This window comes from Haliotis asinina, chromosome 13 (genome assembly GCF_037392515.1).
Source record: "Haliotis asinina isolate JCU_RB_2024 chromosome 13, JCU_Hal_asi_v2, whole genome shotgun sequence".
Lineage (NCBI taxonomy): Eukaryota > Metazoa > Mollusca > Gastropoda > Lepetellida > Haliotidae > Haliotis > Haliotis asinina.
This window is the reverse complement of record NC_090292.1, coordinates 47,519,136-47,591,224: the sequence shown is the minus strand read 5'-3', so window position 1 is coordinate 47,591,224 and position 72,089 is coordinate 47,519,136. Positions and strand designations below refer to the sequence as shown.

Below are 72,089 nucleotides of genomic sequence, written 5' to 3'. Positions count from 1 at the left end.
AGGGCAAAAGTGAAAAGGTAGGTGTTTGTTGTTATGGTTTTGTCACCTTCTCTCCTTGTAAACCGTTTTACAGACAGTACTCCTGGAGATTTCATTTCTGCGACAATCTCTTCTGCAAACATATCTGAGACACATTGCACGATCAAGTACAATGCCTATGCATGAATTTATGGTCTTGTGGATTAATACGACAATTTCAGTGTTGGCAAAATGGTGAGCTTTGAGAAGATTTCAAGACTGTTGCCTCCTTGCACATTCAGCTAGAAGAGAACTGGACTGGAGACGTGTAACATTTTAACAGTTCCACAAATGCCTTCAGTTGATATTGAAATAACGAAAGGATTAACTTTGTGGGGTGTACCATCACTTCCATCGACAACACGAAATCGTGGCCACGAATCAATATTATTTATGGATTCCTCATCAGAAGATGTTGCAGCATCACTATCAATGTGCCTTCTTTTAGTTTTTGATCTGGAACAAGTAGGTAGTTGGGTAGCCATAATGAAAAAATATATTCGACACCCTTGCTCCCCACCCACCATGGAGTGTCAACATGGACGGAATTGCAGCGGAATTGCAAAACCAGGGCTACAAGGATGCTATACTCCAGCAAGAAGGACGCAGGTAGCTATAATAGTCAAACAGAGTAAAAGGTCCTAGACAATTACCTGATGACAAACAGAACCCAGAGGTCATTCATGCGAGTTTTTCCTATGAACCACCGCCTTCTGGCATAGGACTCTAGGTATAAGTGTGATATAGTAACAGTTTCGTGGTTTCCATAGTAACCACATGACATATGAACATGTACACTGAACATGTACACTGAAGTATAATTATCCATGCTCAGGGCATGGCGTGACCAGCCGATTGATAGAATCGGGCCGATTCTACCACCCATCTAGGTGAAGTAAGGGCCGAAGTAGTGTGTTAAGCAAAAGGAACAATGTTCAAGCTCCCACTGCCCTCAACCACCAGGATCCCGTCCTCCACCGACACGGGACGCAACCCAAGTCAGAAGAGTTATTAAATAGACCACTTAACCATGAATATTGTTTTCCTTTCGTCTGTAGCATATGAAGGTAGCTGAATTCGCCTCAGCAAAGCTAATACCACCCTGACACATGCGCGGACTTTGCTCTGCAGTGCCGCGACAGTAAAACAACTAGATCTGTGACAATGCATGCGATTTACATTGTACGCATTAAACGGTAAAGCACACTGTTCACGCCCCTGTTCACGCATAAGGTACACACTTGGCATGTAATGCGTGACCGAAAATGGTGTACACTGTCCCACAACGACATGCTATGGCATGGCTTCTACACACCTAGGTCAAGTATTGTCGGTGCACAGTTTACGTCTACTTTAAGGCATGAGGCGCATTGTTTAAGCATGGTCATGCATTACCACACTCACATCACACACATATGAAGCAGTCGTGGCATTATTTGGTCCCGCCTTGTCCGGCTTGATGCCAGGTTATGAAAATAGGGGTGGGACCCAAGCAATCACTCTTCGCTTCCAAGCCACTGGGTTATTCTTATGCAAGTCAGAACAGCTTCAGTATCTGCAAGATCTTCTTTAAGGTCTGCAAAGCCATCATTGAGGTCCACAAGGACCATTGTGGAAACAAAATTCGCGGAAGTGTCAGGGTGGTTGTAAACTCACATACACACTGGTGACTGTGTATCTATGTCAAACACTCTTACAAGAACGTTTGTGTTACATATCCTCTTGTCGCTTACATGGTACGACATCGCACTTGGCTAGGGTATCTAGGTCAAACACGTTTACAAGTACTTTCGCTCTACACGTATCGCTCACGTGGTGTGGTCTGTCACTTTGCTAGGGAACAAGTCGAACGCTCTTACAAGAACGCTTTGGCAAGTCAGCCTGTGGATCACCAAAAGAGATAGCCCGTCATGTATTATAATGGGTGATCTTTTTGTTGCGAGGGGCTATAACTCTCCTTTTGAAATGACATGAGCGACGGTGCAACGTCTCACTTCCGGTTCCGGACTCAAATTACGCTGCGACAACTTGCTACATATAAAGACAGAACCCAGCAAATGCGTTGCCGTGGTCACCTTCATTGAAAAAACGATCGTTTATGACGAAAAGCCATTAACTGACCCATGTTTCGCTTTGATTTTTAGTTTAGAAAGGCATCGTTTGTTTAATTTCCATGTACAGTACGAACTGACACGATATAGATAAAGACGGAAGACGCAATGAAAAATCGGTATATTGTCACGGCTTTTCCTACGACAGAACACAAGGCAGTGCAAGTCTTGGGTGTCGTAGCATCAATGCCAGTTGAAATAAATTCTAGAAATATATAGTTCCCATACTACCACCAATCTCAATGTAAACAATCGGAGATACTCGGAGATACACCTCCAACCAACGATTAAAGTCTCACCGCCAATTTGTGATTATTACACATCCCTGATAATTGAAGAAATTCCGTATAGAATGTAACAGTTAGTTAGAAATATTAGCATATTAATTACATTTTAAGCAGCTGTTCCTCACTCATCTGAATCCATTTTGGTTTTAATCCTGACACTACTGTATATATTTATGTATACTTATGAAAGTGCTATAGGCCTATTATCCAAAAAATATTCAGTTGTATCAGAGTCATTGTAGTTGGTAATAAAATGTTTACCCCTTGTAACACAAGTCCATCAGTCAGTGCTGTGAGCCATTTTACATATGTGAATTTATTGATTCATTTCTTACAAAAAAATACCAGAACTTGAAGTTCGTAATTAGTCATATACAGAGATTTGTCTCAACAAACAACATATAATTCTGACCTCTCAAGAGGATGTGCATGATATAGAATTGCACATGTGTTTCTTGTTTTGATAACAATATATTGACAAATATTTCGCATGACAGACCATATATTATCTAACTTTAGCTTTGTTTGATGATTTTTATTCAACAGTTATTTAAAAGAAAAAAAAACCTTTTAGGTTATGTAGGTTTGTTGGGTATTAACAAAGAAAATAGTTTTGATGACATAATTCGAATTTACTCCATATCATTCTTTCAAGATATGTTCAAGCATTTATTCATACTTTTACAAATTTAACAGATAATATGTACAATGGTTGAACAAAGTCGTACACCTGTAATTTATTATTAAAATGCACATGTATCATCATAAAGAAAGATAGAAATGCAAAATTGTACAGTGCGGCTACGATTTAAAGTGAGAAAAGATTCTGACTTATTTTACATATTTGTGTTACAATTTGAAAAATCAGTTTATTTGGTCAAAACATGAAGAGCGGGCCCTGAGTGAGTGAGTGAGTTAATATTTAAGGTCACATTGGCAATATTTCAGCCATATTGTGACGAGAACATTTTGATACTGAAATGAAATATGTATACATTATAAAACCTGTCGTCAAAGGACAGTAAAACCACGAGACCATCACATTTACAATTAACACTAGTGTGGAGACAAATACCACTATTCGGACAATACAACATAAAATACGGGCTGTAGATCGCCAACAACTGAAGGTAGATCGCCATACTAGGGACCATGGGGACTTACAGTACCTTTGCTACCTGCATGGACCCCAGATGGAGTTACACCATCCCCTCAGCCGTTGGCGATTATACTCAAAGTTAGCCATTATTAAAAACAACAAAAATACTACGATTAAAAGTTTGGTCGTACTAAATTTACATAGAATGTTTTGGACTTACGTACCCTCTCAGGAGGACAATAGTTTTACAATACTTCAACCCCCCTCGAGGGCACTGCCAATAACGATCTCGGTTATTAATCTAGACTACCAATAATAAAATATTTATCTATTTACAATTCTGATAACAAATCTAATTCTTTTGAAAATGCAATAATTAAATGAGAGCTGGTATGAGTTAAAAGATCAACCATAGTTCGTGAATTAAAATACTGATCCCTTGTGATGGAATACTCTACACAGTCGAGCAGGATATGCTTGACTGTGATTCTTTCCTCACAAGGGATGCAGAACGGAGTGTTTCTGACTTCTCTCTCTAACTGCTAAACATTTGTGTTGTCAAAAATCTCAATCCCATCTTGTATGACCCAATGAAATTTACGTAGCATGACTTTCAGTGTTTCTCATTTCACGCACCCCATCAGTTCCTCGCTGCAGTGAGTTACATGAATGCAGCCACATCGACCGTAATACTAAAGCGATTTGGGGACATATACAATGAAACTACACCACAGTTTTAAATGTGTGGTACTGAGACATCTAGTGTCGAAATTAAATTACCGATTGCGAAACGCCAACAAACCGACAAAACATGACGATCAGCTGATTCCACCGTCTACCTTCGAACTGCTATTTCTCGATACATTCTAGAAATATAAGCAGTCATGGCTATCGCAGGTGTTTCATAGAAAATGGGAATAAGTATTTCAGGACATAGTACTTGCTAGATCATCTTAAAAGAAAAATATTTATACGGTTCATGCAACAGCGTGAACGTTCCCGGTGAAGGTGAAGGCTATACTGGTTAACTGTCTCTAAGTGTAATAGTAACACGTATGGCTCACATCGCTCATACGACATGTGCTACCAGTTTAAGGTTGGACCGTACGGATCAGCGCACCTGGCGGACAAGTGAAGGCAAGGTAATTTCAAAAAGATCGCCCATGGCCCAGGTTGTATACACAATGGTGGGAACGGGGAAGGGTTGTTCCATCACTGTTTATACATTAGAAGTCAGAATCACCCTGTATTACGAGTCCCGCGATATCCCTGTGATCCTAATGCTTTCGTGTTATATGGAACATTGCCATAGGTGATGTTCCGTGCCAGCCTGCAGACTACTAAATGTTGAAACAGTTGAACACGTAAATGACGCAGAGTTGATGAAGAGATCAAAGTAGAGGGTAATGTAGAATGCAACTACTGGCGACTTTAGGTGACATCACAGGCGATTCTGATTACGAGATTGATAACATGAGTGAGACTGAATCTAATCCGTGATATATTTAGATGCAATCTACTGTTGAGGAAGCAGGTGGTCATGCTCCACCAGCAGTTTCTCAGCAATGTGAGAAGTGGAAATCCCAATTTCGTGTTACTTAATCCATCATTCTCTTTTGAACACAAACGGGCTGTATTTGCTGTTGAGCTAAGGTGTTTCTGTGGAGCACAAGTTATGATATTGAACATAAAGACTGTATATTTTTCCTTGGCCTCATGTCATATCACATTGCTAGCGTTTGTCTGCGTTATGAGTTTAACTCGGAAATATGAGTTGAACTCATAACTCCATTTGGTTAACGCTGGTCTCAGATACAAAGTGATCAAGAAGCACCTGTGTAAGTCGAAGCTGAAGTTGCCTTGATAAGAGATGATCTGAGATGACAGCGGAAATCACAGCTGTGTATGGCTAATGTTTGTCTCGGATGTAAAGTGAACATAGGAAAATGAATTGTAGCATTGCTCTCTACCATTAGTGCGCTTGCATTTTTCCGAAGCTAACGTGGCCTTAGATGTAAAGTGGATTAAGAGCACAATCGATTTATCATTGATCACTGATAACAAGAAGTCTCTAAGCTCCTTCAAGCTGGTCTCAAGCTGAATAGAGACTTGATTCATGGGTCTCGGATAATTTCAACTTGTAACTCGCTGGAGTTTAGTGCTGGCCACAGATATAAAGTAACATTGTCACCCCCGTATTTACCCCCGTTTCAGATCTAAGTCTTTTTCGCCACCATTTGTATCAGGTCTAAGATGGACGTGAAACACCAGATAATGTGCACTAGTGTAGCATATTTGGAAAACTCTAGTGATGACAAAACATGTCATGACAAATACATACACAGATAATACAATAGATGAAGAGCTTTCAATCATGTTAGCTGAGAATGTGAGCGATCATATTAAAAATATTTGATCTTACCTTCTATACAAACCTCCTTCCCAGATCGAGTCTTCAGATATCGTTGACCTGCGCTGCACATACGGGATGGAACCTTGAAAACAGAGAAGGAAGAATCACGTTATGTTGCCCTCTATGCCTCAACTAATATGATTTTGAATTACTTTTATCACTCACTCCATTCATCAGAGTTTTTTTACACCTTCTGACAGCATGAAAAACGAGAACATTTCTGTGGTATTAAATACAATTTATTTATTTCTCTCTCTCTCTCTCTCTCTCTCTCTCTCTCTCTGTGTGTATGTGTGTGCGTGTGTGTGCGTGTGTGTGTGGTTACATGCATTATTTACAATCCCATAATAAGTCATGATTTTATAATAAGAGCGAAATAAAACAATCCAAGAAAGTAAATGAATGCGTCGTATTACGTGCCTAGCGTGATTGTATATATGGCGTCACCGTTAACATAGGGGCTTCTACTACTATAAATAATACGTCCTGCATCCTACAAGCGTATAGTGATATCAATATAGTAGGTCTAGATCTACATATCTTGTTTATTTGTACAACGTATATGGATATCTGTGTATGTTTGTAGGATCCAGAACTTTTTTTCAGCTATTCAACCCCTGTGCAAGTTAAATCTAATGATTTTGTAGAAATTGACGGACAGCTGGTTGAAAGTGTTGTGAAATATTATCCGACTACTGAATACCTTCAGTCTTCATGTTGTCTGGATTGCACAGGGAGTTTCTAACGCTAGACATGAAAAGATGAGCAGTGCTCTTGTATCTCGATCACTGTCACTGTCACTGTCAGTCACATCTAATCGCGTCCTCCCGCACAAAACGAGTGCCATGTCTCCCGTGGTTTCTCATGTAGGATCCAAAAAGCACTTGGCACATTATGAACACAATAGCCTTGGAATCGTCTTCATTCGAGGCAGTGTGTTTTCAGGCACAGTTTTCTGTGGAGTCGTTAACAGAAACATCAAAGTTCGACAAGTAAGAATTCCAAATCGCGAGGAGAAACGTCACTGACACCCAACGCCAAGCGTCATGTATACAGTAACCCTTCCTCCAATGAAGAACATTGAGCCCAACTATTTGAGACTTACAGTTCCCAGTTATTCACTTTCGGCTTCTGCTGTTGTGTGTGCCTCTCCTAATTAGATACTCCCCATTACCTTCATGATTGTGAACACTTCTCAACGTGATGACTACAATAGCCCAACACTGATGGCTGACTGACATTCAGGCGAGATTTAGGTCACGTACACTTCAGAAGTGTTTTGATGAATTTCATTGCTGCATTTGAAACAAATATCTTAATTGAAAAGAATTAACTTTGGATTCCAACATGATTCTATCATAGTTTGTTTATTTTCGTGACTAGTTATTGGAAATACAGTCCTTCTATGCAGCATACGTTTTCCTGAAGTGAAGCGATTGACATTCTGATCACCAATATGATGTATCTGCGTAGGATCATTATATAGAGGAAGAAAAGTCTTGCTTTATTTTAACGATATTTTCACTTTTTAGAATGTGGGTAATAAATACAAAGGGATAATAAATATTATGGGAGTATACGTAATAATTCAAGAAGGAACAAGGTGTACTGTAAGCAAATAACTCTGATCCTAAATGCATCAGACAGGTAGACAGATTCGGTGGTGAAATTGTTAAGGTGGAGGGAGGATTTCATACACCTGCAGATCGGCACTTGTGCTTGTCCAGGGCAATCTGACGGCCAATCGATACATCGACCATCTCCTTTACCTTGTTGACCGTAAACGACAGCTCTTCCAACATGTCAATGCCAGGTCCCACACAGCATGTGCCAGTGTGGACTACCTGTCCAGTAACGACATCAATTTCAAAAGCTGTCTACAGGATGTTGTAGTCAGCACGTGAAGGTCAGGGCATCATCTTTTGTGTTTTGCATGTCTACCAAATTCTGAACATGGGTCACTTGGTCGGGAATAAGTTTAATAAGACAATAGTCTTAATAAGACACTATCTCAATAGTGTTTTTGATTTTCGTCAGTTGTGAACGTTATAAAATTTCTGATTTAAAGATAAGCAAATGTATATGACGATGTGGTAGGTTTCAGGTTCGAGTTGGCGGTGTTCGAATAAGGAAATGACTGATAGGTGGGCATATAATTAGAAGGGTCACACTGGCAATGAAAAGGAAACAAACACAAAAATCAACATACACAAAATTACAAATGATGCTCAGATAATTCCAAAATGCATCATGAACTACAGGCTTGATGCATGTGCTTATTGAGTACCCATTTAGGACAAGCCTTTGGAAACGTTTACTTACGTGCGGGTGGCTCAGTTTAAGTTTGGCATGTCCTTCCTTCTTCTTGATCGTTGATTCATCTGTTGATAAACGGCAGGTTAAAGTCTCAGCATCGTATTCAATATTCACAGATTGACCCTGTTCAGCACATTTAAGCTGGCACAGTTTGACACCAATGTTCTTGATAACCGTCTCCGTCTTCTTAGATGTACAGTGCTTAGTGGTTGCCGTTGAAATCATAAGCATCAGCAAAACCGTTAATGTCAGGAGTAGTTTCAGACGGACGCTCATATACCTCGGTGCCATGTTCGAGAGCTATTGAAATCACCACCCGTGAGATGATGCACGACTACCACAAGGTTCAAGAACCACGGTGAATGTAAACACTATTTTCACCAATGTCTGGAAGCTATCACCAAGTAGATAGTGAACCCAAATGTTTATGAACGCATGTGTCTACAGACTACCACTTGATACACAGTGAGCAAAAGATTTGAACAGCTGTCTCTAGAAGCTACCACCAGGTAGACAGTCAGACAGTCAGTACAAGAAAACTGGCTTGAAGTCTACGGCAAACACAAGAACACAGAAGGCTGCAACGATTGTCATGAATATGCAGAGAGAACGTGTCAGTTGTTCCTCTCAGCCAAAGGGCTTCTCAACATATGATTGGTCACACAACACAGCATTCGTGTGTTGCGCAAACAGATATCAACATTATGATATCATTTGTTTCAGAAGTGTTTCCCAAGAGGAAAAGTAATAACATGTCAAACTTGGTCTCTTTCCAGAGATCTTCATATTGTTTTCTGTGTTGATGTGTAAATTGACATAAATGTGTTCACTGGAAACGGTTTCACGATTCTCTCTTTAAATATTCATTTTGTAGATGTTGTTAAGAACTATTTGAAATCTAAAACATATCTTGTGCAGTCGTCGACAGCTGGCTGATCATGTGTCCTTCAAAATAGGATCACACTAGCAATGGTGAATTTCCACAATTTCCTTCCCATTTGGAGAACTAATACTTAATGGGAATTCTTGGCGATCTACGGTCTAGTTTTATATTGCATCGCCCTCTTTAATTACACAAGTTTGCTAAGCCACGCTGTCCACCCCTATTTAATAATGAGCTGACCCAGAGTCACTACAGAGTATTGTAACAACACACTCAGTGTTAAGTTTAATAAAAATATATAATCTACCCTTAGATGATACATCTGTATAAACAAATTAAAATATACTCTTAAGAAAGAAACGCAAAATGAAATTCAAAATGATATTTACAATTTTGTACACATATGTAAACTCAAACATGTTGTAGGGTTGCACATTGTTTCTGGAATGTTTCCGAAGATTGTGATTGACCGAACGCAACCAAAAATGAATTTGAACGGTTTTACCAATCAGGATTGCCATGATGTGCGTGGATGTCATGGAACACAAATATCAGGACAATGATTGTTTCTCACGTGCAAAACATGAGTACAGCATATCACTATAAAAGACTCGAATGAATCTCACAATTCCATCCACGATCTTTGCAAGTACTGTACACGAAAATGGGATGTCTTAACGCTGCTGATCAAAATCAGGCAATTGGACGATTGCAAGCTAGCAAATCAAAGAGTCTGGTGGCAAGGATCTTCAACGCTCATCCCAGCACAATAACTCGATTGTGGAATCGATTCCGTCAAAAAAATTCTACAAAGATCAGGAAGGCCTAGAGTCACCACACCTTCCCAAGATCGGTACATCCAGGTAACCCACCTAAGTGACCACCATAGCACCGGAAGGCACAAGAACAGTTTGGAGTCCGAAGATTGTCAGATCAGGCAATCAGGAAGTGTCTCCGAGAAGTAGGAATACGTGCCAAACATCCCTTCCCTGACACGACCACACAGATGTCGACGAGTGAGACGGTGTAGCACGGTGCTGCCCTGCAACCATTCAAACTGGACGTGCATGAACCACATTATCTCCTTAGGCAACGTGATGGTAGACGCTGTGTCTACAGAGGACGCAATGAACGTTTTGCATCAGACAGTTGGACAGATTCGGTGGTGAAAGTGTTAATGTGCGGGAAGGATTTCATACACCTGCAGATCGGCACTTGTCCTTGTCCAGGGCAATCTGACGGCCAATCAATACATCGACCATCTCCTTTACTTTGTGGCACCCTTGGCGAGCCACCTCCTCGTGGTGGGTGCTGGGTAACGCCAAGAGCTCGCCGACACCCCCGTAGTTGACCCGGTCGGATATTTGGTCCACCAACCCGTTTGCCGTGGGTTGCGGCCCTGTGTCGGCAGAGGAAGGGATCCTGGTGGTTGATGGCAATAGGAGCTTGCAACCGTGTTCCTGTTGCTCAAAACACCACTTAGGCCCTGACTTCGCCTAGACGGGTGCTCGAATGGGCCTGGTTCGACCAATCGGCTGGTCACGCCAAGCCCTGTGCATGGACTGTGTATGTGTCATTGCACAAATTTGATTTTGAATTGTTTTGAATTTTCTTGGCACTACTATTGATCTCTAACCTTTTGGATTGTGAAATATGATAATATGAATTTTGTCTAGAGTCTTATGCCCGAAGGCGGTGGCTCATGGGCCAATCTGGTAGATTAATTATTTATAATTCTTCTGCTGGAGTATATCATCTGAGTATCCTTGGTGATGCAAGTCGGAAGCCCACTTGTTTTTAGCATTGTCCTTGTGATACTCCGTGGTGGGTGGGGAGCTCAGATGATGAACCATATTAAAGTAACTATGGCTTACACAACCCCCATTAAAAGAAGCAAGCGTCAACTTGACAATGATAATGATGAACTACGACCGTTTATTCCGTCCGTTGAATACTGGCCACGATTTCTAGTGATCGAGACTCTTGACAAATCACCTTTCAAATTAAACCCATTTGCGGTATCTAAAGGTATACATGGCATCGCAGGTGAGGTACGAAATATCAGACGACTGCGTTCAGGTTCCCTACTTGTAGAATGTAGCAGGAAACAGCAATCAACCAACCTGTTGTCAACTGAGCTCTTTGTTGGAGTCCAGGTTTCAGTTACTCCACACAAGACTCTGAACACGAGCAAAGGCATTGTTAGAGACCGAGATCAATTGTTTGCAGATATGACTGAGTTTGACATCGTATCAGAAATGAAAGATCAAGGGGTGACTTTTGTTAAAAGATTTACAACTCGGATAAACTCAGAAACAAAACCTACTAACACATATCTCTTCCACTTCTCTTCTCCAAGTATTCCAAAATCAGTAAGAGCAGGATATTGTAATATCAGTGTTGACACTTACATCCCCAACCCGCTTAGGTGTTTTAAATGTCAGAAATATGGACACGGTGTAAATACTTGCACATTGTCTGTTGTGTGTGCTCACTGTGGTGAGAAAACACACACAACAGAAGACTGTGACAGTGATTTCAAAAAATACACCAACTGCTCAGGCGATCATTCTTCATTTTCTAAACAGTGTCCAGTTTGGAAAGAACAAATGGAGATCAATAAAATAAAGTTTACTCAAAATATCTCCTTTTCTGAGGCAAAAAAAAATGGTAAAGAGATCTGATCTTCCAGAAAGTTATGCTACAGTAGCAAAAACATCATCTGAGTCAAGCTCAAAAAGAACAAAATCATCCACAGGCTGCCAAACTACCTTGACTTGGGTAAAATGACGTTTCTGAAAACGTCCATTCTAGGGCACATAGCTTGTCGCCCTCCAAAAGAGTGCCCGGTAGATCCCCAATAAATCTCCCTAAAAGATAGTTTATTCCAATAATATTGTACAGTGGATTTGCAGAGGACTGAGGACTAATTTACATGAATTACAGCTATTAGTCCAAGATTTTACACCTTCAGCGTTATGTCTCCAAGAGACATATTTAAAACAAACAGATACATTTGACCTTCGTCATTTTAATGCATATCATTGTTTTTCACCTCCGAGTGATAGGGCCACTGGCGGATCATCCATTCTAGTCAGACAAAACGTTACTCAAGCCCTGTTCCACTTATTACTAATATGCAGGCTGTGGCAGTTAGAATTACTTTACATGTAGCGTTTACGCTATGCTCTCTTTATATTTCGCCGTCTTCAACGTTTGTCAAAACTGATCTTCAGGCTCTGTATGACCAACTCCCGAAGCCCTGTATTATAATTGGAGATTTAAATGGACACAACCCACTGTGGGGTGGTGTGAATACAAACACTCAAGGTAAATTGTTGGAGGACTTTTGTTCTGACAATGATCTATGTATTTATAATGATGGTTCCAACACATATTTACACCCTGGTACAGGGACCTATTCTGCTATTGACTTGTCACTGACAAATTCCAAACCACTAAATGAATTTGAATGGTCAGTACACGATGACCTCTGTGGAAGTGACCATTTTCCTATTTTAAAAGCTGTAACTCCATCCGATGTTCCTCCATCAACAACACGAAATTTTAAAAAGGCTAATTGGGCTTTATATGAAACACTGTGTGTTGAAAAACATAAACCTGAACGTTTTATTGACGTTTCTGATGCTATTAAATGCTTTTCTGAGGAACTGAATTCCATAGCTGATGAGTGTATACCAAATTCCTCTGCAGTTCCACACATAAGAAAACCATGGTTCAACGATGAGTGCAAACAAGCTAGGAAGGCAAGGAAAAAAGCAGAACATTATTTCCGTCGCCATCCTATGGCGCATAATTTAAATAAATTTAAGATTTTAAATGCTAAAGCACGGCGTACTTTCAAACAGAACAAACGCCAGTCTTGGCAAAATTATATATCCAAAATAAATTCTCGGACACCTATGTCCAAGGTATGGAACATGGTCCAGAAAATCAAAGGTAAAGGTACTAAATCTACAGTCCATCATCTTAAACATGGAGATCAATTGCTTACTGATAAATCAGATATCGCAAATAAACTGGACGAAACCCTTGCTAAACACTCTTCCTCTTCTAATTATGTACCAAAATTCCAGCAATATCAAAAACAACAAGAAAAGAAAACTATTAATTTCAATTCTGATAATGGGGAGGACTATAATGAAACGTTTTCTATTCATGAACTCCATGCTGCACTTGATCAAGCTCATGACACTGCTACAGGAGCTGATAAAATACATTATCAACTCCTGAAACATTTACCAGAATCCTGTCTGGAAACTCTCCTAACTATTTTTGATGGTGTTTGGACATCGGGTAACTTTCCTCCTTCATGGCGTGACGCCATAGTAGTACCAATACCTAAACCTGGACGTGATCATACGGATCCATCCAATTATCGTCCGATTTCATTAACTAGCTGTGTTCGCAAGACCATGGAACGCATGATAAATAATCGACTTGTTTGGTACTTGGAAACAAATAAACTTATCACAGATATACAATGTGGTTTCCGGAAAAACAGAAGTACTGTCGATCACTTAGTGCGACTGGAATCATTTGTTAAAAACGGACTAATTAATAAACAACATGCTGTGTCTATCTTTTTTGATCTTGAAAAAGCATATGACACAACCTGGAAATATGGCATTTTGAGGGATTTACATGACTTTGGCTCGCGACGTCGTTTACCTCAATTTATAGCCAACTTTTTAAATGATAGACAGTTTCAAGTTCGAGTGGGTTCTACCCTGTCTGATCATTACAATCAGGATCAGGGTGTTCCACAAGGCAGTATTTTGTCTGTAACACTTTTTAGGAAAAAGATAAATAGTTTATCCAAAGTTTTAAACGATTCAATTGATGGATCGTTATTTGTGGATGATTTTAATATTTCTTGTCGTGGTACAAGTATGCATACCATTGAACGGCAATTGCATTTGTTTTTAAACAAAATAGATAAATGGTGTCTTGAAAACAGCTTTAAATTTTCTAAATCGAAAACAAACTGCATACATTTTTGTCGTAAACATAAACCCCATAGAGACCCTGAACTATCTCTAGATGGCACTCCCATTAAAGTTGTGAAGGAAGCCAAGTTCTTGGGTCTAATCTTTGATTCACATTTGACGTTTTTACCACATATTAAATCACTTAAAACTAAATGCCTGAAAGCACTTGACTTGTTGAAAGTTGTTTCCAACTCAAAGTGGGGAGGGGATCAAGCAACCCTCTTACACCTGTATCGATGACTCGTACGTTCTAAACTTGATTATGGCTCCATCGTATATGGTGGAGCCTGCAAAAGCAACCTTAAACTTCTTGATTCTGTCCACCATCAAGGCTTAAGACTTTGTCTTGGGTTTTCAGAACTTCACCTATTGATAGTCTGTACGTTGAGGCCGATGAACCATCTCTTACTCAACGTAGTATAAAATAGTCTTTACAATACATTACTAAATTATATTCTAATGAATCTAACCCTGCCTCTAACTGTGTCTTCAATCCGCTTTATGAGGATTTGTATAACAAAAAGTCTTCTCTTGTTCCACCTCTTGGGCACAGAATTAAACCATTTATTTCGTCTGCCGGTATAGACCTGGAAAGTATATTGCCTTCCCGTCTGCTTTCTTCTCCTCCTTGGCAATTGGTTAGGCCACAAGTTGACCTAACATTAACTACATTTAAAAAATCACAAACGAATGAATTACAGTATAAACAAGAATATAATCAATTGAAACATAAATATAGCAATTATAAATCCTTATTTACAGATGGGTCCAAGGACGGTGGCGCAGTTGCTTGTGCTACTGTCATTGGATCCAGAACAATATCTTCTAGATTACCAGACAATAGTTCTATTTTTACAGCAGAAGCTAAAGCCATATTAACAGCTCTTAAATATATTCAAAGAAACTCGAAACGTAAACAGTATATAATATATTCCGACTCTCTTTCTTGCCTTCAGGCTATTAAAACATTTCTTGTAAACATCCACTCTTAATAGAAATTATTGAATTGTACAATAATCTTGCTACTGGCCAGTACGACATCGTCCTTTGTTGGTTACCTAGTCACGTGACACTTCTGGTAACACAATGGCCCATCCTGCCGCTAACGCAGCACTCAACAAATCTGTGACACCACTTCTTATTCCATACTCAGATTATAAAGCTACAATAAGATCTTTTATCCGTGATGTGATGCAGAAGAAGTGGGACACCCAAGTAGGTATAAATAAATTACATGAAATAAAACCTTATATCGGTTATACTTACTTGGGTTGTCAGTCATGATTTGAGGAGGTCATTATGCGACGATGTCGCATTGGCCATACGAGTTGTACTCACGAGTAACTATTAAAAGGTGAAGATCCTCCGTTTTGTATCCCTTGTGATGAAAGAATCACAGTCAAGCATGTCCTGCTTGACTGTGTTGAATATTCCATCACAAGGGATAAATATTTTAATTCACGAACTTTGAAGGATCTTTTTCATTCTGTTAGCTTTCATTTAATTATTGCATTTTTAAAAGAATTAGAATGAATTGTAAATAGATAAATATTTTATGCTTGGAAGTTTGAATTAGTAACTTATAGTGTTAGTGGCTGTATCCTCGAGGGGGGTTAAAGCACTGTAAAAGTATTGTCCTCCTGAGAGTGTACGTAAGTCCCAAAACATTTGAAGTCAAATTTGATCTTCCATTTTGTCTTAGCCGTAGAATATGTGTCATTTTAAGTTGTGGCTAATCTTGCATACAATCACCAGCAGCTGAGGGGATGATGTAAATCCAGCTAGGGACCATGCAGGTTGCAGAAGTACTGTAAGTCCCCATGGTCCCTAGTATGGTGATCTACCTTCAGTTGTTGGTGATCTATATAGCCTGTTTTTATATTGTATTGTCTGAATAGGAATATTAGTTATAACTTTTCACGCTAGTTGTATTTCTTATTTTGATATTCTAGTTGTTTTACTGTCCGTCGTCGACAGGCTTTTATCATATACATAGATTCCTTTTTTAAGAATGCTCTCGTCCCGATATGGCTGCAATACTGCCGATGTAACGTTAAATGTTAACTCACTCACTCACTCACTCACTCACTCACACTCACTCACAAGGGTGCACTGGAAGATAACACAAAATTGTACGGGAAGATAAAGTGGCACTCTGCTGGACGATAACAGGCGACGGTACTGAAAGAAAACACACCATGTAACTTGAAAAAAGGAAATCACGTCACTGGAAGATAACACATTACTGTACTTGAGATAGCATACCACAGTACTAGAAGATAACTCACCGCTTGAAGATTACACACTACTGTACTGGTAAAAACACCAACGGTACTGGACGATAACGTGCCCATGAAATCATCACAGTACTTGAGATAGCATACCACCGTGATAGAAGATAACTCACCGCTTGAAGATTACACACCACTGTACTGGTAAAAACACATCACGGTACTGGACGATAACGTGCCCATGAAATCATCACAGTACTTGAGATAGCATACCACCGTGATAGAAGATAACTCACCGCTTGAAGATTACACACCACTGTACTGGTAAAAACACATCACGGTACTGGGAGATTACGTGCCCCTGTACTAGATGATAGCACATCACTGTTGTGGAAGATTACACACCACTGTGCACGAGGACATCGCAGCAATATGCAGGGTTGTCTTTGTCTTTGCACATATCATTTTGTTTTCAGTAAACTGTCAATATAACCCGAGAGACTGGGTGATTGTTTTATTCATTGGTTGGTTTGGTTACCCCGATAATAACAGTAACGGACAGGTAATGTAGAGTACCATGCACGTGACCGACCGAGTGAGTGAGCGAACGGTTTACACGAGGTATGTCAGTGTGAGTGTGTGAGAGTTATTGGCTATGCGTGTGCTTATGTGTGCCAGAGAAAGAGAGAGACAGTGTGTGAGTGTGTGTGACAGGGTGAATGTGAGAGAGACTAAGCATGCGTGCGTGTGTTCCAAACCTCGTCCAAAAAGTAAATAAAATACCAGGCAACCTTGTGATTGTCATCACGATTGACATCGACTGGCATATATGACCATCCCGGATGTGTCAGTTTCATTGTATCTGTCAGTGTGTATATGTGCCAATATGATTGCATGTGTCTGTGTGTCAGTCTCTGAATGTGTCAGTGAGATTGTATCTGTCAGTGTGTGTACATGGAAGTGCCATTATATGTGTTAATGTGTGTATGTGTCAGTTTTTGTTTTTTTATTATTATTCATCTTATGTCTTAGGCAGAAAACCATGACATCAAACAACAGTCAAAATAGACATGCACCTACATACAGAGTGTGCCAAGTATATCATCACAAATGGCATTGTAGGAGAATGGGTCGGTAGAACATTAGGCTTAATCGAACTACCGGTGTAAATCAGACTGAAATCCTACAAATTTGATAAAATTTGATAAAAGCCTCGAAATTTGACAACTATCCGTTTCTTTAACTTTTATCAGAGAAAACAAAACACGTTACCTGGCAACTCTTTTCAATGTATAAGAAATTTCCAACCACATTCATATTGAGGTATTATGCTCTAATAGTTAAATCAGTTGCACTGTAAGTCTTTTCTTTCAAAGGAAAAAAAACAAGCACTGAATGATAAATTATTTCCCTGTGGAAATAAATGTAAGCGTGTTCATTTGAAACGACTTTGCTCTTTTCTCTGTAAATATTTCAGTATGCTATGTCGTCCGGGGATGTTTGGTGATACAGTACACGGCTTGTGCAGGCCTCTGCAGCAGTGAGGTCATGAGTTCTTGAAGACAGGCTCATATTTTACCAATTGTCCATTCATAATATAATTACCACCCCTTTTTGGGAGTTTATCGTCACGAAAATATGTCTGAGGAATGCCAGAGGAATTTTATGCCTTGGCTTCAACGAGTTGCACATAGAGTAAAATATCAGTGAATATTTAATTTATGTCCAATATCCCATTATGTTATATAATTTTTGTCCCATATCAACCTTTGACCTTGATATTATTGACCACAAGTTTAATTATCAGTATCATCAAAATCTTCCCTGTTCCATGACGCCCTTGACATATTCAGAGTCGTACCATGGATGGGCCTTGGAGTCAAAGTCAGAGGAATGTCAGAGATGACAGTATAAGCACCGAGCTATGCCATTATGTCTTTTTAGGTAGGCTGTTTGTGCCAAGGAAGGGCATCCACTGACAAGGTGTTGGACTGTCTCTGTAAATTCATTGCAAAGACGACATTTCAGAGTGAATGAATGAGTGAGTGAGTGAGTGAATATTTAACGTCACATCGGTAATATTGCAGTCATATCGTCAAAAAAAACCCCAAACCCCCAAAACAAACACACACACAAAAACAAACAGGCTACAGATCGCCAACAACTAAAGGTAGACCACCACACTAGGGACAATGGGGGCTGACAGTCCCTTCTCACTTACAGTACAAAGGACTTACAGTACCTTTGCTACCTGCATGGATGCTAGTTAGATTTACACCATCCCCTCAGCCGCTGGCGATTGTAAGAAATTTTAGCCAAAAATTAAAATAACAAAAATACAGCGTTTAAAAATCCTGTTAAGTTTACATTGACTTTGAACGTTTCGGGGCTTGCGTACCCTCTCAGGAGGACAATAATTTTACAAAACTTCAACCCCCTTTGAGGATACAGCCACTAACAATTCAAGTTACTAATCTAAACTACCAACTATAAAAATACATCTGGCACCCGTGGCGAGCCACCTCCTCGTGGTGGGTGCTGGGTAACGCCAAAAGCTCGCCGACAGCCCCGTAGTGGACCCGGGGGAATATTTGGTCCACCAACCCGTTTGCCGTGGGTTGCGGTCCTGTGTCGACGGAGGAAGGGATCCTGGTGGTTGAGGGCAGTGGGAGCAGGACCAGTGTTCCTATTGCTCAACACCCCACTTTGGCCCTGACTTTGCCAGGACAGGTGGTTGAATGGGCCCGGTTCGACCAATCGGCTGGTCATGCCAAACCCTGTGCGTGAAGTATTATGATATTTATGAATGCACACATGTCATTTGGAATTGTTCTAACTTTGGACGTGGCTTTATTGTCTAAAACAGTTTTGATTTTGCAATATGTTGTTCTGAACTTTGCCTAGAGTCCCATGCCAGAAGGCGGTGGCTCATGGGACAATGTGGTGGAATTATTAATCTTTTAATTCTCCTGCTGAAGAATATCATCCAGCTATCCTTGGTGCTACAAGTTGGAGGCCCGCCTGCTTTAGCAAACGTCCACTTGATATTAACTCTGTTGATACTGACCACAGACCGTCTGCATCGATTAAATGTTGGCCACGTTTCATAGTGATTGAGACTCCTGACAAGACATCGTTAAACCTGAACCATTTTGCTGTGTCCAAGGGTATTCAAGGTATTGGTGGGGAGGAGAAACACATTAGACGATTACGTTCGGGAGCCCTTCTAGTTGAACGCGGGAAAAAGCAACAAGCAACGAACCTGATGAATGTTAAATCTTTCGTGGGCATTCCGGTCACGGTGTCTGCTCACAAGACCTTGAACACGAGTACAGGTATTGTGAGAGATCGTGATCGATTGTTTGATGATATGTCGGACTTTGATATAGTGTCAGAAATGAAGGATCAAGGTGTCCTTTATGTCAAGCGCTTTTCAACTTGACATCATCCAAACGAACACGTATCTGTTTATTTTTTCATGTCCAAATGCTCCCAAATAAGTGAAGGCAGGCTACTGTAACATTCCAATTGATACTTACATCTCCAACCCGCTCAGGTGTTTTAAATATGGACATGGTGTAAATACTTGCACATTGTCTGTTGTGTGTGCTCACTGTGGTGAGAAGACACACACAACAGAAGATTGTGACAGTGACTATAAAAAATGCACCAATTGCTCAGGCGACCATTCTTCATTTTCTAAACAGTGTCCAGTTTGGAAAGAGACAATGGAGATCGATAAAATAAAATTTACTCAAAAAACCTCTTTTTTCCGAGACCATAAAAATGGTAAAGAGATCTGATCTTCCAGAAAGTTATGGTACAGTAGCAAAAACATCATCGGGTTCTAGCTCTAAAACAACATCAATCACAGGCTACCAAACTACTTTGACTTGGGTAAATCGCGATTCGTCACACCTTTGCACCCTCCTATATCATCACAGACTGAGGAATCACTTCCTAGTACATCAAAGTCTTCTTCTGATTAAATGTCCATTCTAGGGCACATGTCTTGTCGCTCTCCAAAAGAGTGCGGGGTAGATCCCCCCAAAATCCCCCCAAAATATAGTTTATTCTAATAATATTGTAGAGTGGAACTGCAGAGGATTGAGGACTAATTTACATGAATTACAGCTATTTAGTCCAAGATTTTGCACCTTCAGCAATATGTCTCCAAGAGATATTTAAAACAGATACATTTGACCTTCGTTATTTTAATACAAATCATTGTTTTTCACCTCCGGATGATAGGGCCACTGGTGGATGATCCAGTCTAGTCAGACAAAACGTTATTCAAAGCCCTGTTTCACTTATTACTGATATGCAAGCTGTTGCAGTGAGAATTACTTTACATGTAGCGTTTACACCATGCTCTCTCTATGTTTTGCCGTCTTCGAGGTTTGCCAAAACTGATCTTCAAGCTCTATATGACCAACTCCCGAAACTCTGTATTATAATGGGAGATTTAAATGGACACAGGCCACTTTGAGGTAGTGTAACTAAAAACGCTAAAGGTAAATTGTTGGAGGACTTTTGTTATGACAATTATTTATGTATTTATAATGATGGTTCCAACACATGTTTACATGAACGTTTTATTGACGTTCCTTATGCTATTAAGTGCTTTTCTGATGAACTGAACTCCATAGCTGATGAGTGTATACCAAATTCCTCTGCAGTTCCACATATTCGAAAACCATGGTTCAACGATGAATGCAAACAAGCTAGGAAGGCAAGGAAAAAAGCGGAATATTATTTCCGTCGCCATTTTATGGTGTATAACTTAAATATATTTAAAATTGTAAATGCTAAAGCACGGTGTACTTTAAGCAGAACAAACGCTAATCTAGTAACTCTACTGTCCATCATCTTAAACATGGAGATCAATTACGTACTGATAAATCACATATTGGGAATAAACTGGGAGAAACTCTCCCTAAACATTTTACCTCTTCAAATTATATACCTAAATTTCAGCAATATCAAAATCAACAAGGAAAGAAAACTGTTAATTTCAATTCTGATAATGGGGAAGATTATAATGAAACACTTTCTGTTCATGAACTCCATACCGCTCTTGATCAAGCTCATGACACTGCTACAGGAGCTGATAACATACATTATCAACTCCTAAAGCACTTCCCAGAATCCTGTTTAGAGACGCTCTTGTATATATTTGATGATATTTGGACTTCTGGGAAATTGCCTTCTTCATGGCGTGACGTTATAGTAGTATCAATACCTAAACCTGGACGTGATCATAACGATGCATCCAATTATCGTCCGATTTCATTAACTAGCTGTGATTGCAAGACCCTGGAACGCATGATAAATAATAGACTTGTTTGGTATTTGGAAACAAGTAACCTCATAACAGATATACAATGTGGTTTCCGTAAAAACAGAAGTACTGTTGATCACCTCGTGGGACTGGAATCATTTGTTACAACCGCACCAATTCATGAACAACATGCTGTGTCTATCTTTTTTTTATCACGAAAAAGCATATGACACAACCTGGAAATATGGCACTTGAAGAGATTTACATGATTTCGCTTTGTGCGGTCGTTTACCTGAATTCATAGAAAACTTTTTAAATAACAGGCAATTTCAAGTCCGAGTGGGTTCCACCTTGTCTGATCATTACAATCAGGACCAGGGTGTTCCACAAGGCAGCATTTTGTCTGTAACACTTTCTAGGATCAAGATAAATGGTTTGTCAAAAGTTTTAAACGATTCATGATGAATCATTCGTCAGCAATAATATTAAGTACATCAGAAAATGTTTGAATTGGATCCGTAACACTAAGAAATAAATTAGGTTGCAATCTTTCTGTGCATAATGCGTGTTTTGATTTGACGCGAGCGCGGAATCGAACCGCCGACCTTCCGCTGTCCGGGCGGGCGCTCTAACCACTACACCACGGAGGCGGTCTATATTTAAAGGACGATACCAACAAATACACGCAAGTGTATCACAACAGGTAATCAATTTATCACTGTGAATTTTTAAAATATCAGGACATGAAATTATTGTTTGTTTTGTGTTTAACGCCAAATACAACCATACTTTAATTGTATGACCGCGTTCAGTAAAGAAACGAGTTTGGACCAGACAGTCTAGTGATCAACAACATAAGAATCGATCTACATAACTGGGATACGATCCCTTAATCACGTCAGCGGTCCTGATCACCCGATCCTGCTAGTCGCCATCACTCAAATACTTCAACGTAAGACTTACGACTGTCATGAAGCAGCGATCGCTTTGAGAAATGGGGTCCTGGGGACTATTTTTAACTTCACGTCGTAAATTCGTGATTTCTGAAAAATGCATGCCATCAAATTTTCCAAGAACGCCCTGACAAATCAGTTTTATACGTAAAAGTTGCGTTTCAGTTTCTACAAGCCCAATCTTACAATTGTCGATATTTACCTTATCAACGACAACAGAACCGTTTTGTCATTCTTTGCTTGTCAAACATGATAGATTGACTTCAGTTTCACATAATTCTGGAAATTCTGCCACGATTATTTTCCTAGATGTTTTGTAAATGCAAATATTTAAAAAAGTGTATTATTTTCTTCAATTAGTACAGCAGTTCCAGTTCATTTTGGTTCTCTCTGAAATTACTACTTTATGATGCGTTTTCCAAAATGACTAAAGTAATATCCGTAGCATCGACTTGAGAACAAAGTATATAGAGCCACACTCGTCTATATTCCAGCAATAGTGCAGCGGTCTCTAAATATTCTTGGTTTGAGAGATGCAATCCAGTGATCAATAGCTTCAGTACCATCTCCGCAACCAGGATACAATGACATGTGTGAAGCCAAGTTGTTGAACATGATCACCCGATCCCGTTAGTCGCCTTTTACGACAAGCATGGGTTGCCAAAGATTGATTCTAAACCGGACCTTCACGGGTTCACGTACTGTGTAAGAGCCACAACTGTCACCTGTTTCAAGTCTGCAAAGTACCAGTAGATATTGACGACGACGATAGTGTGGAAAATAGAGAAATACAAACTCCGATGTGAACCTTCCACAGATAGGATAGTGTTTACAAAGGCCTGTCATGAAACCACTATGACGTCATGTATATTTCACATTCAGCTGCGACAGATTCATTTTTGAATTCCTCATGTATTTTAGAGAAAAACAAAAACAAATGGTCTTTGTCAGCAGTACGAAGTGTAGAAATATATTTGGTGTGAGAACAAACACTATTCTGGTAAAACTGTGCTTGCTTGACATGCAAACGATGTCGTATGTCAACATTGTTGTATATATACTGATGATAACATTTGAGGCAACACCTGGTTGGGTAAGTGAGTGAGTTAATATTTAATGTCACATCGGCAATATTTCGCCCTTATCATGACGGGAACAAAACACTGAAATGGAATATATGTGTGTTATAAAACTCTGTCGACAAAGGACAGTAAAACAACTACACTATTACAATTTCAATTAAAACTAGCATGAATAGTTAAAATTAATATCAATATTTAGACAACACAATATAAAAACAGACTATAGATCGCCAACAACAGAAGGTAGATTACCATACTAGGGACGATGGGGACTTACAGTACCTTTGCTACCTGCATGGACCCTAGTTGGATTTACACGATCCCTTAAGCCGCTGGAGAGTGTACAAAATGCTCGCCAAAATTAAAACAACAAGAATACTACGATTGAAAACCTGGTAGACTTAAATTTACATCGAATGTTTGTGGACTTACGTACCCTCTCAGGAGGACAATAATTTTACAATACTTCAACCCCCCTTGAGGGTACAGTCACTAACAATTCTAGTCACGAATCTAAGCTACCAAAATTAAAAAAACATCTTTTTACAGAAACATATTGCTCAAAATTCAACCAAAAATCAATTTCTTTTAAAAAAAACAAAAAACAAACAAACAATAATTAAATGAGAACTAACGCTGGTAAAAAGATCCTTCATTGTTTTAACTGTAAAATACATATCCCTTGTGATAGAGAATACAACACAGTCATGCTTGACCGTAAGCTGATTGAACGCGATGTAAATGAAACCATTCAAATGAATGCATTGAATGAATAACAGTTTTCAGTGGCTTACATATTCGTCTCACCAGTTCAGAAAACAATATGCTCGTGCATGAAGTGTTTTGCTAGTGCTTGCTGGTGAAATTGATGCATGTACATATTTATCAATACACTGTTTCGAGACTAGTCCTGTGTGAGTTGACGATTTAGTAAAATGTCTCACAACCAGTTATCTGATCCCACAAAATGGCAAAACGACAAAAGGTGATATGTCCCTGAGACTGATTACAAGATGTGTTAACGTTTGTCACAGCGTCATCAGCAAGTTCCTGAAAGAAACACACCAAGGCAGGTGAAGTCAAGGTTATCTGTGATCTAGGTTGATTCACAAAGGCCGATTTGATGGATGACAGACAATCCGGGTTTAATTACCCACGTGGGTACAGTGTGTGAAACCCATGTCTGGTGTCCCCCGCCAGGGTGTTGCTGGAATATTGCTAAAAGTGACGTAAAACTAAGCTAACTCACTCACTCACACAATCATACACATTGCATAAAGTAAAGCTCACTTCAACGTCTCTCTTTGCCACCAAGACGATTTAAAGGCTTATCCCATGTTTATAGGTGAGATTTCCGCATTACCATTGGCGACTTGACAAAACACACATGCCACTGAACACTAACTGGCTGAGTTCAAAATTGAGTTCAGTGGATAAATATCATATTTACATGCATACATAGAGTAAACGATGGCGCGAATGACGAATTCGGCATGTGTCAAAATGGCGTGATTTACGACGTGCATAATTACTGCCGGTCAATTCAGAAATTCTATTTTACCTGAAAACATTATGTTAGACTGAGTAACAGAAGTGGAGGAGACACATTTGTCCTTTTGGCATCCAGGAATAAATAGAACTGAGGTGTTTTCGGTGATTGTTTTCACTTTAAGTTTGTTTATTGTGCGTTTAGTCACTGCAGAATAGGTGAATGTGACACCAAACTGGTTCAATCCTACAATAATCACTTACAGACTTCCATTCTCTCTTTAAGCAGCAGCGAGGAAATGGTATTTGAGTAACACGGCTTGTGTTGTATGACTGTGCTCCGCTATTTCTGGCTGAAAAGACAACCGAGCACCTCTGATTGTCTCTAACGTCATCAGCAGTGTGACGTCACTGTCACTGTACAAAAGGCGCCACGTCAGCTGGGTGAACCTCGGATCAGTCTGAGGTCACACACTGCAGCGACATGTAAACTGACAGTTTGTTGTTGTCTGTTTCACAATTCGCGATATTCTCAGAACAAAATTACATCAGAATTATGTCAAGACGGGCGACATTTACGTACAATCACTCATAGTTTATGTTTACACTCACTTCACAATTTTCTTACCTAATCATGTGAAGCTACAAACACAAAACATGACAAAATGTCTGAAAATACAGTCAACCGTTTTTATTTATATTCACAAGAAAAAACGGAAATCACCTGAATCGTGACACACGACTACGTGAACTGTGAACACGTCAGTGTCAGTAACGACTCTGTCTCTGTCCACACCAACTCTGACTTCAGTGTGCACCGCGTGACATCAGGAAATCCAACACTCGCTGATGTCGCAAAAATTGCCCGCGTCTCGCGTAGTCGGCCGCTGTGTCCCCGTCTCTGTTCCTGGCGTTGACGTCCAGTACCTCCAGGGACAGGATCAGCTTCGCGGTCTCCAGGTGTCCACCCCAGCAGGCAAAGTGAAGGAAGTTGTTACCGATACTGTCCACCAGTGACATATCAGCCCCTCTACTCACCAGGAACTCTACTACATTCCTGTGTCCGCTCCAAGCTGCCAACATCAATGATGTCCTTCTGTACCGTCCTCTACTGTTGATGTCCATCACGTTCAGTGACATCATCAGCTTCACGGTCTCCAGGTGTCCATTATAACAGGCAAAGTGAAGGGCGTTGTCACCGACACTGTCCAACAGTGACACATCAGCCCCTCTACCCACCAGGAACTCCACCACATCCCTGTGTCCATTCCGTGCTGCCTCCATCACCAGTGTCCTGCTGAACTCTCCCCCTCTATAGTTGATGTTTAGGTGACCCGCTGACAGGATCCGCTTCACTCTCTCCAGATCACCGTACCCGCTTGCGGAGAACAGGTCGCGGCCTGCAGTTGGTAATTGAGTCCCTGCAACACAAAGTAAATAATCTACACCAGGCATCTTTTTTCACACATCTACGATGTTTACATCATGTTGATACGTGACTCGGACATTGCTACGTCATTTAAACAATTCCATCATGGCTGACAAACAATCCAACATGACGGGAATGTCAACATGTGGCCTCTGGAATTAACGATGGAGTGTTTAATACATAACCTTCTGTTAGAGTCAGATGTTGTAGCATTATTGTGTGTACGACTAGAGAGAGATTTTTATTGAACTTTACAAGGTGATAGCGTCAGTACAACTGCTACTGCTGGGATTTGCATCTACCGTTATAATCAGAGCCTTGTGTCGTCACTGGCGTCGGTGGAACCGTCTTGCTGGGTGTCAGATCCTCGCTCGCGTCAGTGGTGGAGGCTGAAACAGGGAACATGTTGTTCAGAAGACTATACGAAGCACATAAGCATTTCTACTGCTGGTCTGTTTTCGCCTTTCCACATATGTTTTGCCTTTCAATATTATGCATGATTGATTTCTAAATGCATATCTTATGGGAAAATGTGTTAATCATTTTTCATTCCGTTTGAAGGAGATAACTTTTAATAGCACGAAAAAAGCGACGCTTCCTAATATTATTTTTTTACAGTTCCCAATTTTGTCATTGACACCATCGATCGATACCAAGTGAGATTTTTCTTGACTCAAGTCAAAGTCACCACGGGCATATACATCAGTGTGGTAAATGCAGGGAGAAGTAAAAACTGAACTTCCTGCCTGCTGGGTTTTCCCACCTACCCTGTAGGTCTTGTGTCGTCACAGGCGCTGGTGGAACCGTGGATTTCGGACTCGGGTCAGTCGAGGCTAAAACAGGGAATATTTTAATCAGAAAACTATACATGGTGCAAAAAATAGTTAAAGTATTATGACTACTTGCCTCAGTTTCCGCTTTCCACAAATGTTTGGCCCGTCCATATTATACATGGATCAAGTCCAAATACATCTGTTATCTGTTATAAGAGAGGTGCTACACATGATTTGATGTGTGGAATGGAAATTTCAGTCCCTAAATATATTTTCGCAGTTTGACTCAGGAAATGTAATAAGCTGTCCATTATCTTTTGACTGTGATAACAGTTGACGTACTGATCTTTGTGGAAATATTGGAATTGTATAGATGGCTATAGATGTGCTCGCTTCGATGTAAATATGGCTTCTGCGCATGTCAGTCAAATACACTTCCGGGAATCCATAAAGAGCAGTTTACCTGCTTCACACAATGTTTACACCCAGACCTGTGTTTAGCCTGTCACCGACGGGGGACAATGGAAGGCCTGGGGAAACATGACAACGCAGGATTTCGCTTGAAACTTGTTATATTGATCAAATTATGTACACTTTCTTACCCTTAACCTTGACCTAGTGGCATATACCTCTGTCACTGGTGACTTTATGAGATTATCTTAAATCTGTCCAGTCAAATCTTTCATTTCAAATGTATTGTGTTTTTTACTCGGGGCTGCGGCATTGCATTGAAATACACCCCACTGTAGAACACGGCCAAACGTATCTTTGTGCATGTCTGCAACATGTTTTCAATATCAGGTTTCAAGTCAATGGAAAGTAGATTATGGAAGGGCAACTATGCTTTATTTTCGTTGTTTCTAATATTGATACTGACAAAGACAACCGACATTTCGATCTTTACCACCACACACTGCTACGTGTTGATATCTCTGTCGTTTATCAAAGGACACTGCTTCCAGTCTCAAAGACGAGAGTTTTAAACACGAATTTTAGTAATGCTCCAAAACATCAATCTAATCGTTAGTAATCAAAGGCAAATCCCATGGCGTTCCTTTTCTCTGATTGGTCAAATCATGACGCACGTGTCGAATGTTCCAAATAAGGTAGTGGGCTACTACGAATGCCACAACGTAAACGCCTACGGGTGTTGGGTTGTATTTTTACTTGTCACTTGATTTCAGCATTGTTTATTTCACTTGCCTAGCAATGGCTGTTAAGAGAAAGGTGTATGATGACCTGTATGAGTTGTGTAGTTGTGAGAGAAAGTCGATGGATTGGTTGGAAGCGTTTGGTTTGATTGGAGATGTTTGTGTGAAGTGTGTGAAGTATGAAAGTGGGAGTATGGGAAAACGAAAGGATTTGAGTCGGAGGGCTATGCGTGGCGTTGTTAAAATAAGAAATGCAAAAATAACATTGTAGCAAGGCGTGATTTTGGGGTGTTTTTAAGGTCATTTGTTCGGTTAGTGAAATCATGAAACTGACATTTTATTGGAATTATCAAGTGCGAGATAATTTTTTGAAAGGGCAGTTACGTCTGATCACGCTTTGGTTGACTGGTTGAATTATTGCAGAGATGTGTGTTTGCTTGCGGTGGAACAGGAGAATGAGATGATATGTGGGTCAGAGGTTGAAGTGGATATTGATGAGAATAAGTTTGGGAAGCACAAGTTTCACCGAGGAAGGCGAGTGGATTTTGTGTGAGTGTTTCGGGGTACCGAGAAAGAAAGTAACAGGATGTTTTTGGAGAAGCCTGATGCAGATACCCTTTGAGTGTGCTGAGAAAGTGGGTGTGACTGGGATCAGTAATTCATTCAGGTTGTTGGAAGGCGTATGTAGGACTGAATGAGGTGGGATGTGTACATGTGACAGTAAATCATAGTAAGGAATTTGGGAATGCAGAGAATGGTGCGTGCACTAATAAAACTGGGAGTACGTGGAGAGCAGTGAAAGCGTCCCGGCCCAGGTATGGAACAGCGAAAGGACTGTATGATAGCTATTTTGTGGAGTACATCGTGAGGAAGAAATATTTACGTCGTTCCGATGATCCTTTTGTTACGGTTCTTACGTTTATCCGCTGTGTGTGTGAACCAACAAAACCCTTTAACATAACTGAACCTGAAAATATAGAAAATGATGACCAAGATTCGGATGAATTTAATCCAAGCGGAGATTTGTTCTTGTAAGTTAAGTGAAGCGTTTTGATATTAGAAATCTTACCTGTTTTGAATATTGGCAATGGAATGGAAATGATACGTAATATGTAAAAATAATGTAGGGGGGCGTCTGCCACGTGTAGACAGACATTCCCCAACTCAGTCAGGGTGTGAAATAGAGATACCCTGATACAGTGCACCCTGCTTATAACGTATGTTTTGCTACGTGTAGACAGACATTCCCCAACTCAGTTTAGCCCCCTGGATGCCAGAGGGACATATCCACGTCAACCCTCACTTAAAATTCTAAATATATCAAGCACACAAATATAATTCACAGTTTTGATTTCTGTGGGTAATTTTCTGTTTTGTGTTACCATTCACTATTATCTCAGACAAAACTAAAGTGATTACAATTGTCTTTCAAAATGAAATGTCAAGACCGGATAATAACCGGCTGTGCTGAATTTTAAAACAAAATACATGTAGCATAATAATGATCACTGATATCAGGTTTCCATGAGATCATTACTGCGGTTGCCGATGACCCAGAGTCGGTTGAGATGTTTTCCACAATACACTTACACGAATGCCGAAGTGCGCTTTCCGCCATCTTTAATGGTGTTTACAAAATCATGTTTGGCGAAAGTCGGTATTGAGACACCAAATACATCATGTATATTTCATTGTCAGCTGCCACAAATGCATCAGTAAGTGGGCGATCTTTTCGTAGCGAGGGGCGATAACTGAAAAGAAGACGAAGGCGCTGGCTGTTGTAAGTTTACTTGCATTAAATTTCATCATAGGCATTAAATCTCAACGAAAGAAAAAATTAGAGATACACCTCCAACCAGCGAAGTACTGAATCGATCCCTAGAAGGTCTTTCTCGCCAGTTTGTGATTATTACACTAAAATACACTAAATTATACTAAAATTCCGCATAGAATGTAACAGCTATAAATTACGTTTTGAGCAGTAGTTCCCCACTCCTCTGAATCCATGTTGGTTTTAAATGCTGATGCTACTGCATATTTTTATACATACTTACACAAAAGCCGTACACCTGTTATCTAAGCAATTAGTCGGTTGAATCAGAAACACCCGTCATCATAGCTTGAAATATAATGCTTACCCCACTTAAAGCTCTTTATATAAATAGTCATTTAGAGAGAATTGTCTCAATGAACAACATATAATTCTGACCACCGAAGCGTATGTGTATAATATAATTACATTACACATGTTTTTAGTGTTTGGGTAACATTAAGTTGACAAACCATATAGTATCTAAATTTGTACACGTTTTCATTCTGATTTTCACTGAACAGTTCTTAAAGAAAACTTTAGGTTTTGTCTGTAATTAACACAGAAAATGTGATTAATATCAAATATATCTTTTAGTCGCCATAAATTCGAATTTAACTCCACAATTATTCTATGAAGATATGTTTATGGATTTATTTATTTTATGAGAAATTCACTGGATAATTTGTACAATGACTGAATAAAGTCATGCATGTGTAATGTAATATTAAAGTACACATGCACCAACATACAAAAACTCTGTAGAGTGCAGATATAATGTAAAGTGGGAAAGGTGTTGACTTTATAAATAAACGTGTATGAGAATTTAGAAAAAAACAGTGTTTTGCAATAAAACATGAATAGCTAGGTTTACAAAGAAATAAGATGAGAGTTTTCATTATTTTTATAATAATCTGATCATTGGGAAGACAAGATGTATGCAGACACTGCAGGAAAATGTAAACCATTTGATGCTGAAAACACTTAACAGTGACATTTATTATGCTGAAATATATTATCAATATGAATGTATGTATTGTTTAGTTCTGTAATGAAACACAGCATTTGGAAAGTGCCCTTGAATATGTACTTAACCTAATCATAGTTTTGCTTCTTCTGTGTCTTAAACAGTATATTTAATAAATTAATATTTTAATATTATTTCCCTCTATTAAAACTTAAGAAATCAAAACATTTTTATTTATATCCGTAATTCAGGATAATGAAAATGCAGTCACTGTAGAAGTTTGTTGAATTTTTATGCATTATTTATCCATACAGTGATTTTATATTTCATGCATTACAAACCGTTGCCCTCATAAAAAAAGTAGATTTTAGTTATGCCCATGTTTATCGTATTTGAAAACTGTCTACGTGAAGGCAATGACTGACATATTTCGTGTCCGCTACTGGTACAAAAATCTCAATCCCATCTTATACAGCCCATGAAATATACATGACAAGACTTTCGGTGTTTCACATTTCATGTGCCACATCAGCCCACCGCTGTAGTGTATTACATGAATGCAGCCATGTCGGGCGTAATACTAAAGCGATTTGAGTATGTACACATACCGTGAAAATACACTTCAATTTTAAACGTGTGATACTGAGACATCTCGCGCCAGATTTAAATTACAGATTGCATTACTTCAACAAAACGACAGAACATGACAGTTGATTCTACCTCTTCGAACTGCCATTTCGCCATCCAAGGTGCATCGTAGAATCATGGAATACATTTTTTCAGGACATAACACTTGATATGTCGTGGTAAGAGGGAAAAGAGATACGGTCAATGCACCGGCGTGAACGCTACCAGTGAAGGCGAAAGCTACACTGGTCAACTGTCTCTAAGAGTAATAGTAACACATACGGCATACATTGCGCATACGACATGCGCTGTCAGTTAAAGGTTGGACCGTCCGGATCAGCGCACCTAACGGATTATTGAAGGGAAGATAAATTCAAAAAGATTCCGCATTCCCCGTACGTTTTAGAATTAAACTACAACTGGTCTTTGTCATCAATACCAACTCTCTAGATGAAATGTAACGAAAGCTAATTGATTTGAAAAGGGACGCTGTGTTCGAAAGACTGCGCTTGTTTCAAATGTAAACAATGTAAAATTCCGATTTTACACTGCACAGCATGTTCTGAAATTTTACTACATCCAGACATCTATTCATTGCTTGTAATGGCTCAGTACCTTTAGAATATGTATGGAAAGAGCATTGTAGCAAGACATAGGAAATTAGAAATACATACAATGCAATGATTTGATAACTCAAAGGAATTACACAATGCCATTTAGAAAGTGATCAGGTATGTCATATTTGGAATTACACTTTCTTAGTAAAGTACAAATTCTAGTACGATATCCGCGTCGCGATAGTTGAGCGGGCTAGGCAGATGACTTTGCGTGCTGGCGATTTGGTGCCTGACTCTGAGGGTGCTGGTTCAAATGCCGGACTGGGACTCAGCCCAAAAAAGTACTAGAATTTGTATTTTCCTAGGAAAGGGTAATCACTAATATGACATAGGTTAAACTCAAAGAAATCATCAAAGTTTCCTTTCAGCGTGACGCCATGACTGACGCAAAATCACGCAGAACGACAACGATAATGATCAGTATTTCTGGCTTCTTATCTAACTTACAATTAAACCGATCAAAATGTATAAATAACCCCAAATAATCAATATTTAATATATTTATCTCATGTTTATGTACAAAAGGTTCCTGAATCAAGGGAAGAGTCCTCACATAATCATGTGTACCCTTGTCTGTTAAGCCGCTATTTTGGAAGAAATAGATCAACGGTAGGATGTCATCCGTCAACATCGTTGTACATGTTAGGCAATTTCTTTCAGGTGACGGTCTCGGCATCAAGGGGGCTAGGTGTGAAGTACATACCACGAAACAGTGCTCTCTGGTCACCATGTATATTGTATTTATGTGCGAGAGTTCATTCACTATGCACCTGCGCCATATAGAACGGTCAAGAAAGTAATGACCTGGGTTTTTTTTCTTTCAAGAAAGTAATGACTTGTTTTCTTTTCTTTGCCAACAGGTCTCTAACTGTCTCATCTGGTTATATTGCGTCGTGGTTTAAATTTCTCCTCGACAAACGGTGGCAATGTAACGTTAACCAGTATATATTACAGCTATGTTCAGATACAATAGCCATAAGTTGCCCGTCTATTCAGAATACCATAGTCTGAGTCAGTCATGTCATGATTGTTGTGTACTGAAAATAAATGAAAGTAAAACGTGGGTGTGTGGCTGTACATGCTAACTGTGCACAGCGTTTACCACTGCATCACCCAATAGTTATAACCTGGTGATTTATTTCATCAGATTCCCGACAAATATACCTCTGCAATTAGAATGTTTATCAGTGAAGAAATTTTAAGACCTAATTCGCAGCCTTGCACTGCCTGACTCCCCGAGTTAACTTCCTCCCACTCTTGGAGAACTACTTGGTGTAGTGTTAATCATTAAAGGGTAATCCCAAAGTAAGTTCTACCAGGACATTCTAAAAGTGTTGGCATTCACGCATAAGCATGGACACAATCCGGTGTAGGGTTTCATTCAGTATGAAGTTCAGATTTCTGCCATACTGAGATTGCTTTTTACATACAATGTCCTGTGTGTAGCTAACCGGGGCTGTGCTGGACAGGTTTGACCTAAAGGTTCTGATCTAGCAACGCCAGGTCTTCTAATTTGATGTCAGTTAGTAAGTTTGCCCAAATATGTATAGGTGCAGAGGTACGTTAGTGTGAACACAGCAGAGTTGACATTCACCATTTTCCATCAGCGTTAAATACGAGAGAATTACTGTAGAACTCATGCCGGGGATTAAACTGATAAGATTGGAGCAAGCTGGGCGGAGGTTAGATATACAGAATCGTCAATGATCTTGACACACTGGCTAAGCTTGATCTTTGGTGTGACTTTGTCTCTCAAACAGACATTAGACATGTTGTAGTGTATCAGTGACGAGAAATAAAATCTGTTTTTAGTATTGATTGAGCGTCTGCTCAGAGACAGTTGTCGTTGCTGAAGTCACAACCAGATGTTACTCTTGAGATGAAGATAAAAGTACCGTTCTTGGTAGGGCTTATATACACCGGGTCTTTACTGCTGACTCCACATAGATATGCCTTGTAAGCTTTTGGGTGGCTTTACTTGGTAGCCCAGTTTTTACATATCTCGTAACTTTTATATACACTGGTCATGCCTGCTAACGTTAATATGCCTTGTAAGCCCTTGGTTGTCCTTACTTGCTAAATAAATGCTTACATGCCTAAGATGTAGGTAGTGTTCATTTGCATGCTAATCCAACGTTTACATGTTTTGTAAGTCCTAGGTTATCAAATAAACCCCATTTGTTCATGCCTAAAACTCCAAGTTAATGTGTACATTAACCCTTTTGCTGCCATGCCAGCCTAATCCTATGTTATCATGTGAACCCAAGGCTGAGAAACAAATCAATGTTATTCTTATTATTTCGGTCGCAATACCAGAATAAAATCTTAATTGAGCAACAAATCTCTGCTAAAAGTCTCACCTTCAGTCGTTCCAGGATACGTAGTGGTTGAAGGCTCTTTGATCTCTTTCCCCATCCCATAACAGCTTGAATTCAGCGTCCCAAAGTCCTGTGTGAGGACAGTGAGTGTCTGGTTTGTGTCAAACAATTCACTAATGGTTTGATTCAGCTGCATGTTTAAACTCCGAATGTCTGTGTATGCGTTTGTCCACATTTCCTGTAAGCCATCCCGGTATGATTTTATTTCCTTTTCCATGACCATACAACTGGTATTCAACGCCCTGAGGTCCTGTGTGAGGCCAGTGAGTGTCTGGTTTGTGTCAAACAAGTAAATAATGGTCTGATTCAACTGAATGTTTAAACTCCTAATGTCTGTGGAAACATTTCTCTGCATTTCCTGCACGTCCTCCCGGTATGATTGTATTTCTTTTTCCGTCACCACACAACTGGTATTTAGCGTCCTGAAGTCCTGTGTGATTCCAGCGAGTGTCTGGTTTGTCTCGAGCAGGTCATCAATGGTCTGATTGAGTTCTGATCTCAATAACCTTGCATCTGAGGTTGCTCGAACTACTGTCTGATTCACCTGCTGCTGTAGAGCCCGGATGTCTTTGGTCAACTCGTTACGTTCTCTTCCAACACTTTCTCTGTAGGTGTCTATTTCCTGTTCAACATGTCTTAAGTCTTGTGTTATTGCTTGTAGTTGTGTCTTTATGTTTTGTTCATTGTCCTTTAAGCTGTGAACCTCATCGAGAACGTGTTCACTGATCGGATGCCCAGTATCATATTCAATTAGGTAGCTTGTAATCGCTTGTTTGACGAGATGTTGTATCAATGAAGGAAGGAATGTTGAAGTTAGTTCTTCTTTCAGTGACTCCTCCCAAACCTTAAACTTGTTCATCAGTTTAGTCTCAGTTTGAAATTTCCAAGCGGTAAGGTCATGTTCAACCCCTCTCACACATGGAGTCAGTTTTGCTAAACTGTCATCAGCATGTACGTCTTGCATGCCGCACAATACAAGACTCAGGAATACAAGTGTTGATAGGTCCATAGCTCAGAACTGCACGCACATGGGAAGGCGACTGGCTCGCCGCTGGGTAAACAGCTTTTATATAGCTCGACTGAAGTGTCTCGTACAACGCCAGCTAGGAGAAAAACACGCTACACCAGGAGGGTGTGGAGACGTGGCGCCCAGCTAGGGTAACCACACGAGACACCAATAGTGTGTGTAGACTTGGCGCCCAGCTAAGGGAACCACACGAGACACCAGTAGTGTGTGTAGACATGGCACCCAGCTAGGAGAACCACACGCTACACCAGCAGTGTGTGTAGACATGGCGCCCAGCTAGGAGAACCACATGCTACACCAGCAGTGTGTGTAGACATGGCTAGATGGGAATGCTGAGCTGCACATCCAAACTTGAAGGTCAAGGTCATGAGCCGGTGAAGACGCCAACCCTTAAATGCCGTGATTTGAAACAACACACAAATTGCCTGTCTGGGAGGCATGATACTCATAAACACGGTTTTGTGTGTCTTGGGGATTTAATGCATAGTTACAACACTATATCTTTGTATATGCGCATTGGATCGTCTATATGCAACAACATCTCTGAAGACGCGAGCAAGGAAATACACGCAGCAGGGCGAGTGTCGACGTGTGAATAGAACAAGATAGCCACGCGGAGAGAAGTGTACACCAGTGGCTGACGGAACACATCATCTGGACCCTACACCCAGGGATACAGTCAATGTTGTGTCCACGTTACCGCCAGACAAGTCTAGCTAGGTGGAGACAGTACCCCACGTTCAGAAGACGAGATTGGGCTGTTATTCACAGTTTATTCCATCTGAACAGCTCAGGTCACTGTGCAAGGGTCCTCAAACACAGACCAGTTCTTGGGCCATTAATATTTCAGATTCACGTATATCTCCTCAGACATCATGCTGTGCCTCACTGGTACCCATGACCAGCCACCTCCTCGTGGTGGGTGCTGGGTAACACTAAGAGCTGTTGAACCTCCGTGTGGACCCGGGTCAACTAGGTCCATAGCGTCCAAATGCTGGTCGCAAAGAGCGAGCGAAATGGGCAATCTGTTTACCGTAGGTTGGGTTCCCGGATGGTGGAGGACGGTCGTCTGGCCGTTGAGGGCACTGGGGGCCTGGAAGTGTTTTATTTTTGCTCAACACACTACTTTGCCACATAAAAGGCAAGTTTCACCACACCAACCCCACCCATCCCAAGACAAAAGTGTGTATGACGCTTCATTGACAATTGTTTTGTGACATGGAAGTGTTCCTTGAAGACACTAGTGTCCGAGTTACGTGACACTAATCAGTACCGGGTGGACTCGCTACGTGGCCGGACGACACATACCAGGAATTTTCATGAATCGAATAGGACGTGTTCTAACAACTGCCCTCAGGCGATGTAAAGTCCGTTCTGGAGGACTCCGTACCTGGATTGGCCGCCCTATTATGTCCAACACATCCCCCAGAAGTTTCAGATCTAGGCCTAACGCTGGCCATGATACAGTTGTCACTGCTTTGATCCTGATATCAGCCACTACGGCACGTGATCCAAGATGCCTGGCTTTGTGTATGAGTGGGATGACCATCGTCTCAATTGCTTTGTATGACGAGGGTGTAAGCGCAGTAATTGGAACAGTGAAGTAAGTGTACATGCGACGCCCTACTTGTTCTAAGTGTTTCATTTAGTGTACCCCCTTGTAATACAAACAAACAACGCAATATGAAACTATGACCGTTTGTTAAACAACTAGTATCTTTAGGTGACTAAAATTCTGAGGTTTAAATGTTCAGAAAAATTATGAGGATTCGCTATCTTCATTTCACTTTATTCGATTTACACTTTTGTTTGAGTAAGTGAAAGTCATCGGTACGTTTTCACTGCAAACATAAAAGACTAAAAAAGAATAAAGTTTCTGGTGCATGGCGACAGAATTTCACTGTCGGCTTTTAGTCCCAGGGTTGCTTGTCTTACAGAATACAAAACACTTAAACACTGTAGGAAGTGGAATGATAGTTATCTATACACCATATATCTCATGTGTTAAATGTTTGCCATGTACTTTATGGACTTTCACTTTCACTCAACTGTTAAATATGCCACCACAGACATCATTAAAACAGATCAATTATGGGAGGGACATGTATATTTGATAAAACTTTCCAACTTGTTCAAAACAAAACAGCTTCGAATTGGATTTAGCTAGTGAAGGGTATCGCACGGACTACTGACACCTCTCTGACAAACTTGTCAGTTGCTATAGCTCAAAATCTGGGCTTTATATATTGAAAGACATTCTGTGATAAACTACAAGACAAGCTGTTAGTTGAGCTTGTGTAGGTGACGGTGACCCAGGGTATTAAGAATGTAGAGACTGGCAATGCTCACGTGGAACCTGAAATACTGGAAGGGAGATCGACATTGAAAATGTGCAAGACGTGCACCTAAAGAGCCAAGATGTAAAGAAAGTCATAAGTCATCCGTTTTTGTCAACGCACAAGAAAAAGGATACTGTCAGCTCTCGTCTATCCGACACTCAGTAATCCAACATTCACATTAATCCGACCAAAAATAAGGGAACCATTCAAAACAGTTGTCATTACTCTCGTTAAACGGGCACTCTCACATTACGACTACGACATATCAATCTAACAAGTGGTTATTGTAAAAACATTGTATAAACTTTCGGCAATACTACAATCAGCACAGCCGGTCAGATAAACCGACCGTGGTAATTAACGTGTGCCTTACTGGCTTCGGGGCACCCGTGGCGAGCCACCTCGTCGTGGTTGGTGCTGGGTAATGCCAAGAGCTCGCCGACACCACCGTAGTGGACCCGGGGGGATATTTGGTCCACCAACCCGTTCGCCGTGGGTTGCGACCGTGTGTCGGCGGAGGAGGGGATCCTGGTGGTTGAGGGCAATAGGGACCTGCAATCGTGTTCCTGTTGCTCAATACAACACTTTGGCCCTGACTTCGCCTAGACGGGTGGTCGAATGGGCCCGGTTCGACCAATCGGCTGGTCATGCCAAGCCCTGTACGGGAACTATTCATGTAATTGCACAAATTTGAGGCACCCGTGGCGAGCCACCTCCTCGTGGTGGGTGCTGGGTAATGCTAAGAGCTCGCCGACACCACCGTAGTGGACCCGGGGGAATATTTGGTCCACCAACCCGTTTGCCGTGGGTTGCGTCCCTGTGTCGGCGGAGGAGGGGATCCTGGTGGTTGAGGGCAATAGGGACCTGCAATCGTGTTCCTGTCAACCACAGGCTGCCAAACAATGTTGACTTGGGTAAACTGTGATTCTCCACAGCCTTTGTACCCTGCTATATCATCACAGACTGAGGAATCACTTCCGAGTACCTCAAAGTCGTCTTCTGATCACAAATCATCATCATCTCAGTCACATTCAAAGTCTCAATCAACAGCTGATACTCAACAAACGGTGAAAAGTAAACCGAAGCCAAAGCCTGATGCTTCAAAACAACAAAGTGGCAGACCTCCTAAAGGGTCACAAAATAAAGTTCAATTGTTTAATAAGTATGGGTCTCTTGAAGACATGAACGTTTCTGAAAACGTCCATTCTAGGGCACATAGCTTGTCGCCCTCCAAAAGAGTGCTGGGTAGATCCCCAATAAATCCCCCAAAAGATAGTTTATTCCAATAATATTGTACAGTGGAACTGCAGAGGATTAACTCATTAAGCCCTGGAGCCGCTCCACTGCCCAACACCTGGCACCCCTCGCTGACTGCCTGATTGCTGCGACGAGGCTAATTAGTGCTAATCATGCCTGATTTCCCTGGCAGGTCTCGGATATGACAGGAAACTGTCTAGTCTCACAAACAAGTACTGATTATTTAATTGTGTCGTAAAGATGTAAATGGGAAAGAGGCCGATGTGAATACATATATTACAGCATTTCATTTTATTTAATACATGTGTCTCTTATACCCCTTTGCCAGTGTGTGCTGTATTTTTATCAACACCTACGCGGTCTTTGTACGTACGAGATGAACAAATATACAAATTCCTCCAGTCTCTCTCATCGTATGGACTGAATTATAATATATTATTTATAATAGAGTTTAAAAAGAGGGGGTCTTGCATTATAATCGTAAATATTTTTTGCCAATACATTGCTCGTGCTTACTGACTATTTGAAGGAAAGTATCAATAGGTGTGTAAGTAACATGGAACATATAGAGATTTACAGTTTGTCACTTTGTTCATCTGAACTTAACGCTGCAAACATACATCACCATTCATACACATACATACTGCATGATACATTTATCATCACTCAACGTTAAACAAAGTTTCCCATCATGCGATGGGATAAAGTTTTCCGAATGTAACGTTTTATATCTCACTCATTATATTGGCTGATTCTTGGACCAGTCATATCGTGAGAACCTGTCACATAGGAAGGGCAAGGTGATGGGGCTTGGCCTAAATTTCTGAAGAGCACGTTTGGACACTCAAAGTGATAGGGTAGAGATTGATTATTGACTTTATCGTTGACCAATGGCTATGTTGTGTTTCGGATGTATCAACTATCATGCAACAATTTGTGTATTGTAAACATAACATCAGTTACTGTAATAATGTATGAAAGAAACACATAAGACATATGGGAGTAGACTGACACTATGATTAGTGTATTCGTTCTCAGATGGTGAACACACATGTCTTATTTTTTTGGAAATGTTAAAGAAGAACGACTGAAATGCAACAATTGAAGAGAATGGGTGAATTTAGTTTTACGACGATTTTAGCTATATTCCAGCAGTATCGCGTGGGCTTCACACATTGTGCCCAACAACTGACAAGTATGGTATACGGTACCATTTGTACAACACAACTAGTGCATAAAGCGTTATCGTCCTTGCAACAAGTCTTTTTGGTAGGCCTCAAAACAGTCAACACACAAAAACACAACACAGCTTGAACATCTGCATTTGATGTCTCGACGTTTGCCAGTCCGTTTCATTGTATGTAAGACATACTTAAACCAAATGATGTCCCTCTCATATCATTGTGAGAGATTAAATTGTTCAAAACATCTATGTCAATGGCAGTAAAGACGAATTTACGCACATGCGTAATAATCTATGAAAGAAGCGTTTTTTGCTGATACATTGCTAGTGTATACTGAATATTTTCAGGAAAGTACTAATAAGCTAGCCTGTGACTTACATATAACAGATTCAGTTTGTCGCTTTGGTTCATCTAGATTTAACGCAGAAAATATACGAACATACATGCATACATATTGAATAATGCTATTCCTTGCACATACATATGACAAAGGGACATGGGATGGGCGTCATCAAAGTTCCCGAATAGGACGTTTTGTATCTTAACTGTTCAATATAGTCCCTGATTTGTTATCTATGACCAATCGTATCATGAGATACCTGTCACATTGGAAATGACAGGTGATGGGGCGTGGGCTAAATTTCTGAAGAGTACGTTCGGTCACTAGACAGCTTGGATACAGATTGACTATTGGTTAGATCGTTGACCAATCGATATGTTAGATTTCGGCTTTATCAACTCTAGCTATCATGAAAACGTTTGTGTATCGTGATCATACATAATCGTGAGGATGGCTGAAATGTACACGTAGGACTAACAAGCACTTTGACGAATTTATTTTTTTTTGAAGCGCTAAAAGCACTACAATCCGATTATTTTTACCCCGGATGACCCAATCCAATCGTTGAGTAGAGATAGTATTTATTTGCGTATACTTTTTGCGCACACTACTTGTACATCAAACATAATGGCTTGCCGAACATTTCAATATAATCTGTACATTATTATCATAATTCAAGTACATGTATTATAGAATTAAGAAAGTAACACGATACTGATTTATTGTGATGTATACACTTGTAGTTGAATCTCCCCAAATATGGAGAAAAATTTATGAAGATGGGCATGCTCATATTTGTTTTGAAAGCAAACGAGGTTCAGAAGATTGGCAATGGGCATGACTCCACAAAACAGGTTGTCCAATGATGTAACAGCGCATAAGTTTGTTTTACACTTGTCACGGGACAAAAGTTTACCTGGACATGCAATCGACCAGAGTCTGTTATTTTGAGGTTGAAAGAGGTGTTCATATATTTAGTGTTGTCTGATTGAATGATTACACGCATCAATTCCGTAACTGATATATTATCCTCCTTTTATTGACGATGGATCTGATACACGTGATCATTACACAGGATAAGATAATTACAGGGATCAAATACAAACGTTTCTTACACAATGCTTATGTAAATTGCATTGAAAAATCACATTTCAAATAAGCATGAAACAGCTTGAATAAAATACCCCAGTCACCTTTGTATGGTTTATGTGTACTATATATGTATATTATGAGTAGATGCAAGAGTTATCACTTCATATTTGATTATGTATTATTGTCAACTTTAAAAATCAATAGTCGCAAATGAATTAGGTCTAAATTAGTAACTTGGTTTATTTCAAATCTACACGAACATGAGTGTAATGCAGTAGTGCTATTTATGTCTACGATTCATTATATGAACTATTACAACGAATGAATGAATGAATTATTTTAGGAGAAGGTTTTGTAACCTTGTCACCGTTAATTCAATCAATGTGCAAACATAGTATCTTAGTATGCACTCCCAATGACGAGTAACAAACACGTATCTCGTATCTCATAATCCCTTCTCTCGCAGACATGTGTTCATTTGCCTGTATAAGCCACCGACATTGCAAGAAATTGTTATCAAAACACATTAATAGTTCTTCTGATTAACACAGAAAGTAACCTCTCCCGTAAGAAAGGTTAATCTTTGATCATTACTGCTAAATTGATTGAAATTATAGGTACAGTACGAATTTAAAATGTAAAATAAGAGGTGCTTTTTATTACCCCCAATACGCGGCTCTCGCTGTGAGAAGCTAATTAATTTGCCGCATATATGCGGCTCTCGGCCTTAATGAGTTAAGGACTAATGTACATGAATTACAGCTATTAGTCCAAGATTTCACACCTTCAGCGATATGTCTCCAAGAGACATATTTAAAACAAACAGATACATTTGACCTTCGTCATTTTAATGCATATCATTGTTTTTCACCTCCAGGTGATAGGGCCACTGGCGGATCATCCATTCTAGTCAGACAAAACGTTATTCAAAGCCCTGTTCCACTTAATACTAATATGCAGGCTGTTGCTGTGAGAATTACTTTACATGTAGCGTTTACACCATGCTCTCTTTATATTTCACCGTCTTCGGTGTTTGCCAAAACCGATCTTCAAGCTCTATATGACCAACTCCCGAAGCCTTGTATTATAATGGGAGATTTAAATGGACACAACCCACTTTGGGGTAGCGTAACTACAAACACTAAAGGACTTTTGTTCTGACAATGATTTATGTATTAAATATGATGGTTCCAACACATATTTACACCCTGGGACAGGGACCTATTCTGCTCTTGACTTGTCATTGACAAATTCAGAACTACTAAATGAATTTGAATGGTCAGTCCACGATGACCTCTGTGGAAGTGACCATTTTCCTACTCTATTAAAAGCTGTAACTCCATCCGATGTTCCTCCATCATCAAGACGAAATTTTAAAAAGGCTAACTGGGCTTTGTATGAAACACTGTGTGCTGAAAAACTTAAACCTGAACGTTTTATTGACGTTCCTGATGCTATTAAATGCTTTTCTGATGAACTGAATTCCATAGCTGATGAGTGTATACCAAAGTCCTCTGTAGTTCCACACACAAGAAAACCATGGTTCAACGATGAGTGCAAACAAGCTAGGAAGGCAAGGAAAAAAACAGAACATTATTTCCGTCGCCATCCTATGGTGCATAATTTAAATAAATTTAAAATTTTGAATGCTAAAGCACGGCGTACTTTTAAACAGAACAAACGCCAATCTTGGCAACATTATGTATCCAAAATTAATTCTCGGACACCCATGTCCAAGGTGTGGAACATGGTCCAGAAAATAAAAGGTAAAGGTACTAAATCTACGGTCCATCATCTTAAACATGGAGATCAATTACTTACTGATAAATCAGATATTGCGAATAAACTGAGCAAAACTCTTGCTAAACATTCTTCCTCTTCTAATTATATACCTAAATTTCAGCAATAACAAAAACAAGAAGAAAAGAAAACTATTAATTTCAATTCTGATAATGGGGAAGATTATAATGAAACATTTTCTATTCATGAACTCCATACTGCTCTTGATCAAGCTCATGATACTGCTACTGGAGCTGATAACATACATTATCAACTCCTGAAGCACTTACCAGAATCCTGTTTAGAGACGCTCTTATCAATATTTGATGATATTTGGACTTACGGGAAATTTCCTTCTTCATGGCGTGATGCCATAGTAGTACCAATACCTAAACCTGGACGTGATCATACGGATCCATCCAATTATCGTCCGATTTCATTAACTAGCTGTGTTTGCAAGACCATGGAACGTATGATAAATAATCGACTTATTTGGTACTTGGAAACTAATAATCTTATCACAGATATACAATGTGGTTTCCGGAAAAACAGGAGTACTGTCGATCACTTAGTGCGTTTAGAATCATTTGTGAAAAACGCACTGATTAATAAAGAACATGCTGTGGCTATCTTTTTTGACCTTGAGAAGGCATATGACACAACCTGGAAATATGGCATACTGAGAGATTTACATGATTTCGGGTTGCGAGGTCGTTTGCCTGAATTCATTGCTAAATTTTTAAATAACAGGCAATTTCAAGTCCGTGTGGGTTCTACCCTGTCTGATCATTATAATCAGGATCAGGGTGTTCCACAAGGCAGTATTCTGTCTGTCACTCTTTTTAGCGTCAAGATCAACAGTTTCTCTAAAGTTTTAAACGATTTAATCGATGGATATTTATTTGTGGATGATTTTAATATTTCTTGCCGTGGTAAGAATATGTATACTATTGAACGGCAACTGCAGCTGTGTTTAAACAAAATTGATAAATGGTTTCTTGAAAACGGCTTTAAATTTTCTAAATCAAAAACTAATTGTATACACTTCTGTCGTAAATACAAACCCCATAAAGAACCAGAACTATTTCTCAGTGGTACCCCAATCAAAGTCGTCAAGGAGGCCAAGTTCTTGGGACTTATTTTCGACTCACATTTGACCTTTTTGCCGCATATTAAATTCCTTAAAGCCAAATGCCTGAAGGCACTCGATTTATTAAAGGTTGTTTCAAATTCAAAATGGGGAGGGGATCAATCTACCCTTCTCCACTTATATAGATCACTGATCCGATCTAAACTTGATTACGGCTCCATCGTCTATGGTGGCGCTTGTCAAAGCAACCTAAAACTACTTGATCCTGTGCACCACCAACGCCTAAGACTTTGTCTTGGTTCTTTTAGAACCTCTCCTATCGACAGTATATATGTCGAAGCTGATGAGCCTTCTCTCAACTTACGTCGTATCAAACTATCTTTACAATACATTACAAAATTAGCTTCTAATGAGTCTAACCCCGCATTTAATTGTGTTTTTAATCCTCCCTATGAAGATTTGTATAACAAAAAGTCTTCCCTTTTTCCGCCTCTTGGGGTCTGAATTAAGCCATTTCTTGCTGCTTCTAGCATTGAGCTGGACCATATAGCTCCTTCCCGTCTTCTTTCTTCTCCTCCTTGGCAGTTGGTTAGGCCACAAGTTGACCTAACATTAACAACACTTAAAAAATTCAGAAACGAATGAATTACAGTATAAACAAGAATATAATCAACTGAAACATAAATATAGCAATTATAAATCCTTATTTACAGATGGGTCCAAGGACGGTGGCGCAGTAGCTTGTGCCACTGTCATTGGATCCAGAACAATATCTTCTAGATTACCCAATAATAGTTCTATTTTTACAGCTGAAGCTAACGCCATATTAACAGCTCTTAAATATATCCAAAGACACCCTAAACGTAAACAATATATAATCTATTCTGATTCTCTTTCTTGCCTCCACGCTATTAAAAAATTGTCATGTAAACATCCACTTTTAATTGATATTATTGAATTGTATAATAGTCTTGCTACTGGCCAGTACGACATTGTCTTCTGTTGGTTACCAAGCCACGTAGGCATTTCTGGTAACACAATGGCTGATCTTGCTGCCAAGGCAGCACTCAACAAATCTGTGACACCACTTCTTATTTCTTACAGTGATTACAAAGCCACCATTAGATCTTATATCCGTGATCTGATGCAGAAGAAGTGGGACACCCAAGTAGGTATCAATAAATTACATGAAATAAAACCGTATATTGGTTACACCTACTTGGGTTGTCAGTCCAGATTTTAAGAGGTTATTTTAAGACGATGTCGTATTGGCCATACTAGATATACTCATTCATACCTTTTAAAAGGTGAGGATCCTCCATTTTGTACCCCTTGTGATGAGAGAGTTACAGTCAAGCATATCCTGCTTGACTGTGTTGAATTCTCCATCACAAGGGATAAGTATTTTACAGTTAAAACAATTAAGGATCTTTTTACCAGCGTTAGGTCTCATTTAATTATTGATTTTTTAAAAGAAATTGATTTTTTTGGTTGAAATTTGAAATCATGTTGTGTAAATAGATGTATTTTAATTATTGGAAGTTCGGATTGGTAACTTGAAGTGTTGGTGGCTGTACCCTCAAAGGGGGTTGAAGTATTGTAAAATTATTGTCCTCCTGAGAGGGTACGTAAGTCCAAAAACATTCACAGTAAATTTAAACTTTCCACTGTTTTTAGTCGCAGTATATCTGTATTTTTAAGTTTTGGCTAGATATGTCTAAATTGCTAACAGCTGAGGGGATGATGTAAATCCGACTAGGCTCCATGCAGGTAGCAAAGGCACTGTAAGTCCCCATGGTCCCTAGTATGGTGATCTACCTTCAGTTGCTGGCAACCTATAGCCTGATTTTATACTGTATTGTCCGAATAGTGATATTATTTTTAATTTTTCCACACTAGTTTTAATCTCATTTGTTATATTCTAGTTGTTTTACTGTCCTTCGCTGACAGGTTTTTATACGATACATGGGGGGAGAGCTCGGATGATGAAAAATGACTTATTCACTATGGCTTACGAAACTCACTCAAAAAAACTAAACGTCCGCTTGACAACGATGATGAACAGCGACCTTCACAATCTATCGATTACTGGCCACGGTTTCTAGTGATTGAAACTATTGATAAAACACCGTTGAAATTAAATCCTTTTGCGGTTTCTAAAGGCATTGTTGATTGAATGTAGCAAACGACAGCAAGCATCCAACCTCCTTTCCATTGAATCATTTGTTGGTAAACCTGTGTCCGCTTCTGCACACCGAACTCTTAACACAAGTAAAGGTATTGTAAGAGATCGGGATCGATTGTTCTCTGACATGACTGAACTGGATATAGCCACCGAAATGAAAGACCAAGGCGTCACGTTTGTCAAACGATTTACCACCCGTAAAACTCGGAAATCCATCAAACAAATACGTATCTCTTTTCGTTTTCTTCTCCAACTGCTCCTCAATCCATAAAGGCTGGCTACTGCAATATCAGGGTTGAAACATACATTCCCAACCCTCTCGGGTGTTTCAAATGTCAGAAGTTTGGCCACGGTGTGAACACCTGTACGTTGTCTGTCACGTGCGCTCACTGCAGTGAGAAGACGCATGTGACGGAAGATTGTGAGAGCAGTTTTAGAAAGTGTGCCAACTGCTTTGGAGCACACTCGTCGTCCTCCAAGGAGTGCCCGATGTGGAAAAAGCAGATGGAGATTAACAAAATTAAATTTACTAGAAACATCAGTTTTGCAGAAGCTAAAAAACTTGTACAATCTCCAGAACTAACTGAAACGTATGCATCAGTAACTAGACCACTATCAGATTCAACCCTAAAACAATCCAAAGTCAAAACTACATCAATAACCTGTCAAACAGACTTGACATGGGTGAAAACTAATACTCCCGAGAGGTTTTCACCGGAACAATCCACCCAAATATCAGTTTCAGCCCAAATACAATCTGAGTCTTTGAGTAATCATGACACATCTACACCACAGGAGATGACACCATCTCAGTCAACTGCAAATGTCAAACAGGTTGTTAAAAGTAAACCCAGGCCAAGGCCAGATCTTTCTAAAAAACTTCAGAGTGGCAGAGTCTCCAAAGGATCAGAAAATCGTGTTCAACTTTATAATAAATATGGTTTGCTTGAGGACATGGAAGTGTCCGAACACACCCATCAAAGGGCACATAGCTTGTCGCCCACCAAAAAAGTGCGGGGCAGATCCCCAATCAATGCCCCTAAACGATAGTCCGTTCCAAAACTATAGTACAGTGGAATTGTAGAGGGTTAAGGACCAATTTCAATGAGTTACAGCTACTAATCCAGGATTTTGCACCATCGGCCTTCTGTCTGCAGGAAACCTATTTGAAGCAGACAGATGCTTTTGACTTACGTCAGTTCGTTTCAATTAATTATTTGTCACCTCCGGGTGACAGGGCCACTGGAGGGTCTTCAATCCTTGTAAAGCAGGATGTTAACCATAGTCCTGTAGCACTCACAACAAATCTCCAAGCTGTTGCAGTGAGATTAACTCTTCATGTTACCTTTACACTATGCTCTCTGTATATTCCGCCTTCTTCAGCACTCCAGCAGTCTGATCTACAAGGTCTCTATGACCAACTTCCTAAACCTTGCATCATAATGGGTGATCTCAATGGCCATAACCCAATTTGGGGTGGTACAAACACTAACACTAAAGGTAAACTACTGGAAGATGTTATAGCCAAAAATGACTTGTGTATATACAATGATGATTCAGGCACTTATCTGCATCCTGCAACTGGCACCTACTCTTGTCTAGATTTATCCCACGGAGACTCTACTCTACTTAATGAATTTGATTGGTCGGTCCACAATGACCTCTGTGGAAGTGACCACTTTCCAACAATATTATCAGAAATTACTCCATCTGACTCTCCATCATATACCAGATGGAACTTTGCCAAGGCAGACTGGTCGTTATTTCAAACTTTATGTGCATCTAAATTAAGACCCGAATGTTTCAGTCATATAACCGATCCTATTCAATTATTTTCTGACGTTTTAAATAAAATTGCTGATGAATGTATACCAAAGTCCTCTACAACTCCACATGTACGGAAACCATGGTTTAATACAGATTGTAGACAAGCCAGGAAAGCGAGGAAAAAGGCAGAAAATTATTTCCGTCGTCACCCAACTGTCCATAATTTAAACAAATTTAAGATACTCCATGCGAAGGCGCGTCGTACTTTCAAACAAAATAAACGGCAATCTTAGAGGAACTATGTCTCCAAACTTAACTCACGTACGCCAATGTCTAAGGTATGGAACATGGTTCAAAGAATTATAGGCAAAGGTTCAAAAGTTGCTGTTCACCATCTTAAAGATGGTGACAATTTAATTACTGACACACCTAAAATTGCAAATAAACTTGGAGAAACACTTGCCAAAAATTCATCATCGATAAATTATGTTCCTGAGTTTCAGAGATACCAGAAAGAACAGGAAAAGACAAAACTTAATTTCGCTTCAAACAATGGTGAAGACTACAATGAAGTGTTTTCATTACATGAGCTACATATTGCACTTGAGCAAGCTCATGACACTGCAACTGGTTATGATAATATACATTATCAGCTACTGAAACACTTACCTGAACCATGTCTAATGGCACTTTTAGATATATTTGATCAAATATGGACGTCGGGGGAAGTTCCCCCTTCATGGCGTAATGCCATTGTAGTCCCAATACCAAAACCTGGCAGGGATCAAACAGGTCCGTCGAATTACAGACCGATATCTCTAACCAGCTGTGTCTGTAAAACCATGGAACGTATGGTAAATAATAGATTAACTTGGTATCTTGAAACCAATAACCTGATCACGAATATTCAGTGTGGTTTCAGGAAAAATCGTAGTACCATTGATCATTTGGTACGTTTAGAATCCTTCGTTAAAAATGCTATAGTAAATAAACAACACGCTGTATCGATTTTCTTTGATCTCGAGAAAGCTTATGATACGACTCGGAAGCATGGCATTTTGAAGGATTTACATGATTTTGGGTTCAGAGGCCGTTTGCCTCTTTTTATATCAGAGTTTTTAAAAGACAGGCAATTTCAAGTACGAGTGGGTTCAACCCTGTCTGATCATTACAATCAGGATCAGGGTGTCCCTCAAGGCAGTATTTTGTCTGTCACTTTATTTAGTATTAAAATCAACAGTTTATCCAAGGTTTTAAATGATTCAATTGATGGATCACTTTTTGTGGATGATTTTAACATTTCTTGTCGTGGTAAAAATATGCGTACTATTGAACGGCAACTACAGCTTTGTTTAAATAAAATAAATAAATGGTGCCTTGAAAACGGCTTTAAATTTTCTAAATCCAAAACTAATTGTATACATTTTTGTGGAAAATATAAGCCACATAAGGATCCGGAACTATGTTTAAATGGCACTCCAATTAAAGTTTTGAAGGAGGCCAAGTTCTTGGGTTTACTTTTCGATTCTCATTTAACATTCTTGCCACACATTAAATCCCTTAAAGCTAAATGTCTGAAGGCACTAGATTTGTTAAAGGTTGTTTCAAATTCCAAGTGGGGAGGGGATCACGTTACCCTCCTTCACTTATACAGATCATTGGTACGATCTAAACTTGATTATGGCTCCATTGTATATGGTGGAGCCTGTAAAAGCAACCTTAAACTATTAGATTCTGTCCATCACCAAGGTCTAAGACTTTGTCTTGGATCTTTTAGAACCTCACCTGTTGCCAGTCTCTATGTTGAGGCTGATGAACCATCTCTTACAGAGCGCCGTATAAAATTGTCTTTACAATACATTACTAAATTATATTCTAATAAATCTAACCCTGCATATAACTGTGTGTTCAGTCCGCTTTATGAAAAGTTATACGACAAGAGGTTTTCTCTTGTTCCACCTCTAGGACACCGAATTAAACCCTTTCTTTCTTCGGCCGGCATTGAGCTGAAAAACATAGCTCCCTCTCGTTTTCTTTCTTCTCCTCCTTGGCAGTTGGTTAGGCCACACGTTGACCTAACATTAACTTCATTTAAAAAATCAGAAACTAATGAATTACAATATAAACAAGAATATAATCAATTAAAAAGTAAATATAGCAATTATAAATCCTTATTTACAGATGGTTCCAAGGACGGTGGTGCAGTAGCTTGTGCCACTGTCATTGGATCGAGAACAATATCTTCCGGAATTCCAGATAACAGCTCTATTTTTACTGCAGAAGCAAACGCCATATCAACTGCTCTTAAATATATTCAAAGACATCCTAAACATAAAGAGTACATAATCTATTCAGACTCTCTTTCTTGCCTTCAGGCTATTAAAAACCTAGCATGTAAACATCCACTTTTAATAGAAATTATTGAACTTAATAACTATCTTGCGACTGCCCAATACGACATCGTCTTCTGTTGGTTACCCAGCCATGTTGGTATCTCTGGTAACACTTTGGCAGACCTTGCTGCTAAGGCAGCGCTACACAAATCTGTGACACCACTTCATATTTCCTATACTGATTATAAAGCTACCATTAGGTCTTATATCCGTGATCTCATGCAGAAGAAGTGAGATAAAACCGTATGTTGGTTACACATACTTGGGGTGTCGGTCCAGATTTGAAGAGGTCATTATACGACGATGTCGTATTGGCCACACCAGGTATACGCATGAATATCTTTTGAAAGGTGAGGATCCTCCGTTTTGCATCCCTTGTGATGAAATAATCACGGTCAAGCATGTCTTGCTTGACTGTGTTGAATATTCCATCACAAGGGACAATTATTTTAAATCAAGAACTATGAAGGACCTTTTTAGTAACGTAAGTTCTCATTTAATTATTGCATTTTTAAAAGAATTGAATTTATTGACTGACATGTAAATAAATAAGTATTTTATGATTGGAAGATGAATTAGTAACTGAGATTGTTAGTGGCTGTATCCTCGAGGGGGGTTGAAGTACGGTAAAATTATTGTCCTCCTGAGAGGGTACGTAAGTCCAAAAACATTTGAAGTCAAATTTAGTCTTCCATCTTTTTATCCGTAGTATTTCTGTCATTTTAATTTGTGGCTAATCTTGCATACAATCACCAACGCTGAAGTGATTGTGTAAATCCAGCTAGGGACCATGCAGATAGCAGAAGCACTGTAAGTCCCCATGGCCTCTAGTATGGTGACCTACCTTCAGTTTTTGGTGATCTATAGCCTGTTTTTTACATTGTACTGTCCGAATAGTGATATGGTTTTAACTTTTCACGCTAGTTTTAATTCTTATTGTGATACTCTAGCTGTTTTACTGTCCTTCATTGACAGGGTTTTACCATATGCATAAATTTCTTTTTTCCAAGAATGTTCTCGTCACGATATGGCTGCAATATTGCCGATGTGACGTTAAATATTAACTCACTCACTCACTCACTACTGGCTTCGGTGGTGTATACTTTAGTACGAATATAATCTCAGATGTATCGTTTGCTATTACGATTACCACCCCACGCACGTCAGTGTACTGTGCAACGTTAGTGCGTGGAACGAGGTCAGTGTATGGAGTGACGTCAGTGTATGGAGTGACGTCAGTGTATGGAGTGACGTCAGTGTATGGAAGGAAGTAAATATTCCGAATGAGGTCAATGTATGAGAGAAGGGCTGTGTATGGTACGGTTAGGTCAGTGTATGAGAAACGTCAGTGTATGGAACAACGTCATTTTATGGAACAACGTCAGTGCATGGAAGGAGGTAGGCGTAGAGTTGAACAACGTCATTGTATGCAATGAAGTCAGTGTATGGAACGATGTCAGTGTTTGGAACGACGTCAGTGTATGAAACGACATCAGTATATGGAATGAGGTCCGTGTATGTAACCACGTCAGTGTACGGAGCTATGTGAGTGTATGCAGTGAGGCCGATGTATGGAATGAAGTCAGTGTGTGGAACGAAGTATTATAGGAAAGGAGAGTTGACGCATGAATGCACCATGCCCAGAAGCTACACACCGCCCAATCAGCTCCGACTAAGGACATGTGTGTGTTGTTGGGCCTAGGGCTGGGATGCGTCTTAGCCTGTGGCAGGAGGTATGTCTGGAGGTTGTATCTGGGATGTAGGTTGTGTCTGAGGCTGGGATAGTCTCTGGAGCTGGGGTTTTGTCTGGGACTGGGGTTATGTCTCGCACTGGGTTGTGTCTGGGGCTGGATGTGTGTCTGGTTCTGGGGTTGGTGTGGGGTTGGTGTTAGATCTGGGTCTGGGGTTGTGCCTGAAACTGGGGTTGTGTCTTGGACTGGGGTTGTATCTGGGACTTGGTTTGTGACCGGTACTGGGGTTATATGTGGAGTTGGGGCTATATCTTTAACTGGGGTTGTGGAACTGGGGATATGTCTGGGACTGGGATTTCGTCTGGAACTGTTGCTATATCTGGGACTGGGGTTACGTGTGAGACTGGGGTTATGTCTGGAACTGGGGTTGCGTCTGGGAGTGGGGTTGTGTCTGGGGCTGGAGTTGTGTCTGGTGCTGTTGTTATGTCTTGGACTGGGGTCATGTCTGGGACTGGGGATGTGTGAGGAAGTGGAGCTGTGTCTGAGACTGGGATTATGTGAGGGAGGGTGCTTTACACTGGGACTGAGGTTGTGTCTGAGACTGTGGCTGGGGTTGTGTCTGAGACTGTGGCTGGGGTTGTGTCTGAGACTCTGACTGGGGTTGTGTCTGGGGCTGGGGTTGTGTCTGAGACTCTGACTGGGGTTGTGTTTGGGGCTGAGGTTGTGTATGAGACTCTGTCTGGTGTTGAAGTTGTTGGGAAGCGTGCTGGAGATGAGCTAGTGTGAAAACTGTCAATGCATTCATGTATCTTTAATGTGTAAGCATTCATTTAAAAACACATACCAGGCAAGCTGCTAGTCTCGAGGACTGAGGGGTTATGGTGCTGTTAGTGTTACAGGATTCACTCCTAAATTAAACTTTTCCTCTAACTGTGCAAGGTTTAATTAACACCTCACTATGCAATTCTGCAAGGATGTGCATGGCCAAATGCGAACATAAGATAACATCCCCCTCTACTTAACGCAGAAAAATTAAACATTATACACAGCGGAAAGTGACTTTTGTAAGAGGCTGTGAAAGCTTCCTGCTCTCGGTGTAAGTAGAGGCAGATTCACTTTCGCCAGGAAACATGGTGACGAAGTGGGAATTAATTGTTGGAAGATGTGCTAGTATTAGGTGGCCATGGTTACCGACCGTTCCTGGTGACAAACAGTCCTGGGGCGGAGAGAGAGGGTTGGGGGGAGAGAGTGTGAGAGAGAGAATGAGAGAGATGAGAGATAGAGGCGAGAGAAAGAGGTAGAGAGAGGGGAGAGAGGGAGAGAGTGAGAGAGAGGGAGCGAGGAAGAGAGAGAGGAGAGTGCGAGAGGGAGAGAGATAGGGAGGGAGAAAGAGATGAAGAGAGGGAGAGAGGGGAGAGAGTGGGAGAGAGAAACAGGGAGAGAGAGGGAGGTGTGTGGGGGGGGGGGGGGGGGAAGTAGTATGCACTAACATGGACAAACAGGCACTCTAGTAGAAATAGATCTCTGGATGTGACAACCGGACAAACTTTGTGTCACGCAGTGGAGGTCGTTGTGACCGATCAGCTCAATAGTCACTGTTGCGAAACCCACAGCACACACCGCCAAACAGATCTCACAGCTACATGGAGACACTTACTTAAGTCAGAGCGAACTATCAACTCCATCGTGAAATTCCATATTGCTTCACACCGACTGTTTCATCCCGCCCTGTCTTCCATCAATCCTCTGTTCTTGTGCGCATATTTCATGTGTAGTTTAAGCAATCTACAGATGAGACTGATGCACATTAAAGCTTCAACTAGTACACTGGTGTGTTGTCCTCCAGTACACTAGTGTGTTGTCCTCCAGTACACTGGTGTGTTGCCCTCTAGTACACTGGTGTGTTGTCCTCCTGTACACTGGTGTGTTGCCCTCTAGTACACTAGTGTGTTGTCCTCCAGTACACTGGTGTGTTGCCCTCTAGTACACTGGTGTGTTGTCCTCCTGTACACTGGTGTGTTGTCCTCTAGTACACTGGTGTGTTGTCCTCCAGTACACTGGTGTGTGGTCCTCTAGTACACTGGTGTGTTGTTCTCTTGTACTCTGGTGTGTTGTCCTCTAGTACACTATTGTGTTGTCCTCTAGTACACTGATGTGTTGTCCTCCAGTATACTTTTCTGTGATGTTCCAGTGTGGTGGTGTAATAAGTTCTAGTACAGTGGTGCGTTAACATTCTCGTACAGTGGTACCTGATCATCTAGTACTTTGGCGTCGCATCATCTATTACAGTGGGGGTGTTATCTTCCAGTACAATCGTGTGTTATTTTCCCGTACAATAGTGTATTGTCTCCCAGTACATTTGCTCCTCATCTTTCAACATAGTGGTGTTTTATCATCTAGTACAAGGCCATGTTACCTTCCAGTACCCTTGTTTGCTATTTCTCTGCACAATGGTGTGTTGTCGTCCAGTACATTTGTTTGTTATCTTCTAGTATTGTGGTATGTCATCATCTAGTACAGTGGTGTCTTGTCTTGTAGTATTGTGGTGTGTTTATTGTGACGTGTTGTCATCTAGTACAGTGGTGTCTTTTCTTGTAGTATTGTGGTGTGTTTATTGTGACGTGTTGTCATCTAGTACAGTGGTGTCTTATCTTGTAGTATTGTGGTGTGTATATTGTGACGTGTTGTCATCTAGTACAGTGGTGTCTTATCTTGTAGTATTGTGGTGTGTTTATTGTGACGTGTTGTCATCTAGTACAGTGGTGTCTTATCTTGTAGTATTGTGGTGTGTTTATTGTGACGTGTTGTCATCTAGTACAGTGGTGTCTTACCTTGTAGTATTGTGGTGTGTATATTGTGACGTGTTGTCATCTAGTACAGTGGTGTCTTATCTTGTAGTATTGTGGTGTGTTTATTGTGACGTGTTGTCATCTAGTACAGTGGTGTCTTATCTTGTAGTATTGTGGTGTGTATATTGTGACGTGTTGTCATCTAGTACAGTGGTGTCTCATCTTGTAGTATTGTGGTGTGTTTATTGTGACGTGTTGTCATCTAGTACAGTGGTGTCTTATCTTGTAGTATTGTGGTGTGTTTATTGTGACGTGTTGTCATCTAGTACAGTGGTGTCTTATCTTGTAGTACTGCGGCGTGTTATCATCCAGTACAGTGGCCATTTGCTATCTTTCAGTACTGTGGTATGTTGTCTTCCAGTGGAGTATTCTGTATGTAAGAGGATGGTATGTTATCATCGAGTACTGTTATGTTTTACATCCAGAACTGTGATGTGTTATCATATAGTATAGTCGTGTGTTATCTTCCAGCATTGTGCTGGTTTATCTTACAGTAGTATGGTGTGTTATCGTCGAGTACAGTGATTTGTTATCATCCAAGGTAGAAGTGTGCTATTATCAATAACAGTGGTTGGTTATCTTCCGGTATAGTAATCTATTATCTTTCAGTAGAGTGGTGTGTTGTTTGGCAGTACAGTGGTGTGTTATCTTCTAGGACAGTGGTGTGTCATCATCTACTACAGTGGTATGTTATTTTCTAGTACGATGATGTGTCATCTAGTACAGTGGTGCGTTATGTAAGTACAGTTATCTAAGGAAGGTAAGAATTTATTCAGTACAATACACAAAATACCTTCAAACGTACAATAAAACACGTGGCCATTTTAGCCCACATGTGAAACTACATACCGATAAGCAAAGTAAAACTTTTTTGAGTTGGTTTTTCAATTGAAGTTTTGGCGAGTCATGGGTTAATTATAGACTACCTTGGGAAAACACCGCGGGTACCAAATCAGAAATTTAGTTTTAAAAGAAAAGTTAGCAACCATTGCACTTTTCAGCTATAACATGTGTCTTTATAGATGTACAGAACCATCACTGTCACAACGTTTTTCAAGCGAGGCTAGCCAGAGATCTTGATGCTCTCATCTAGACAGAGGTCATTGTTGACTCTCCAGCCAGTGACCTGAGGGATCTTTGCAGACACACCATATACACATGTATGACCGTCGGCCAGCCCTCAGTCTTCTATCGGTGAAACATATTTCACTTCAGTTTTTATGTCGTCAACGCCAGGTAACAGGGTGGTGTATGTGTCGGAATCAACGTCGCCTGCTGCGCTGTGGAAGTAGTCGGCCAACACAGGCATTGCACACAACATCTCTATTTCTTCCTGCTTCTTCGCTGCACGTGCTCTGTCAACGTCTTCATCAGTGACCTCACAGTAGTCCATCAACGTCTGGCAGTCCATGGACGAGGGCGTGGCTTCTGCTGGGTCAGCGTCATTGTTGCTGTAACACATTTATTGTACGTTGCTGTACCTCGTGGATAGATATTGTACGTTGCTGTACCTCGTGGATAGATACTGTACATCACTGTACCAAAACTTAGGGAGTTAAACCAGTGGAATGCACTAAAACAAGAACCTGACCTCTCTGGACTTGGTTTCTTTACGTCTTCAGAGCTGAATATATTATGTTCATCTGCTATACTCTGATTTGCATTTCCATAGAACAGAGCTCAACCTATTGGTAAAAACGCAAATTTATGTAATGCATGCACTTTGACCCACATTAACCTTCACACACCAGGCAGGTTTCTTTCACACACAGCATGGTGATACATTTTATATATATGGGTAAATTAGTACAGTCTGTAATTTCCTGTACAAAAACGAGTTCTCAGGTTGTTAAGGGAACGGAAACAGAGTATTTACATAACAGATATATATTCTGCAGATCTAACATGAATCTGTATTATTTAAAACATTTAAACATTGAGCGTTAATCGGCATGAGGTGTACAACGGGGGCCGTGTGATTGGTGTACATACACACCTGGCTGTTCCGGAACACCTTCTATAACAGAGACAGCTTGCAATCAGGATGAAGATGACGAGGACGGCGGAAGATGTTGTTGCCGCTACCATTATAACGGTGGAGTGACTGCTGTCGTAGCCTGATAAACAAAAACATGATCTCGTGATATGGAGTAGGTTGTCTTGTATTTATTTCCTGGGATTTCTGGTTCATTTAAGTGTTAAGCTTGTTGGAATTCAAATATGTTTCATCCAGCTTGAGATAGGGGTGTACAGCTGCCCGTGGATCGGTGGATGTATGAGTGAGTGAGTGAGTGAGTTAATATTTAACGTCACCTTGGCAATATTGCAGCCATATCGTGACGGGAACATTTAACAATGAACAGGACTATATGTATATTATAAAAACCTGTCATCGAAGGACAGTAAAACAACCAGATTATCACAATTTGAAATAAAACTAGCGTGGGGCGTTAAAACTAATATCGCTATTTAGACGATGCAATATAAAAACAGGCTATATATATCGCCAACAACCGAAGGTAGATCACCACACTAGGGACCATGGGGACTTACAGTACCTTTGCTACCTGCATGGACCCTAGCTGGATTTACACCATCCCTTCAGCTGCTGGCGATTGTAAGAAATGTAGCCACGATTAAAATAGAGGAGTACTACGTCTAAAAATCCTGGTAAGTTCAAATTTACTTCAAATGTTTTGGGACTTACGTATCCTCTCAGGGGGACAATAATTTTACAGTACTTTAACCCCCCTCGAGGATACAGCCACTAACAATCTTAGTTACTAATTCAAACTTCCATCCATAAAATATATATCTATTTACAAATCACTTAACAAATCTAATTCTTTTAAAAATGCAATAATTAAATGAGAATTTACGTTACTAAAAAGATCCTTCAAAGTTCGTGATTGAAAATAGTTATCCCTTGTGATAGAATACTCAACACAGTCAAGCAAAATATGCTTGACTGTAATTCTTTCATCACAAGGGATGCAGAACGGAGGATCCTCGCCTTTCAATAGGTATTCATGAGTATACCTTGTGTGGCCAATGCGACATCGTCGCATAATGACCTTCTCAAATCTGGACTGACAACCCAAGTAAGTATAACCGATATAAGGTTTTATTTCATGTAATTTATTTAGACCTACCTGGGTATCCCACTTCTTCTGCATCAGATCACGGATGTAAGATCTTATTGTAGCTTTATAATCTGAGTATGGAATAAGAAGTGGTGTCACAGATTTGTTGAGTGCTGCCTTCGCAGCAAGATCGGCCATTGTGTTGCCAGAAATGCCTACGTGACTGGGTAACCAACAAAGGACGATGTCGCATTGGCCAGTAGCAAGATCATTATACAATTCAACAATTTCAATTAAAAGTGGATGGTTACAAGAAATATTTTTAATAGCCTGAAGGCAGGAAAGAGAGTCGGAATAAATTATATACTGTTTATGTTTAGGGTGTCTTTCAATATATTTAAGTGCCGTTAGTATGGCGTTAGCTTCTGCTGTAAAAATAGAACTATTACCTGGTAATCTAGAAGATATTGTTCTGGATCCAATGACAGTGGCACAAGCCACTGCGCCACCATCCTTGGACCCATCTGTAAATAAAGGTTTATAATTGCTATATTTATGTTTTAATTGATTATATTCTTGTTTGTATTGTAATTCATTTGTTTCTGATTTTTTAAAAGTAGTTAATGTTAGGTCCACTTGGGGCCTAACCAATTGCCAAGGAGGAGAAGACAGAAGACGGGAAGGAGCTATGTATTCCAGCTCAATGCCGGCAGCAGCAAGAAATGGTTTAATTCTTAAAGCAAGAGGCGGAACAAGAGAAGATTTCCTATTGTATAAATCCTCAGACAGAGAACTGAAAACACAGTTATATGCAGGGTTTGACTCACTGGAATATAATTTTGTTACATACTGTAAAGCCAATTTTATACGTCGCTGCTCAAGAGATGGCTCATCAGCCTCAACGCACAGGCTGTCAACAGGTGAAGTTCGAAAGGAGCCAAGACAAAGTCTCAGACCTTGATGGTGAACAGAATCCAAAAGTTTTAGGTTGCTTTTACAGGCTCCACCATATACAATGGAGCCATAATCAAGTTTTGACCGGATCAGTAATCGATAAAGCTGCAGGAGGGTAGCTTGATCCCCTCCCCACTTAGAATTTGAAACGACTTTCAACAAGTCAAGTGCCTTCAGGCATTTAGTTTTGAGGGATTTGATATGTGGTAGAAACGACAAATGTGAGTCAAAAATTATTCCCAAAAACTTGGCCTCCTTTACAACTTTTATGGGAGATCCGTTTAGAAACAGTTCAGGATCATTATGCGGTTTATAGTTTCTACAAAAGTGTATACAATTAGTTTTGGATTTAGAAAATTTAAAGCCGTTTTCAAGACACCATTTATCTATTTTATTTAAACACAGCTGCAGTTGCCGTTCAATAGTATGCATATTTTTACCACGACAAGAAATATTAAAATCATCCACAAATATCGATCCATCAATTGAATCGTTTAAAACTTTTGACAAACTATTTATCTTTATACTAAAAAGTGTTACAGACAAAATACTGCCTTGTGGAACACCCTGATCCTGATTGTAATGATCAGACAGGGTAGAACCCACTCTAACTTGAAATTGCCTGTTGTTTAAAAAGTTGGCTATGAACTGAGGTAAACGACCTCGTAAGCCAAAGTCATGCAAATCTCTTAAAATCCCATGTTTCCAGGTAGTGTCGTAGGCTTTTTCTAAATCGAAAAAAATCGATACTGCATGTTGCTTATTAATTATGGCATTCTTAACAAAAGATTCTAAACGCACTAAATGATCGATAGTACTTCTGTTTTTACGGAAACCACATTGAATATGTGTTATTAGGTTATTGGTTTCCAAGTACCAAACAAGTCGATTATTTATCATGCGTTCCATGGTTTTGCAAACACAGCTAGTTAATGAAATTGGCCTATAATTGGAAGCATCAGTATGATCACGTCCAGGTTTGGGGATGGGAACAATTATTGCATCACGCCACGACGAAGGGAAATTTCCACTTGTCCAGATGTTATCAAAAATATGTAACAGTGTCTCCAAACATGATTCTGGTAAGTGCTTCAGAAGTTGATAATGGATGTTATCAGCTCCAGAAGCAGTGTCGTGAGCCTGATCAAGAGCAGTATGAAGCTCATGTATCGAAAAGGTTTCATTGTAGTCTTCTCCATTATCTGCATTGAAATTAATATATTTCTTTTCTTGCTGTTTTTGATATTTTTGGAATTCAGGTACATAATTAGATGAGGAAGAATGTTTGGCCAACGTACCACCAAGTTTGTTTGCAATATCTGATTGATTAGTCAATAATTTGTTCCCATCTTTTAGATGGTGGATGCTAGATTTTGATCCCTTACCCTTTATTTTCCGGATCATATTCCACACCTTTGATATGGGCGTGCGCGAATTGATTCTTGATACATAGTTGCGCCAAGACTGGCGTTTACATTGCTTGAAAGTACGCCGTGTTTTAGCATTAATGAGTTTTAATTTATCTAAATTGTGGACCATAGGATGGCGACGGAAGTAATGTTCAGCTTTCTTCCGTGCCTTCCTAGCCTGTTTGCACTCATCTGTAAACCATGGTTTTCGTATGTGAGGAACTGTAGAGGACTTTGGGATACATTCGTCAGCTATTTCATTTAGTGTATCTGAGAAACATTTTATGGCATCAGGGATATCATTAAAAAGTTCAGTTTTGAGTTGGTCAGCACAGAGACTTTCATATAAAGGCCAGTTAGCCTTTTTAAAATTCCATCTTGATGATGGAGGAACGTCAGATGGATTCACAGGGTTTAGTATGGTTGGGAAATGGTCACTTCCACAGAGGTCGTCGTGGACTGACCATTCAAATTCACTCAAAAGGTTGGAGTCCGTAATAGATAAATCAAGCGCTGAATATGTTCCTGTGCCAGGATGTAAATAAGTATTTGCACCGTCATTATAAATACACAAGTCATTATTTGAAATGAAATCCTCCAGTAATTTACCTTTGGTGTTTGTAACATTACCACCCCAGAGTGGGTTGTGGCCATTTAGGTCACCCATGATGATACATGGTTTAGGTAACTGATCATACAATGTCTGGAGATCAGACTGTTGAAGCACACAAGAAGGTGGAATATACAAAGAGCACAACGTAAACACAACGTGCAGTGTAATTCGCACAGCAACAGCTTGAAGATTGACATTCAGCAACACAGGGCTGTGGATCACTCCCTCCCTTACTAAAATAGATGAGCCTCCAGCAGCTCGTACCCCAGGAGGAGAAAGACAATGATACGAGCTAAAGTGTCGTATATCAATTGTATCTGACGCCTTCAAATACGTTTCTTGAAGGCAAAGAGCTGAAGGTTTCAATTCCTGGTTCAGTAGCTGTAATTCATTTAAGTTTGTCCTAAGTCCTCTACAATTCCATTGCATTAGTATTTGGGAATGATTCATCTCTTGGGCGGTTTGATTGGGGACCTACCTCGCCCATTTCTTTTAGGTGAAGAACTTTCAATTCTACGGTGGATAGTTTCTGAGACATCCATCTCTTCTAATGATCCATACTTATTGTACAGTTTGATGGGATCGTCTGAACCTTTAGACTGTCTACCAGTTTGATTTGCACGAGAAGATGTGTTGTCCGATTTACGTGACGCTTTAACGTTTTGGTCTTTTCCAGAATGTGCCTTTTGTGATAGTTCATGGTGTAAACCTGACTGTGATTTTGATGTAATTGTCATAGAAGGTAAAACGTCAGAGGCCTCTGTGGCTGAAATTTGATCAGCAGTTTGTGTAGTAGAATCAGATGTTACGATGGGCTTTGGGTTCACAGAATTCACCCACGTTATATCTGTTTGACATTGAGTTGATGCTGTCATTGTTGATACTGCGTGTCCTTTGGTCACATTTGCATACGTAGCAATCTGCTCATTATTTGGTACAAGTTTCTTTGCCTCTGCATACGTGATGTTTTTGGTGCATTTTATTTTGCTGATTTCCATCTCTCTTTTCCAAACTGGACAAGATTTACTGGAAGATGAATGAGACCCAGAACAGTTCGTACATTTTTTGACCTCACTCATACAGTCTTCAGTGACATGGGTAGTTTCACTGCAATGTGCACAGGTTATATTGTTTCTACAGGAATTGACACCATGCCCAAATTTCTGACATTTAAAACACCGCAGTGGGTTAGGGATATACATGTCAACATCTATTTTACAGTATCCTGCTCTGACTGATTTTGGTGCAGTGGGAGATGAAAAGCTAAACAGGTACGTATTTGTGTTGATTGTTTCAGCACCTTGACGCCTGGTGAACCTTTTCACAAATCTAACACCTTGATCCCTCATTTCGTAAGCAATATCCAATTCAATCATATCACTGAATAGTCTATCACGATCTCTAATAATTCCTCTGCTGGTATTGAGAGATCTGTGAGGAGACACACTGACTGGGACTCCGACAAGTTCATCAATTGACATCAGGTTTGTTGCTTGTTGTCGTTTGCAACACTCAATGAGAATTGATCCACTTCTCAACCGTTTGATATTTTTTATATCACCCGCTATTCCATGAATGCCCTTTGCAACAGCAAAAGGGTTAAGTTTAATTGGGGTTTTGTCAAGTGTTTCCATCACCAAGAATCGTGGCCAGTATTCAACAGATTTTGAAATGAGATCAACATCATCCGTCTCAGAATCATTTTCAAGCGTACGTTTGGATTTTTTAATGGGAGTTTGAAAAGCCATGTTTATATGTATAACGTTTCATCATCTTTACTCCCCACCCGCCACCGAGTGCCAACAAGGGCGATATCTAACGCCTGTGGATGTCCAACAGACAGATATCAGAGATATAAGGATGATATACACCAGCAGTAAGTTCTACCAGTTTGGCCCATGAGCCATCGCCTTCTGGCACCAGCATCTAGGCAAATTTGTTCAAATTTAAAATTCATGTAACACAATGTATACAAAAACACACAAGTCAGTAATATTTCTAAAACAACCAAGCCAAATAATCACAGAGCAATAACAATTAGGTGCTCAGGGCTCGGCATGACCAGCCGATTGATAGAACCGGGCCGGTTCTACCACCCGTCTAGGTGAAGTAGGGGCCAAAGTGGTGTGTTGAGCAAAGGGAACAATGTTCGAGCTCCCACTGCCCTCAACCACCAGACTACCGTCCTCCACCGACACGGGACGCAACCCACGGCAAACAGGTTGCCCAATTTGGTCGCCTCTTAAGACCAGCAATGGGGTGCTGTAGACACATTCTGCCCCGGGTCCACACGGGAGAAGAGCACTTAGCGTTACCCAGCACCCACCACGAGGAGGTGGCTCTTCATGGGTGCCTGGATGTATGAGGATATGCTTGGATACGGGTAATCGGACTGGGGCAAGCGTGTATGAGTGTATGTGTGGACAGGGGAACTCGGACTGGGGGAATGCGTGTATGGGTGTGTGTGTGGATGTGTGGCTGGGGGTTGTTTTGCACACGGGTTGTTACAAAAATGACTAGCTTGAGAGGAAGACGTCTTATCCTTGAAGACATGTTTCTGGAGGTTTTCCTTGAAACTACAAAAGTCTGGTACAGCCAAGTGTTGTGAACAGCATGTTTCTAGAAATGGTTTCGTTAGGTAACGAGAATGTTGCCGACAAGGGTTAACATTGTGAACACAGAAGGGCTCTCCAGTGTGTATTGAATATGTACTGAATGTATATTGAATATGTATTGCGTAATTTAGTGTCTGACATTTGTTATCTTAGCTGCCTGGGGAACATACAACGGTTTACCTTGATGGCAGGATCCTGTGATGCAGTCGACTATGGTGCAGCTGTTCCTGTAGGCGAGCTGACAGTCGTGAGCGGTGGTGTTGCAGCCGCTGATGCAGATACCAGTCATCTGGTCACACAGTCCATGGCGACACACATTACACGTGTGGTTGCAGGACTCCCCATAGAACCCCGTCTTACATGTTGCACAATCATCCCCCACATACCCACCTATACAGCCGTCGGCGCAGTCGCCTGTGGATCTGCATCTGTCGTGCATGCAGTTGGCGTTACAAGGTGAGGAACACTGCCGACCGTACCAGCCATCTTTACATCCGTCGACGCAGTCTCCAACAGCGCTGCATATGTCGATGAGGCAGTTGGCGTTACACTGGTGGGAACACTGTGGGCCGTACCAGCTACTGGTGGGAACACTGTGGGCCGTACCAGCTGTCGGCGCACCCATGAACGCATACACCGTTCCTCTGATGACACTCAGAAAGTGAGGACGTCCTGTCTCCGACAGAGTGTTGGGTTGTGTTTGGCAGGTGGAGACAGTTGGCACTGCACTTTCTATCACACACATACCCGTAGTAGCCTTGGACGCACCCGTGAAGACATCCAAACTTGCAGGAACCCACGCAGTTGGCACAGGAGTACTCACAGGCCGGGCCGAAGTTTGGTGTGTGACATTCAGCGCAAGTTCCTGTGATCCTGTTGCAGGACTTACATCTACTGGAACACGACTTACATCTAGTCCCGTGGTAGGAGTCCACACATCCAGACACACAGGATGAGCCCAGCTGACAATATCCTCCATCACAACCACCTGGACACACTGTACAGTTATCTCCTGGACCGTCACAGGGTATGTTGCAGCTGGTACCCTGGTATCCCGGGACACAGCCGTCGGTGCAGTCGTCGTTGCCTGTGGTGGATAGGTGACATTTACCGAGTCGACAGTTCTTGCTGCAGACCGACTTGCACTTCAAACCGAAATACCCGCCACTACACTCCGTCTCACAGTGCCCGGTGTACCTGTCGCGGTCGGAGCAGTGTTGGTTGTCATTGCAGTTACCAGCTGGAAATATCAAACACAAAATAAAGAAATGTGAATATGCATTTTCGCAGCAAATGGACGCCATATCTGTTACAGCGGAATTCACTATATGGTTCGGTGTGTATGAAACAGTGATGGCACCGTGTATAGGGATCCAGCCTCACTGGGTACACGCCGAAACAGGAAATGTCACTGACATCATGTTTATGTCTTCAGTGCGTCACAGTTGGAACTCTATCAGAAAACAATAAAATGCATGCCGAGCCCATGAAATTTGAAAATTCGATAAAACGATACTTGAGCAAGATTTGTAAGGAAAAGATCGCCCATTATAACACCAAAGACACAACAAGAACACCAAAGGATGTTGGGATATTGACCGGAAAGCTGAATATTTAAGAGCTTAAGTCATCGATTGTGTTTATCAACCTTGTGGAGAATGTGTTGTCATTTTGTAGTTTTGTTAGAGATTTATATAAACAAGCATGAGTCGTCAACTTCATTTCAATTTCAGGTGAGAACAACAGTGGAAGAACACTAGGTCTTTGGTAGTTATTGACAGATAAACCTGAAACTGAGCTACACCGTTTACCAAACCACCTCCTTCCCAGCCGGATTTTCCGATTTCTATGTACCAAGGAACAAGCCCAACAGAAGGGTACACGTGTGGGGCCAATGAAATGCTCACTCTTTTTATGAATGTTCCAATCGAAACATGTCGAAACATGGAAAACATGAGGTCTCACCTTAGGCAAGTGAGTTTGTTCAAAGTTGCCACTGTTCACTTAGCAGAAAATTGGTAGCCAGTGAGATAAAGTCATGTGAGTATAACCCTCTAGTGCCCAAGAGGCAGCTTGCGTTATCCGGGTTAATGATAACAGCGTCCAGTGTGCAACTAGTCAGATGGACACTAGGTCCTACATAAGTGAAATGTTAGCATTATTGTCAATCCAAAACTTGACAAATATAAAATCAATGTGACGACAAGCAGTCGAAACTGATTTCTCAGTTAACTCTAGGTACCTGTCTTCATAATTCTGGTCAAACTGCTCCCAGGACATGGTAAATCGTAGCATTGATCTTGACAGTGGTTGACACAAAGGAGCATATCAGAGCAGAGGAGAGCATATCACAGCAGTGACGAACTATTTCACCTTTTGTGTGATGGAATTATACAGAACTGTTCAGAGAAAAGTGAGACAGTTTTCAAAGCTTAGCCTTTAGCAAGTTTTTTCGAAGGTTCCATCAGTTTACTCTGTATGAGAGGTCAAGGTCAGCTAGGAAAACGCAAACAAATGTCGTATATTGACGTATTGAAGCTTGTGTAAGAAGCAATAACCTCAATTGGTAGCAACATCACTCCCAGTATGTATCCTCGAACCGTATTCATTGCACTACATAACATCCTGGGATACTAACGAATAAGAGGGTGTTGTTTTCCGCCACTTCCAGTAATATCCCAGTATTGGTCTGCCAGAAAAGGACTTCAGTCCTACTGTACCCATGCGGGGAAACGTATTAACACATACGCTACTTGACACGCGTCCTGTGCTCGTGAAAGTTTCACATGACATGCCAGGACATACCTCGGACACACAGACTTGTACACAGTAGACAGAGGACTCTCAGCGCAAACATATCGAATCTGAAAACATACAATCGCCATTATGGCAAATGGAGCATGGGGAAACATGGTAGCATATTTGTTATAAACTCAACAGTACATTTCCTGCATCACAGATATGAGAGGAGTGAGTTACTTGTATAACGCCTACCGTTGATGGATACTTTTGAAACAGTCAAGGCAGGACACATCTAGGATCTAGTTACTGGTATAACACTTACCGTTGATGGACACTTTTGAAACAGTCAAGACAAGACACATCTAGGATCTAGTTACTGGTATAACACTTACCGTTGATGGACACTTTTGAAACAGTCAAGACAAGACACATCTAGGATCTAGTTACTGGTATAACACTTACCGTTGATGGACACTTTTGAAACAGTCAAGACAAGACACATCTAGGATCTAGTTACTGGCATAACACTTAACGTTGATGGACACTTTTGAAACAGTCAAGACAAGACACATCTAGGATCTAGTTACTGGTATAACACTTACCGTTGATGGACACTTTTGAAACAGTCAAGGCAGGACACATCTAGGATCTAGTTACTGGTATAACACTTACCGTTGATGGATACTTTTGAAACAGTCAAGACAAGACACATCTAGGATCTAGTTACTGGTATAACACTTACCGTTGATGGACACTTTTGAAACAGTCAAGACAAGACACATCTAGGATCTAGTTACTGGTATAACACTTACCGTTGATGGATACTTTTGAAACAGTCAAGACAAGACACATCTAGGATCTAGTTACTGGTATAACGCTTACCGTTGATGGACACTTTTGAAACAGTCAAGACAAGACACATCTAGGATCTAGTTACTGGTATAACACTTAACGTTGATGGACACTTTTGAAACAGTCAAGACAAGACACATCTAGGATCTAGTTACTGGTATAACACTTACCGTTGATGGACACTTTTGAAACAGTCAAGACAAGACACATCTAGGATCTAGTTACTGGTATAACGCTTACCGTTGATGGACACTTTTGAAACAGTCAAGACAAGACACATCTAGGATCTAGTTACTGGTATAACACTTAACGTTGATGGACACTTTTGAAACAGTCAAGACAAGACACATCTAGGATCTAGTTACTGGTATAACACTTACCGTTGATGGATACTTTTGAAACAGTCAAGACAAGACACATCTAGGATCTAGTTACTGGTATAACACTTACCGTTGATGGACACTTTTGAAACAGTCAAGACAAGACACATCTAGGATCTAGTTACTGGTATAACACTTACCGTTGATGGACACTTTTGAAACAGTCAAGACAAGACACATCTAGGATCTAGTTACTGGTATAACACTTACCGTTGATGGATACTTTTGAAACAGTCAAGACAAGACACATCTAGGATCTACTTCTATGAAATTTTGAAACCTTATGTCGTAGATGAACAACGAGGATCTGCAATCCGTGGTCGATTAGACTTTGCAAGTATGTATCAATGAGGCAGTGTTCATATAGACTTCAAGTGTAATATCCAAGTCAAGCAAAATAATATCACATACCATGGAGCTACACTTTGAAAGGTTGAATGTAAGTCAGGCGAGAAAACACAGTGACCATCCATTGGCGCACAGGGAATGGATGTATTCTTGGCCTGTCAAGTCAGGCATAAGGTCAAGTCACCAGACAAATCCATTGAAAGTGGTTTGAAAGTTTTCTTTTTCCTTCTTCCCGGTGTCAGTGACAACTTGTGTGAGGCATTTCTAGATACACTGCTTGGTATATAACCAAGGGGTCAGAGTGGGCGACGCATCACTAGATATTCTGTTGGATATATAACAAATTTGACAATTTGGGTGAGGTATCACTAGATATAGTGTTGGATATATAACTAAGGTGACAGTGTGGGTGAGGCATCACTCAGTCCGGGTGAGGCATCACTAGAAATACCGCTTGGTATATAACGCAGGCGACAGTTTGGGTGAGGCATCACTAGAAATACCGCTTGGTATATAACTCAGGTGACAGTCTGGGTGAGGCATCACTAGACATACCGCTTGGTATATAACTAAGGTAGCAGTCCGGGTGAGGCATAACTAGACATACCGCTTGGTACATAACATCATCACTAGATGTACAGTTTGATTGATAACTGGGGTGAAACCCACATCTGGTGTCCACGATTAGCTGGAGTATGCCCATACTCTCTCCGTCATATGTTGTGTAAGGATACACTTGGACATTGGTGAATGTTTTCTTTTATCATGATTACATTTACAGTTTGTGTGAGATAGACTGTTTCAAGACCGTATCCACTAAGGTCCTTGCGTGTGTACAGGGACACCAGATAGACTGTTTGCTATAAGACCGCTTCCACTGAGGTCTCTTGTCACACATTGTGACGAGCCGGACAAGAACACACACATTTGCAATAGCCCTCTCCCACCTTCACCCTCATCCCTGTTGTAGCTGACCTGTGCTGTAAAGTCTGTGTATTGATCATAAGAACTGACTATCCTGAACTTCCTTTACCGTTAGACGGACATAACCCAGCCTGTGTTTTAATCAGAGGGACTGACAATTCTGAACTTTTTGTACTGTTAGATGGACATAGCCCAGCAATTATTTCAGGGATGCATTTGAACACAAGAAAGGAAAATAACGGGCATTAAAGTCAGTTGATCTGGTGATCTTGACCCGGTTGTTCAAAATTCGGTTATCTTAAGAGCAGGTTAACTCATTCTGTCTTCCCTTGCATTGAAAACGATGAAACGTATAGAGTACACAGATACTCAGATCCATTCTGATTACTTACAGCAAAGTGTTATTTTCCATCCTTTTCGGGGGAGCTGCTTCTCCAGACGATACTAGTGATGAATCAACGTCCTCGCAAAGCTGCATCCCGGCCGTTTTTATGCCGCAACAGCAAACGGTGCAGCATGATGCAATGACCCTTGACCCTTCCTGAGAAGAAGCCACAGACGACCACGTCGTTATTGGGTTCGAACATGTTTGCAAGTTGACACGAGGACTGGTCAACAAGTTCTAAGCCTACATAACTTCATAACTCTAGACTGTTGACACCAACTAAAAACTTAGGAGTGTTGTTGGACAGTGTTCGAGATAAACATATCCAGTCATATTTCTCAACGAGATCAACTAGTTCGAAAGCAACAGGTCCTTGAAACCTACTGGGGTATACCTACGAGTACATCACGTTTGTGCTCTTCATTACCGGCATAGTGTTTTCCTTCAGTTTTGGAAAAAGGTGAAAGTCGCTTGAAGGACAGGCAGGTGCATATGGAGAATGAGGAAGCCACATTCATGTACTGCAGACTTTGCCAATCTGAGATCTGAGACGAAGCATTGCCGTGTAAAATCAGAACTCCAGTCCTCAACATCTCTCATGTTGAAGCAGATATGTGTAACCCAGTAGACTTCAAAGACTTGTTGGTTCCGAACTAGTTAATCTATTTGAGAAAAACACCTGGAAATCCTGATGACGATGATCAATTTCTTTATATAACAAGTGCGACGTTTTGGTATAGGTTCTTCTACCCATGCTTTCAAGCATATGGGGAAATGATGGGGTACCTCAGTTTATATACAAGACAGGATAATGGGCTGAAAATATCAAATCTGTAAAACCAAACAAAGCTACATGATGGGCTACAGTGACATGATCATAACATTGAGATAACAAAATGAGATGAGCGGGACTAGCATGACAAAACTGCAAGGAAGTTTGGGAAGGAGCCAAGGCGTTAGGGCGATTAATTTGTGTGGATGTGAGTTAGGGAGGTTGATGAGAAGCCAGAGGGATAATAATTTGTGGTTAAGGTGGTTGTTAGCTGAGAGCATGCAATAGCCTTGATCTGTATTAATAGAGGGGTTAAAACGACGTGTTTGTAATGCTTCGGCACTTTTCGTTGACTGTAATTATGTTTGTTGTTTGTAAGTATTTTGACAATGTCCAAGTTGATGCTGTGTTGAGGGAATTAGGTGATGCGTTCTGAAATGCCTGATTTGGTGGCAACTTACGCCGTATAAAACTATCTTTACAATACGTTACACAATGAGCTTTTAATGAGTGTAATCCTTCATTTAGTTGTGTCTTTAATCCTCTTCATGAGGATTTGTATAGCAAAAAGTCTTCTTTTTTCCGCCTCTTGGACTCAGAATTAAGCCATTTCTTGCTGCTTCTAGTATTGACCTGAAAACTATAGCTCATTCCCGACTTCTTTCTTCTCCTCCTTGACAATTGGTTAGGACCCAAGTGAACCTAACATTAACTACATTTAAAAAATCAGAAACTAATGAATTACAATACAAACAAGAATGTAATCAATTAAAACGTAAATATAGCAATTATAAATCCTTATTTACAGATGGGTTCAAGGACGGTGACGCAGTTGCTTGTGCCACTGTCATTGGATCCAGAACAATATATTCCAGATTACCAGACAACAGTGCTATTTTTACAGCTGAAGTTAACGAAATACCAACGGCTCTTAAATATATTCAAAGACACGCTAAACATAAACAGTACATAATCTATTCCGACTCTTTCTTGCCTTCAGGCTATTAAAAGTATTTCTTGTAAACAGCCACTTTTAATAGAAATTATTGAATTGTATAATAATCATGCTACTGGTCAATACGGCATGACATCG

The 72,089-nt window shown here is 40.4% G+C and overlaps 2 protein-coding genes across 2 annotated transcripts; both read right to left on the bottom strand.

Moving 5' to 3' along the window:
- Window positions 1-25,842: 25,842 nt before the first annotated feature.
- Window positions 25,843-35,968, bottom strand: LOC137259920 (uncharacterized). Its single transcript, XM_067797564.1, has 4 exons — window positions 34,909-35,968; window positions 27,371-27,436; window positions 26,906-26,992; window positions 25,843-26,595 (listed from the first exon to the last, which is right to left on the bottom strand). The coding sequence occupies exons 1-4, from the start codon at window positions 35,933-35,935 to the stop codon at window positions 25,982-25,984; spliced, it is 1,794 nt and encodes a 597-aa protein (XP_067653665.1). The 5' UTR covers window positions 35,936-35,968; the 3' UTR covers window positions 25,843-25,981.
- Window positions 35,969-38,236: 2,268 nt separating this feature from the next.
- On the bottom strand, window positions 38,237-67,977 carry LOC137259609 (multiple epidermal growth factor-like domains protein 10). Its single transcript, XM_067797225.1, has 7 exons — window positions 67,938-67,977; window positions 65,229-65,833; window positions 64,774-65,143; window positions 57,916-58,036; window positions 57,130-57,370; window positions 53,035-53,847; window positions 38,237-38,317 (listed from the first exon to the last, which is right to left on the bottom strand). The coding sequence occupies exons 1-7, from the start codon at window positions 67,975-67,977 to the stop codon at window positions 38,237-38,239; spliced, it is 2,271 nt and encodes a 756-aa protein (XP_067653326.1).
- Between the last annotated feature and the right edge of the window lie 4,112 nt (window positions 67,978-72,089).

Coding starts and splice junctions, on each gene's coding strand:
- LOC137259609 (XM_067797225.1), bottom strand. CDS start 67,977: ATGTGTCCTGCCTTGACTGTTTCAAAAGTGTCCATCAACG. Junction 58,037..64,773: donor CACAGGATCCTGCCATCAAG/GTAAACCGTTGT, acceptor TTTGTTTATCAG/GCTACGACAGCAGTCACTCC. Junction 57,371..57,915: donor AGGTGTTCCGGAACAGCCAG/GTGTGTATGTAC, acceptor AATGTGTTACAG/CAACAATGACGCTGACCCAG.
- LOC137259920 (XM_067797564.1), bottom strand. CDS start 35,935: ATGGACCTATCAACACTTGTATTCCTGAGTCTTGTATTGTGCGGCATG. Junction 27,437..34,908: donor GTATCCTGGAACGACTGAAG/GTGAGACTTTTA, acceptor TCCCTGTTTTAG/CCTCGACTGACCCGAGTCCG. Junction 26,596..26,905: donor ACAAGGCTCTGATTATAACG/GTAGATGCAAAT, acceptor TTTGTGTTGCAG/GGACTCAATTACCAACTGCA.